Here is a 72,089-nt window from a genome sequence, read left to right on the forward strand (position 1 = left end):
GCTTTTCGGAGGACTCCTTTTACATTGTTTTATTATATCAATTTCTAGAATGATAAGGGGTCTTGTCCCGACATCCCTCTTTGATTTAGAGGCTTCATAGACAAGTAGTCAGAGTTCTTTAGTCTTGTATTTCATATGTTTTTCTATAAGACTTGAGTTGCCATCTATGGCTAGTTTGAATGTTTTATCCTTAAACGTTCTGAGTTTAATTTGAGACAATTGTTTTATAAATTCATTTGATACTTGTAATAATGCTTAAAATCTTCCGTTGAGAGTCTAGCCAGGTCAAGGGTTCGCTTGGGGCCAGAAACGGTTCTCGAGTGTCAATCCCTCCCAGGGTGTAGGCTCGGGGCATGACAGGACCGATAATTGTAATTTTTCTCATATAAGTTTGGTGGACAAGGGCGTCCTCAATTCTGGCAAATGTTTTTCAGACAAAGTTCTTCTAATGATTCGGCTCCTAAGTTCAACAAGGATAAGATGTCTAACCCCAAGTCCCAAGGAGGTGGTGGTAATGAATCCTCTATCCCCACTTGCACTAGGTGTGGTAAGAAACATAATGAAAAGTGTATGGCTGGTACGAATGGTTGCTTTGGTTGTGGAAAGAGTGGTCACAAAGTGAAAGATTGTCTGTTGCAAGCTAGCACGGGCAAGGATGGTAGGCAAGCTCAACCTAGTGGTTTTAGTTTGGGTGCTCCGAAGCAAAATAGATTATATGCTCTACAGACTCAATAAGATCGTGAGGGTTCTCCGGATATGGTGACCGGTATGTTGAAAGTCTTTCATCTTGATGTTTATGTTTTACTTGATTCATATGCTACCTTATGATTTGTTACTCCTTATGTGGCCATGCTATTTGATGTTGGTCCCAAAATCCTTTCTAATTTTTTTCATGTCTCTACTCTCGTGAGTGATGCTATTGTGGCTACAAGAGTCTATCAAAATTGTCTTATTTTCATTTCTCACAGATCCACTCATATTGATCTTGTAGAGCTTGATATGTTAAATTTTGATGTTATTCTTGGGATGGATTGACTTCATGAATGTTATGCTTCTAAAGATTGTATGACCTGATTGGTCACTTTCGAATGTTCCAAATGAACCTATCATATCATGGGATAAGGGAAACTATGTCCTTAAGGGTCAGTTTATATCTTGCCTAAAAGCTAAGAAATGATTTCTAAGGGTTACATTTATCATATTGTTTGGTAGGGATATAAATTCTGATACCCCAACTCTTAAGTCAATCTTGTTTGTAAATGAGTTTCCGGAAATGTGTCCCGATGATATTCCCGATGTTCCTCCTAAAAGAGAAATAGACTTTGGTATTGACCTTCTTCCAGATATTCAACCTATCTCTATTCCTCCTTATCAATTGGCCCAGATAGAACTAAAGAATTTAAAGGACCAATTGTCTAATTTTTTGGATAAGGATTTACTTATACTGAGTATCTCTCCATGGGTGCTTCGACGTTATCTATTGTAAAAAAAGATGGTTTTCTTTGAATGTGCATCGACTATCGACAATTGAATAAGGCTACCGTTAAGAATAAGTATCCTATTGAAATGATAGATAATTTGCTTGATCAACTCCAAGGAGCAAGTTACTTCTCTAAGATTGACCTCCGGTCGGGTTATCACTAATTGAGGATGAAGGAAAATAACATTTTGAAGACGACTTTTCAAACTTGGTGTGGTCATTATGAGTTTTTAGTGATGTTGTTTGATTTGACTAATGCCCCAAAGATATTTATGGATTTGATGAATAGGTGTTTTAGCAATATCTTGATATGTTTGTGATTATGTTTATCAATGATATCTTGATTTACTGATGGAGTGAGTATGATCATGTTAAGTATTTAAAGATTGAGGTGCAAATTCTCAAGGATCGTGAATAGTATGCTAAGTTTAGCAAGTGCGAGTTTCGGTTGAGATTCGTTGCTTTCCTGGGCCATATTGTCTTCGGTGAAGGTGTTCAAGTTGATCCTAAGAAAACTGAAGTGGTTAAGGATTGGCCTAGACCTTTGTTTGTTTCAAATTTACAGAATTTCTTGGGTTTGGTCGGTTACTATAGAAAGTTTGAGGAAGGATTTCCTCTATTGCTTCACTTTAAATGACATTGACTCAAAAAAGGTAATTTTTTTATGATCGGAATCTTGTGAGAAAAGTTTCCAAGATTTGAAGGATACACTCACATATTGGTATTGGTTGTGTTTTGATACAACATGCAAAAGTCATTGCTTATGCTTCAAGGCAATTGAAGGTGCATGCAAAGAATTATCTAACTCATGATTTGGAGTTAGAACTGATGGTGTTTGCTCTAAAGATTTGAAGACAATACTTGTATAATGTTCATGTAGATAACCGACCACATCAATTTGAAGTATGTGCTCAATCAAAAGAATTTGAATCGTCGCCAAAGAAGGTGGCTTGAGTTGTTAAAGAAATACGACATGAGTGTTCTATATCATCACAAAAAGGTGAATGTGGCGGCAGATGCTCTTAGTTGATTATCAATGAGTAATGTGCTCATATGGAGGATGATAAGAAAGAGTTAGCTTGAGTTGTTCATTTATTGGTTCGATTGGGTGTTTGTTTGGTTGATTCTAATGATGGTAGTGTTGTTGTTCATAGTGGTCCAGAATCATCTTTGGTATTGGATGTGAAGGCTAAGAAAGATCTTGATCAGGTATTAGTTGACTTGAAGAAGTTGGTTTTTTTAAAAAAGTCATTGAGGCTTTCTCCCAAGTGAGAGATAGTGTCTTTCTATACCAAGGTCGATTATGTGTTCCGAATGTTGATGAGTTAAGAAATCAGATTCTGAGGTAAACTTATAGTTATCAGTATTCTATTCACCTGGGAGCCACCAAGATGTATCGTGATTTATGAGAAGTCTATTGGTGGAATGGGATAAAGAAGGATAGTGTGGAATTTGTGGGTAAATGTTCGAATTGTCAAAAAGTGAAAGTTGTGCATTAGAAATCGGGCGATTTGGCTCAAAACATTAGTATCCCTACATAAAAGTGGGAAGATTTGAATATGGACTTCGTTACGGGTTTACCCCGCACTCGTTGACAGTTTGACTCAATTTGGGTCATAGTGGACCGAATGATGATATTGATTCACTTTCTTCCCGTAAAGACTTCATTCTCATCGGAAGACTATGCCAAGCTTAATATTCAGGAAATGTTAAGGTTGCATGGAGTGCCTTTTTCCATTATCTCTGATCGATGTACTCAGTTTATATCTTTGTTTTGGAAGTCATTTCAGAAAGGTCTTCATACTCAAGTGGAACTTAGTACAACCTTTCATCCTCAAACAGATGGGCAAGCCGAGAGTACAATTCAAATCTTAGAGTATATGCTTAGAGCTTGTGTAATTGACTTTAAAGGAAATTGGGATGATCTTCTGACTTTGATCAAGTTTTCTTACAACAATAGTTATCATTCTAGCATTTGGATGGCATTGTTTGAGGCTCTCTATGGTAGGATATGTAGGTCTCCTTTAGGTTGGTTTGAAGTTGATGAGGTTGCTTTGATAGGGCCCTAGTTGGTTCATGAGGCTATGATAAAAGTTTGACTTATTCGTGAGAGGTTGAAAATGACTCAAAATTGACAAAAGTCTTATTTCAATGTTAGGAGAAGAGAACTAGAATTTGATGTTAATGATTGGGTCTACTTGAAAATTTCACCTATGAAGGGTGTAATGAGATTTGTAATGAAAGGGAAACTTAGTCCCTAATATATGGGCCCATATCAAATTTTGAGGCGTATTGGCAAAGTTCTTATGAACTTGAGTTGCCTAATCATTTAACATCGGTACATTCGGTTTTCCAAGTCTCATTATTGAAGAAATGTGTTGGAGTTCCGACGTCCATTATAAGTTTGGAAGGTTTAGGAGTTAAAGAGAACCTTTCTTATGAAGAAGTTCCAGTGAGATTTTGGACTGGAAAGTTCGGAAGTTGAGAAATAAGGAAGTTTCTTCCGTGAAGGTTCGTTGGAGGAATCAATTAGTATTCACCTATAGAGTCCTTTCCTCCATAGGGTTCCTAAAATCTTCAAGTTTTACCAGTTAGATTCTCAATTCAAAGTTAGGTTTTTATTCAATCTTCCTAGGTTCTTTTCAATTATGATTCAATTACTTGTATCCTATCTTCTAATGCGTGAATGAAATTATTTACATGATTTTGAGTTGAATTCATATGAACCCATATATGATACATGATATTTAGACTATGAACACATGATGAAGCTTATGAACTATGAAATATGATTTTATGAAGATGTGCATGCTTTTATGAAGTTGATGTAAATGATTTGAGGATACTTTGAGAGTAAAGTGTGAATGTTGTTGTTGTGAAAGGTTTTCTCACATACTACTAAGAACACGGTGGTGAAAGGTTTTCTCACATATGGATTCATAAGGTTGAAATATTTTCTTACCTTGAAGTTTTAGGAGCTATTCTAAAAGAACTTTAGCTTGGATTAGTTACTTAATAGTACCTTTTCATGGATGATAATATGATTGACTAATGACTATTCCATGGGATATTACTTAGCACCGGAGCGGGATTTTGGGATGAAGATTTCCATTTAGCATTCGTGGACCTTTAGTAGCAATTCCTAAGTCCCAGAACTATGTGCCACCAAAGGATTTTCTCAGATAAACATTAGCTAATGGATCCACTTTAGCTCAGATTTATGGTTTTTACCTTGGAAAGTAAGGACATATCTTTTCGGTGTGGGATAGACACCGATTTCATGTTATAACTCACATGGTCTATGTCAGTTACATGGTAAACTTCCCACAATAGTGAACTAAGGTTACTTTTAAAGTATCTCACAAGTGTTTTATTGATTTTAAGCTTGCATTGACCATGATTATGATTTATGTTTTCTAACTTGTTATCTTATGATTTAGCCTGGTCATTGCATGTCATGTAAAGTTATTTCTAGCATTTTTTGATAACTCTTATGCATTGTTATCATACTTAGTACATTTCATGCACTAATGCATTCTTGTGCCTACATTATTTCTCTAATGTAAGGAATGATGCTCCTACCTCTCACACTCGTGGCTAGTTTATCCCTTTGGCGCTTGAATATTTGTGAGTCCTCATGATCCGAGGGTCGAGACACTCTTTATATTATGATTTCATACTGCATGGCAAAATCACCCTTTATTGTCATAAACTTTTTTTTTTAATTATAAAGGCAAGGAAAGATTCATGAATTTGTCTCCTTTTTATCAAATTACTTTTACAATGAAATAGGAATTGTATCTACTAGTCAAATCATAAGGGGACCAAATGATGTGTAGTTTGAAGGAAAGGTATATTTAATATCTTATAATGAACAACAAATAAATATATAAGAATTTAGAAAGGTGGGGTTTTTATGTATCCATTTTTACTAAATTAGTGTAAACAATTGTACGGAAAACATATGGTGAGAAAGACACGCTTCATGCAGCTAAAAGGATAGAAAGGAATAATCAATTGTCATTGGCTATGAATCAAACTCACAGAATTGCACTAAAAGATTTAATCTCTTTTGCAAATCACACACTTCCTCCTCCATTTCATTTTATTTTATGTAGCACCGTTTTATTTAAGAAATTTTTTTTTTTTTTTGAAATTTGTGATTTATAAGAATTCCTAGATATTTGTGTGGTTGTGAATCATTTCATTATGAATAGAAAGAGAATTATAAAGTTAAATTATTTCTAATTATTATAAAGTGATATTCTTTTTTGGACAGACTATAAGAAAAAAAGCATCACGTTAAATAAGATTGAAGAAGTATCTTCCATCACTTAGTGGATCCCACAACAAAATAAAGATAAATGAAGGTTGATTATTTTTCCGTAATCCAAAACAATATAATTAATCAAATTAGGGACCGAATAACTTTATATATAGATTGTTATTGCGGATTCTATCACTATATGCTATGAATCAATTAGCCTATATGTTAGATTAGGACTAGCCACCAATATTATTAATAGGTTTGGAGGAATGTTTGGATCCAAGGATCATTGCATCTAATGTTTGGAGGAAAATGGTAATGATCATCTTCTTAAACATAATATTTGGTGGCAGGTGATAATGTCAGATAACTCAAACTTCTGATGTGATAATTTGACCAAATAGATTGCATAAAAGTCATCAGGTAATGAAAGTAATTTATTTCAAGTACATATTTAAAATTAATGGGCTGCATCTGCAACTAACTCATTATAAAATATATTCCCTTTGTTCCGTGTTTTATGTGATTTACTTTTCTTTTTAGTTAGTCCAAAAAAGAATGACATATTTCTATATTAAGTAACAATTTAACTATAAAATGTCTATTTTATCCTTAATGAAATGATTTAGTGTCACACAAATTTCTATCATTCATTTTGAACCATAAGTTTTAAAAGTCTTCCTTTTTTTCTTAAACTTCATACCGAGTCAAACTACCTCACATAAAATGGGATGGATGGAATATGGTTAACTCATCCTTCACCTTCCAAGTTGCAACACATCTATAAAGTCATGCCTACAATAATCATGTAGTATCTATATATGAAAAAGGAATAAATTGAAAAAAAACATAATCTATTCAAGAATATCAAACCACAATCAAACAACTGCTCAAATTATACTTATTAGGATGAATTATCCTTAGATAAAGACAATCCCTAGAAAGTAGTTGTGATTGTGATCATAAATTGCTACAAGCATAAACTACAGTTTTGTATTATCAAATGGAGGCTACCAGGAGGGAATAAAATAAAGTGTAACACTGACAAAAGTTGTTATGGTTTCGATTTAAGAGATAAGGATGGAGATTTTCTATATGCTTAGGCTAATGGAATTAGAATTTTAATTTTAAAAACATTGATTGTTTGTAGATGCGCTAAGATATTGCAGGGCTGAAAGATCAATAGATACTTCTTTAGAAACTGATTCACTTAGTTTAAAGAACATTATATTCTGGAAAAAGGACAAATGTATCCTCGAACTATCGTAAATGGTATGCATATACCCTCTGTCATACTTTTGGGATATTGATGTTCCTGCCGTTCAAAAACTTGAACATTAATGCCCTTCACTCTAATCGAAGACTAAATAGGGACGCGTGGCACAATCTTATCGATCGATCTGATATTTAATAAATGTCGGGTCGGTGGATAAGATTATGACACGTGTATGTCCTTTAGTATAACGGATATATATATACTCTAATTTTTGGACGACAGAGACACCAATGTCCCAGAAGTATGACGAAAGGTATCTATATACCATTTACGATAGTTCAAAGATATATTTGTCCTTTTTCCCTATATTCTTTAGGAGGTATGGAAAATTCCTTGAAAGATAGATGAGAAAGTAAAGTATAATAAAGGCATCATGTGAAACTTAGAGGGGCAGAAAAATTATACTTTCAGGGAAGGCAATCCACTCACAAAATTCCTAGCTAACTCAGTTTAAACTAATAGGATTTGCAGGAATTTCATACTTTCAATACCTTACTCCAACCGTTCGAAAGAATATTTTAAACATAGACAAGGCTCAAATACTGTTACTACGAATAAAGCTATGAAAAGATCAAATGACAAAGAAGATGAAGAACAGGATACCTACAAAAACACATGTAAACAACAGCCACACCAACCATATTTATGGATTTTCAACTACAGGAAAGTAGGTACACAACAAACATATGGATACAGAGTATATCAAATAAACTTACGCATTACAATTTTGTAGGTAGTTTATTATACTTAATCTATCAATAAATCACTTAATCAAAAATCAAAGAATTGCAAGGTTACATGAGTCTTCAATATTGAATCCCGCACAAAATTTTAATGGAGTAGAGAGAGAATAGTGTGCACATCATTTGTAACACCCCGCAATTTCTGAACAAAAAATTGAACCATTGTCAATATGCATGAAGGTCGAACTGTATGATTTCTAATTTACATATGTGTGTTAAGGTCAATTTCTAAGTGAGGGAAGTGTATCGGATGTGATTTATGGTCATAAGAGACCTCTAGCACTAAATAAATGTAACGACCCTCAAAATGAAGTAGGATAAAGTAGAGCCTCACATGAGTTTTATGCGTTAATAACTTATCAAAATAATGAAGAATAGCCTTTTAAGTCAGTTTTAAAGTGTTTGGAAGTCAAACGTCAAGGGACGACCAAGACGTTCGGAAACTAGTCTTTTACGTATTGGTGTGTTCTAGTATGTTGTTCATGTTTTTATGTGTTGTTTGGAGTCTAAAATCAGTGGAGGTGACCCTAGTGTCTTAATAAATGTTTTTAGGGTCAAAACGTTCGGATACGACTCCCCGGGGGCCACCCTAAGGGTCCCCGAGGAGGACCCCAACCTTGGCCAAGCAAGCTGCCAAGGCTGGGTTTTCAACTGATTTCTTCTTCAATTTCATGGGTCTTCAATAATTAAGGTATGGTGACTCTTGATTCTTGAATAACCTCTCATTCAAGGAGTTCTATCAAAGATTTTCAAAAGTGATTCAAAGACCAAAATTCCCAATTTTCAATCTAAACATGGGTTCCTTGTCAAACGATTTTCTAAATCATTCTATTGATGAATTAATGTGGAATTAATTTTTTTAAGACAATTTTCAAAGGAATTCTTGAAGAACCCATGATCCCCAAATTCTCGAAAATTGGCCTATGATGTGGGTCTTTGTGAATATGATCTCTATTGGTGAAATTATGTTTAGATTAGATTGTATTGATGTTTCTTATGATTATCTATACTTATTCATGTTGAATTGTTGGTATATTGATGAGTTGAGAATTATGGCCTTATGGGCAAAGTTATGGGTTGATCCCTTTGTTTATAGAATTGTACTTAGATTGTGTTTATGTTATTGAATTACATTGTTGATTCCTATTACTATCTATGTCAATTGATTATGAATTGTTGAGGATTGATCCATGGTGATCATGGCTTGGAGAATTGGTAAGTTGACCTAACTTCTAGTCTATAGTATGAGAATTGATGTTGTGTGGTTTGATCCACTTATGGTGGAGGTGTTCACTTCTTGTCTATCTATGAATGTTGAGATCATGTCCTTGAAGGCAATAGATGTAAAGTGAATTGATGATTATGATGCATATGTTTATGAAGTTATGCTATGAAGGTTATGTATGAAATCCTCAATGCTAGCATGATGTTTAAAGTGTGTTGATGAAGAGGAGTATAATGTGAATGATAATGTTAGGGATAAGGTGTGGTCTACATGATTGATTATGTTAGATACTATTGTGGAATGACCCCTACCTATATAACCCCTATATGAATGTTTGATCATATACATGTTAGGAGTACCTATTCAATGTTGAATGTGTCCTTATATCCTATGATGAAGTGTGGGTGTGTGGTCTAGAATCTCTAAGGGTTTTATATGTGAATTGCTCATGAATTGGGGACATTGTGAATGTGTTGTGATCCATTTAAGGGAAGAACACTCAATATCAATGTTGTTGCTAATATGTCACTATGAGGACCAATATGCTCACACACACTCTACATGTATAACTATGAATATGATGTATTGAAAGGTGAACTTTTACATGCACCATTACATCTTATTATGCATGCAAAGTGTATGATTAGCAAGGTATGAATATGTGTTGTATAAATGTTTTTATGTGAAAGGCTTTCTCACATATGTACACACACATGAATGAATGAATAAGGTTTATGATAATCTAGTGAAAGTGAGTCTCTTGAAAGGTTTCCTCAATTGTACTTTAAACTAGACTATGTTATGAATATGGTATGATTATGTAAAAGGTCATTCTCACATAATGTAGGTTCTATGATGAAAGGTCATTCTCAACTTAGAAACTTTTGAGCTATATGATACGAGGGATTAAGTCCCTAAAGCCTACTTTATGAACTAATGTTAAATAAAGGCTTAAAGATGTTTAAAAAGGGAGTTGGAGCTTAACACCGAGTGAACATGAAAAATGAGAGTGGGGGTTTCACGTTTAGCAAGTTCGGCTTCCCACAAGAGAACCTTCACCTTTAGCAAGTCCGGGTTCCCAACATAGAGGTTGTCTCATGAGATGGAAACCTTCACGCCTAGTAAGTCAAGGTTTCTAGTAGCAATCTCCTTGTTCCATAACTACGTGCCCCCGTAGGTCTTAGCTTAGTGGATCTACTAGATAGCTATTATGTATGTAGGTCCTACTTTGGCAAGTAGTACCCTCTATTTTTGGTGTGGGAGTAGAACACCGGATTCCATGTAGCTCACATGGTCTATGTCGATTATGGCAATGTCTCCCGAAAGTTAAGAAATGAACTAAGATAAGAATGTGAACTCTAGTCATGATTTCTTGAAGAGTTACTTAGTGTAGGTAGGACTATGGACCCTACTTATGCATTGCACAAGTGAACTCTAAGGGAGGTTATGATTAGGCTCTTTATGTAATGAAGACTATGGTCTATGTATGTTAATATGAAATCATGTTAAGGTTTACTTTACTTATGTCAAGACATGAAGTATGTTTATGCATGTGAATTACACTTATGACTTCTTAATGAGTTTGCTTAGTATATGTGGGGGTATGTGACTCTATGTGTACATTGCACAAGTGAGTTTGTGAAGGGGTTGTGAGGGTGGTTTACCTATGATATGAACTAAATGGGTTATGACTAATAATGTAGTAAATGAATGAGTCTTTACATGGTGTTATGAAGTATGTTGGTCTTATGTCTAATGTTAAATGAAGATGTTATGACTTGTTGAATATGATGTGCCTAGTCTATGGTGGCTTCCTAGGAATACTTGGTAGGAGTAGTATTATGGGATGCTACTTGCACATTGCACTAGTGTGACTTGGGGGTTGCCTTAGGTGATGGTGCCTATGTGAAGACTATGTCTTATGGTGTGCTTATGACTCTATGAATATATGTGGTTGGATTGATGAAGGCTATATGTAAGTTCACCTTTGGTAACCTTAAGGCAATACATTGCACCAAGTATTCCCTGAGGGTTGCTTGAGGAAAGGAGTTAAGATAAAGAGAAAGGTAATGTATTGTATGCATTGAATGTGCCTAAAATGTTATAAGTAGCTCTATGTGCTATTATGAATGGTTTCCGTGTGTATGATGATGTATGTGGTTTATATTGTGCCTATGTACTAAATGTTCTTGAAGTTTCTCTAAAAAGGCATGATGCATAGTTTCCAACTAAATGTCCTTTTAAAAGCATGTTTTGCATGGTTATCATACTTAGTGCATTCTTGTACTAACACCATTCTTCTTCATCTTTTACACCAAGTGTAGGTGGTGGTGGCTAAAGGGTCTTTCCTAGAAGTGATGAGCTTGGCTTACTATTCTCAAGTTCGGGTGTGTCCTTAAAGATTCAAGGACCTTTATGTTAAAGAGTTTCCTTAAGTTCTATGTACTAGATAGTAGTTTCTTTTGTATTGTAAGGATTGTGTCCCTCTTGTGTTGTAGTCATGTTTTAAGATGGCTACCTTGAGACGTAGTACTCCAATTTTTGTATTAAAGGTTTAATGAGGTGACTTTTATGTCTTGTGTTATATTATGAAAAAGTTTTAAATTTTTCGCTATTTTTCTATGATAAATGCTATGACGAATGCTAAAGGCTTGTATAAGACCTCCGAGAGGTCGAATGGGCCGGTAACGACTAGGGGGTGCTCTCGGGTCGTTAGAATAAATGTAACACCTCGGAAATTGAAAAGTTGGATTGAAAAGGAAGAGTCCAGTTTTGGCACTGAGGCAACGATCTAAGAGTCCTATCTATGGACAACAAGAAGTTCTACGGACCGTAGAAGGGCAATTGTAGGACTTTAGTTAAGTTTTGCAATTTTCAATTCCCAGTAAGTTTACGTACGAGTGAACAGGATGGGTTGTAGATGGGTTCCGTAGAAGGGTTCAGACTTAGTAAAATTTGGGGTTTGAACTTGGGTTCTACAAGTTGGATCTATGAGCTATAGAAATGTTGACGGGCTGTAGGGAGGTCTCCTGGAAGTTGACTAGATTTTAGGCCCCGGTAAGTGACTCTACAGTTGACCAGTACGGGCCATAGAAAGTCTTACAAACTGTAGGTCACTCTGACAATTATTTTTAAAGGTATTTGGGTCTTTTCCTATGCATTTAATGCCTATACTATGTCGTTTTGATCCTAATTCTAAGACCTATAACTACCATTCAATTTCTAAAACTACCCAAAATCCTCTCATTCTCTCAAATCCCCAATTCTCATCCAAGTTGATCCTATCAAATCTCTAGGCTTCAAGTCTCCCCTTATCTCTTGTATTGTCAGGCTTTGATTATCAAGGTATGTGGAAATTCACCAATATATTTCATTCATCCATTGAGTCCCAAAAGAATCTCAAGTTTCCAATTCAATTTCACCTAATTTGATTATGGTTTCATGCAATCTTCATGGGTCTTATTTGATCATGTTTAAATTATCCAATTTCAATCTTCCTATACATGTTTTGATTAAATCACATGATTTTCAATGGATTTCATATAGACCCATGCTTTTTCTCGAGTATGATGATGAATTTATGAAGAAAGCTTATGAATTTGTGAAGTATGAAAGTCATGCATGTTTTATGAGAATGATGTTTATGAACTAAGGATGCTTATGGGAGGGGTATCTATGAATAGTGAAAGGAGTTTTCACATATTATGAAATTATGGTTGTGAAATGTTTTCTCACACATGTATGAATCATGATTTTAAGGAGCTACTCTATGGTGACTTATGATTGTTTGGTAGTTCATTATGCCTAATTTCCAAGTATGATAATATGAATATGATTATTGTCTATTCTATTGGGATTTTACTTAGCACCGAGATGACCTTAAGATGGAGGCTCTCCCGTTAGTAGAGGTCGGTCTCTAGAAATAATCCCTTTGTCTCAAACGACGTCCCCCCGTAGGATTGTCTTAAATGACTTAGCTAGTGGATCCACAAATAACATATAAATGAATGTTAACTACCTTGGCAAGTAGAACCCCCTTTTCGATGTGAGGTTACATCAAATTATATGTTATAGCGAGCATGGTTTTAGTGTCGGTTAACGATAAATATCACACAAAACGAATTATGTTGCCCTCAAAGGTTTTATGAAAGTTTTCATTATGTTTTAAGAATGCATTGACCTCATTTATGATTTACAATTTTTTAAAGATTTTTACACATGGTTTAGCTCAGTCATGCATATTATGTTTAAATTCTCATATGATCATGTTTGTCTTTTTATGCATTTCTCCATACTTAGTACATTCCATGTACTAATGCATACTTAGGCCTATATTGTTTAAAATATATAGTCCGGCGTTTCTCCTTCCGCTCATGGATAGCTCAGATTGTTACTCCATTGCTTTGGATAGGTGAGTCCTCATACTCCAAGAGCAAGGCCATGAAGACCATTTTATTTCTTTTATTTTTTTATTTGAGACTTTGTATGTGGTGTATGATTTACGTCTCAATCATTCTTATGTTGGTTTAGATTGGTTAGTCAAGACAAAATTTAGTATTCCGCACTTCTGTTGAGACCTCTTTTATGATATGACACTTTCTACTTAAATGTTCCCTTTTGTATATTCTATTGTGTAGAATGTATGTCAAGTGACTTGTGTAGGGCCTCGTGGGTTCCTATACACCATGTCATGTTTAGAGTGGGTCATGAGAAACTTGATATTCAGAGCACAAGGTTTAGAAAATGTTCTAGGATATCTAATAAGTCGCGTCTAGTAGAGTCTTGCTGATAAGTGTGAAGTGCGCCACATTTCGTAATAGGAGGCTACAAGACATTTAGAAAACCTCACTTCTTTCACTATTCTAAATTCATGCCATATAGCTCATCTCTATAAAGGTCATTCTCTTATATCTTATCCGATGCTTTTCAGGATATGGCTCCCCAAAGAGCTTATGTGAGAAGAAATGCGGGTAAGAAAGTGGAGCCCAAGGTTCGTCAAGTTACAATTGATCCTTTGTTGAACAAGTGACTCATGCCAAGTCCTGAGCCACCTTACATGTGTTGGATCAAGCTAATAGAGAAACCGTGCTCTCGTGAACCCAAATGTAGGTACAGTAGAAACACTGATAATGGACTTCACTAGGATGAATCCTCTGAAATTTCATGGGTAGAAAGTTGATGAGGATCCTCAAGAGTTCATCGATGAGGTTTATAAGATAGTGAAGATTACAGGAGTGTCCACAGTGGAAAAGGAGGAATTGACTGTTTATCAACTTAAGGAAGAAAGGGTTATTGATGCAAGTCCTCTTGATTGAGAGAAATATAAAGGAGTATTTCTTGATCGTTTCTTTCTCCTTGAGATGAGGAAAGCAAAGGTGCTTGAGTTTTTCAACCTTCGTCAAGGAAATATGAGTATGGAGGAGTATGCTTTGAAGTTCACTCAATTGGATAAGTATGATCCGACTATGATTGTCAACTCTAGGGCAAGAATGAGTAAGTTTTTGTCCGGTGTGTCCAAAATAGTGGTAAAAGATTTCTGCAAGCACTGCCATGTTGATTAAGGAGAAGGATATCTCCTATTTGATGACACACACCCAACAAATCAAAGAGGAAAAGTTAAATGAGAAGTCTAGGGATTCAAATAGGGCAAGGATTGATAATTGTAATGATGGTGACTTTTCTCATTCTAGGTCTGGTGGACATGTTGTCCTCAATTCAGGCAATTTTTTTCCGATCAAGGTTCTTCTGATATTCCAGATCATAAGTTTATTAAAGGGTAAATCACATAAATATGCTATATTAAAAAAATATTTACCATTTATGTCAATATAATTTTTCTAACTAAATATAACAATTTTTTTGCAATTAAGAAAAATGTACCGCCACTTGCCTCTTTCTCGGCCCTTTTTCCTCTTCCTCTTTATTTTTTAATTCTTCTTCATCTTTCTTTTCTCTATAATTATTACCTTCCGACTCTTCTTTTCTCTTTTTTATTTTAATTTCTTCTTCTTCTTTCAAATTTTCATTTAAATAACAAATCAATTTTTCATATTTCATTATTTTTATCCAAAAAATACAACGAAAAAAGAAATGGAAAGATGAAAATTTGTACAAAATCATGTTTTCAAGCAGAAATTTCAAATCTCTAAAACTACAACAACAAGAGTTCACCATTGATGGTCATTATAAAGATTCAAATTTTGAATTCATTATTTGAATTTTACGAATTTGTGATTAGTTTGGATAGGATGTTCCTACAAATTATTGAAAATGTCGTATGGAATTTATATCTCAATTTCAAGAGGGTTTGGTTAAGTTTATAATTGATTTTAGGAGAAATATTAGATTGAAACTCGAAAAAAGTGAAGTTTATGAAACTGTATCGCAATTGTATTAAAGTTGTATTAGATATGTTTCATAATTGTATTAAAATTGAATTAAAATCATGAACAATACATTTATAATACATATTACAAACTTCACTCTTTTTAGTGATATCAACCAAAATAATTTAAGCAACACACTTTTAATACATTTATAATATAGGAACAATACATTTGTAATACATATTGCAAACGTCATCTTTTTCTTAGTGGTACAAATCAAAATAATTTATAAGATATATATAATACATGTTTTATTCATGAATAGTACATTTATAATACATATTGCACGCTTCACTCCTTTGTTAGTGATACCAACAAGAATAATTTAGGTAATACACTAATAATATCTTTTTAAGACATCCACATTACATTTTAATACATATTGCAACCGTCACTCATTTTCTTAGTGATAAATTAAAATAATTTATAAGACACATCTAATATAAGTTTTATTCATGAGCAATCCATTTATAATACATATTGCAACCATCACTCATTTTCTTAGTGATACAAATCAAATAATTTATAAGACACATATAATATAAGGTTTATTCATGAACAATACATTTCTAATACATATTGCAAACTTTACTCTCTTCTTAGTGATACCAACCAAATGATTAATACATGCACACTACATTTTTAATACATATTGCAAACATCACTCATGTTCTTAGTGATACAAACCAAAATAATTTATAAGACACATATAATACATGTTTTACTTATGAATAATACAAGTTTAATTTAGTCTATAGATTATTATCTTGTCTTTCGTTAGTTATGTTTTTTTATTTATTCTTAATTTTCTGTTCTAATTCAACTTTAATATTGTGTAATACACTTTTAATGCAAATTTAATTCATTTTGTAGTTTATTATTTGTTGCTATTAGATTACTTGTTTAATTCATTATTGATATAAGTTTAATTCACTCTATAGGTCATTGTCTGGTGTTTTCATTAGTTACATTTTTTATCCATGCTTAATTCTCTCTTCTAATTCAACTTTAATATTTGTGTAATACACTTTTAATACAAGTTAATTCATTTTACAGTTTATTGGTTGATTTGTTATGATTAAATTACTTGTTTAATTCATTATTAATACAAGGTTTATTCAGTTTACAAATCACAGAATGTTCTTTCGTTTGCTACATTTTGCATGCGTATTTAATTCACTTCTAATTCAACTTTAATATGTGTGTAATACATTTTTAATTCAAGTTTAATTCATTTGGCAGTTTATTAGGTTTCTTCATTTGTTACGATTAGATTACCTGTTTGCTCTTTAGTTTGGATAGGTTGTTCCTACAAATAATTGAAAATATCATTTGGAGTTTAATATCTCAATTTAAAGAGGATTTGGTTAAGTTTAGAATTGATTTTAGGAGAAATATTAGATTGAATTTCGAAAAGGATGAAGTTTACGAACTATATCACGTTTGTATTAGATATGTTTCATAATTGTATTAAAATTGTATTAAAATCATGAATAATACATCATACATTTATAATACATATTGCAACCTTCACTCCATTTTTAATGATATGAACTAAAGTAATTTAGGTAACACACTTATAATACATCACACTCGTTCTTAGTGATACAAACCAAAAATAACTTATAAGGCACATATAATACATGTTTTATTCATGAATAATATAAGTTTAATTCAGTTTATAGATCGTTGTCTTGTCTTTCGTTAGTTACATTTTTCATTCATTCTTAATTATTTCTTCTAATTCAACTTTAATATTGTGTAATACAATTTTAAAGGAAGTTTAATTTATTTACTTGTTTAATATTAGTGTAATACAATTTTAATCAATTTTGCAATTCATTAGTTGATTTTTTACGTTTAATTACTTGTGAAATTCATTGTTATACAAATTCATTATGTTTACAGATCATAGAATGCTCTTTCATTTGCTACATTTTGCATTCATATTAATTCTCTTCTAATTCAACTTTAATATGTGTGGAACACATTTTTAATTCAAGTTTAATTCAATTTGCAATTTATTATGTCTCTTCATTTGTTACGATTAGATTACTTGTCTAATTAATTAATTATTAATAAAAAATTATTTTGTCTACGAATCATTGACTATATGAAAGAAAATAGAGAGAGAGAGAAAGGGGAAAAAAGCAAGAGGGAGAGGGAGAATGTGCAACAAAAAGAAAAAAGAAAGAAAAAACAATAGAAAGAAAGCAAGAGAGAAAAAGCAGCAGCAGAAAGAAAACAAGGGAAAAAGAACAATATGAAGAATAAAGGGGAGAAAGAGCGAGAAAAAGAAATAAAAAATTAAAAAGGTGAGAGAGAAAAAGGAGAAAGAGGCAAAAGAGAAAGACAAATCTAATAAAACATATAGTATTGTTATATATTGCTATAAATGGTAATAATTAAAGAGTATGTTTAAAATAAGTAATTATTTTTTAAAAAGGATCCACTCAAGTAATTTTTCCTTTATTAAAGGATAGGGTGTCTAAACCCAAGCCTCAAGGAAGTGGTGGTTATGGATCTTCTACTCTGACTTGCCAACACTATGGAAAGAGTCGCTCAGGGAAATGCTTAGCCGATATGGATGATTACTTTAGTTGTGGAAAGAGTGGTCACAAGATGAGAAATTGTCCGACGCTTGATACAAAGGGAAGGGATGGTAGGCAAACTCATCTTAGTGGTTCTGGTTCGAGTGCTGCTCGTCAAAATAGGTTCTATTCTCTTCAGACTCAACATGATCAAAAGGGTTATTCGGATGTTGTGATCGATATGTTGAAAGTCTTTTTTTATGATGTGTATGCTATCAAAAAATGAGTTGAAATCAATCTTGAATCTCCATTTTTCTTAAAGACTTGAGTTCTTGAAAAACCCACAAAATTTAAAATTTGAAATCAAGAATTTGATGTTTAAACTCATAAGGAACTAATGGGTAAAGAAGATTTAGAGTAAAAATACTTACTCAAATGTTGAATCACGAAAGAACAATTTGAAATTGCCACACAAGAGTTCTCAAAGCTAAAAAAGGTAAAATAGGGATGAAACCCTAACTTTGAAAAACAAATCTACCCCGATCAACATTTGTAATGATCCTGAAGGTCATTTTAATTTTTTTTTAAAAATTATCATTTTACCTCTCCGGATGGTTACTCCAAGTCATATTTGATCAGTTTATGAAGTCAATTTTGATATTTGATTGAACAGTCCTCTGTGAGACAAGCCTTTCTACATGACGAATCGGTAAAACATAATCCTTTGAAGGTTTGGCTTGTTGATTTGCACATGTGCTGAGCTTGCACCTCTACAATCATTCACAAATAGTTACAAATGTTAGAATAAGAGAGACGTAATTGAAAGAAATGTAATTGAGTAGCTGCACAAGAAGAAATAAAGTATTTATTTTTAGTCATCCTAAAACGAATGACATATTTCTATATTTAGTAACAATTTAATTTTAAAATGTCACTTTACCCTTAATGAAATAATGTCTAACCACAAAAATATTTATGACTTATTTTAGACTATAAGTTTCAAAAGTTTTTCTTTACTTCTTAAATTTTGTGTCAAGTCAAACTATCTCATATAAATATATAAATTGGAACAGAGAATGGTTAGTATTTTGATTAAAAAAAATAGAGTAAGTTTACACATTATTTTATTTTATGAGGTTTAAGAGAAATAAAAATGATGAAGACAAACCAAAGAGCATCATTGCCAAGACCAGAAATGCCATGAAGCAAATGGAACGAGCCATAGTCTCTTTTGATGAGTGAAAAAGATTGGAAATATTTTTTTTTAAGTAATCTGAAAGAATGCAATTTAGAGTTGTGAATAAACAAGTAACACAATGGAGGTAATTTATAGGCAGTGAAATTATAAGTAAAACCAAAAAAGTTAAAATTGAATCAGCCAATAATATGTGAAGCAATGGTTGTTGGTAGGTCATAAATACAATAAACATGTTCTTCATTCTTTTCAAAAAAAAATTCTTTTTTTAAAAAAAATAATAAAATGGGGTAGGTTAGTAGAGAATTGAATCATCACCGATAAAGAAAAAATGCAATTTATATTTTGGACCTCTCTCCATGAATACTAATTTAATCATGTTTTAATGTGATTGTCAAATACTCCGTTCGAAAATTTTAAAAAAAATAATGTTCCTCTTTTTTTTTTTTTTTTTTTTGTTTAGTTGGGAGTAGAGAAAGGAAAATGAGGTTTAAGGAGGGAATCGAATTCTCATCAATAAGGTCAAATTTCAGATAGTCAACTAAATGAGTTACTTCCTCCGTCCAACAATAGTTGTTCATTATACTAAAATTAGTTGTTCAACAATACTTCTCCAAATTAGAATTCAAGATATAATTTCTCTTTTGTGTTTATTTTATCTTGTTATTAAATATTATTTATCATCTAACACATTTCTCAAAGCACTAAATTTAATAAAGTCGAGATAAAATAGTAATATTACCCCTATTATTTATTGTTTCTTTAAGGGGTGTGTCAAGTCAATAGTAGACAACTATTATTGAACAGAAAGAAAGAGTACTTGTAAGATTCCAAAAAAAAACATGTTCCTCATGGTCATGGTCATCAACTATATGAGTAATATCTACCTTCTCTCTCTCTTCCCATACTATCCTTTTGGCCATTTAATTATTTTTTAAATAAAACAAAAAGCTTTGAGTAATAAATTAATTTTGAGATGTCCGTTATTTTGGTTAATGACATCGATTATTTACCTTTACAATATAATTAATGTTTCTAATAAATGTGTAAAATATCTTAAGGAGGAGTTAACACTCACTCCCACCGGCCTCGAAAAATTTTATGGTGGGAGAGGCACAACTATGAACTGATATCTAAGGTAAATTTTTTAAATAAAAAAAATTAAAGGTTTAAATTGTCTACTTGCTACATCTAAATGAATAAAAAGGGGTTGAAATGAAAAAAGTTATGCGTTGAATATGATGATGTGAATTGTCTTAATGTAACCCTTATTGATTGATTGGTTGATGAAATGTTTAAAAGCATGAATGTGGACTTGAATTGTGCAAATTATTGTCTCTTTTATGTGGTGTGATATTACTTGTGTGATTTAATCATTGAACACCGTGATGAGACATGTGATGAGTTATTATGCCGAGGTCTTTGCCGTCGAGTGTTATTATGTCGAGGTCTTTGCCGTCGAGTGTTATTATGCCAAGGTCTTTGTCGGCAAGTGTTGTTATGCTGAGGTCTTTTTTGGCGAGTGTTATTTGCCGGCAAGTGTTATCATGCCGAGGTCTTTGCTGGCAAGTGTTATAGAGCCAATGGAAAAAGGTTTCGGCTAGTGATGATCATTGTGACTTGATACATTTGATGCTTATGCGTGACTTACTTGTAAATTGTAATTGATGTGTTTGTTATGTGTGACTGAGCTACTTATTATTGAGATTGACTTATTTGACTTGTTCGATTGTTGATTTGTGAAGCTTGAACTGTGAATATTGGGCCTGTGAGTCGTGGATTGTACTAAGTTGGGCTGAATTCTAGGCAGGTTTTAGTTTGAGGAGGTTTGATTGGAATGTAAGGGGTATTCGACTTCTAGTTAGTTGTTTTGTTTAGTAGGTTGTTTGCTGGGTATCGTGTTGTTGTTACTCACCCTTGCTTCTATGCTTGTGTAGGTTCCGAGTCTGAACCCGTGTGATCTCTTTCTCTTTCTATTGCTCTCGAGGCTTGTCAAGCACTTCAAGAGGTAGTTGTTTGTCATTTTGCAGGCCCTCTTTTTCCTTTCCTTACACTTTGTTCTATTTGAGAAACAAAGCTTTAGACTTGTAATTATTTCTTAATTCCGCACTTATGTATTTAGAGGATTGTACACGTGAAGACCAAATTTTGGAGGTTTTAGTAGAAGAATAAGTTTTTCCGCTTTATCTCATTCTTGTCTTTACTGTTTTTCGTTTTTCTTTAGTTTTTATTGAGTTGAGGTCGACTTGTCTTGGTGGGAAAAGACAGGTTTCATCACGTGTATTTTGGATCATGACCCTCCTCTTCATGTTCATTAAAGCTCTTATGATGGCCATATCTGTTTAAAGAGGTAATCTAGACTCACCTTTTAATCTTCTACATTCCTTAGAGATGGAAACACATGTAACCCTAAGAGCTTTAGAAAATCTTCCCTTGTTACTGATGACGGTATCACTAGTATCCTTTCCTTGAGGGGCAAGTAAAATCAATAGTTTCCTAAATGGGGTCATCTCAAAGTCCAAGAATTTGAAGGTCATTATGGCCGGATCCCAAAATTCAATTAACAAAGTGAGGAGTGTCTAATTAGCTTGGATCCTCATAAGTGATGGCAAAAATTTCAAATGTGTTCTAACCTTAGCCCCATGTGCTGTTCGAATGTTTCGCCACCAATTCTATGGGTTGTGTGGGGCTGAAACAACCATTTGAATATTTGATAGGTTTTGATTGATGTTCATCTGAATATGATAAGTTTATTTACTCCTTACCGGTATGCGATTTAATTTGGATCATTCACACCAATTTTCACATAAAAATGTGTCGACAGGTGTGTAATCTTTGACAAAAGGGTTGTTTCCTAATTGTGAAAATGATGCTTTTGACTGTCTCGCCTAAGTTGTATGCGACATGACCTATTTTCAGAGTAGAAATGTTTCCTAGATGTTAAGAGTAAGACTGAATATTTGCGAGAAGGCACACTAATCTAATTGCGTCAACTCTTAAACTAAGGAATCCAAAAGAAGGTTTGTATTAAGTGTACGACCAAAGACTCGATTGAAAGTGCAAATTGACATTATAGGAAAAGCGGCAACAAGTAGTGTTTTCAAACCAATAAGGAATGCAAGTTTGGATTTGGGTTGCGTCCTTTCAAACAAAGGAGAGTATATTTCCAATAAACATAACTAAAGCAACAAATGAACTGAAATAAACAAATAATCTCAAATATCATTTAAACTAAATCTTCTAAGGTTAAACTTAGATTAAAAGAATAGTACTTGATTTTTTTTAAAAAGAAAAAACTAAAATGTCCATGCTTCTTTTATCTTGTATTTAGTAAACAGCATCTAATTTTATCTATTGCTGCAGGGATCACTCTTGAAGACCCTCGCACTGAAGATCTTAGCTAACAAGTCATGGGATTTGTATTCTCTAGGATTCTGGTTTGTATGATCAATTTTTCATATCTCAAACAGATAAATGAAGTTAAATAATGTTTCTATTGAAATTATTACCTACTTAGAGAACATACAAGAATATGATTAAAGCTACTCAGTAAATGTACTTGTCGATGGCTTTGCGGACATACCGTTCAGAAAAGAAATAACAAGGTGAAGGTAAGTTTGGCCAAGTGCTGGCTGTTTGACACAGTTCCTCAAAAGTTTCTCTCTTTGTGGTCTTATTGTATTTTTATTCCCCGCCCCCCCCCCCCCACCCCCTCCTAGACTTGACTTGGTGAAGCTATGCGAGAATGAGAAGTCAGAGTACGCAGTAACTCTCCGTCATTCTCTCTTCTCCCCCTTCCCCCCTTACCATTCTATATCTTACAGCAGTAAAAGGACAGATCTCTATCCTCCATCGTTATCCAAATAAGGCGTCACAACCAGGTCATCTCTTTCAGAGCCAAAACAAGGAGGAAACCTTTTGATGTATAGATACATTGTATAGGCAGGGGATAAATATAGATCGATTGCTTCGTCTTCCTGTGAAGGTCAGACCCGTAGTCCCTCTCCTCCATGTATTTTCCTACTGGTTACTAATATACAGGCAGGGTCAAAGCCTCAACCTCTCATCACAATGGTGGAATTGATATTTTTTGAAAAGAACTTACAGCTCACACGGATCACTTGGGTACAAACAATAACAGGAAGTAATTGAGATGCCATGTATGATATCACTTATTTATGGAGAATGCATCAATTCCAAAATGGAGTTTCAATGAGGCTTCCTACTGCTTTGTACAAATGACTATCAGTTCTATCGAAAATAATATATCAATACATATCTATCTCCACGGGATAGTGGTAAAGTTTGCTTCCACTTGTGGGATTTCACTAGGTATGTTGTTGTTTGTTGTATACTATGATCGTGTGTGAAAAGGTCGGAATAAAACTTGCTGCCCAAGAAATGCACTACCTACGATACATTTGGGGTGAATATTTCTCATCACACAGACAACATTCTTATCTTGACAGCAATCTAAAGAAATGAATCAAGAGTAGTTGGTAAAGTTGTTATGAAAACTGTAATTACCAAAATGACACTCACCTTTCAATTACCATGTAAACCTTTGGATTTGGTTGACCTTCCAGCTTCTAAAATCCAAATATTTAAACCAATCATAGCAGGGAAAAACCAACGAGATAAAGAAATAAGAAACTCTCTGCTGCAGTACGCAGCTCAGACCCCTGCACTAGTAAGAAATTATTCTAGTTGATAACTGGATCCTACTTGGACCAACCATATGCTAACACCAGACCACCAGACTAGCTTCTTCCAAATACATGTTTTATTCTAATCCTATTTACTCTCTAATTCATTCAAGTAAAACAATCTTAGAGCTTCACCTTGAGGAAATAAAAGAAGCAGTAACAGAAAATCACTTTCATTAATATAACATGAAAGTATGAATAGAAGTAGGATGTATAGGTTGAATCAAAAGTCATTATAAAATGAGTAGCGGCTCACATAGTTGAAATGTCATGCTACTAGCTACTGAATCAGTAACATATAGCTTAATGACACTTTTAACAGCGAATCCTGCCAGTAAATGCACCAACAAGGAAATAGAATCAACCACAAATACCAGGCCAATGAAAGGAGAACAAGAAGGCACCTGGACAAAAGCTAAATTTGATATTGGCACATGTCTTCCTTCAAACACCCACCCCAAATACCTTAAGATCTCGACCTCAAAGATTTACGGCTAAAGAATGAAGAGATACCTGGCTCTACAGAAGTTGTAACATTTATAGTACTAGGATTAGAGCCAGGTGCTCACATGTTGGCTAAACAAAGATATGCCATGTCCTCTTAACACTGACAGATAAGCCAGAGTAATATGTGGACACCATATTGATCTTAAGTACCGACAAGATGAAGATAATATATGCACACGGGATTCATTGATCCCATCAGAACATAGTAAACCCATCAAGACTGACCAAGGAACAGAGGCAATCATTTACACTCCTTGAAAGTTTCATGTAACCATTGCAGATTATAGGCGTTTTTAGCATTGTATGAATGTCAATTAAGAAATACCTTACAAGCTAAAACAAGAATATAATCTACAAATAATCTTCAACTATACACAATGCAAAGACTAATTATTGTTGTGATACAAACTAAAAAGAAACAATCCCAATTTTCTGTAAAATGACAGTGCTCGCACCTCTTCTAGAACGCACTGTGTTATAGATGGAGAAAATGTAATCTCAATCCCGAATCCCAAGCTCAACCTCAAGATCGTCATCTTCTTCAAAGAGCTTTAGGAGACGAGCTTGCTGCTCTTCCCTTTTCTTCTTCTGCCATATCTTGAAAAGGACATAACAAAATCCAACAGAAGCTAAAATTCCAAGGCACACTATCACTAGTCTCACTCCGGTGGAAATTCTGGATGAATGATTTTTCCCTTTACTTTCATTTGATGTTGATGAGGTATCTGCCAAACCTTTATAAACACCATGAAGGATGACTCAGCATGTTAACCATAAATAGAGATCAGATTATAATTTCTCATTAGGGATGGCAACGGGGTGAAGGCAGGGCGGGTACAGTCAAACCCACAAAATTCTCAACCCCCCCACCCCACCCCCACCCTGCATAGCGTTTTTTTATTTTTAACCGACTCCGTCCCGCCCGCATAAACCCACCCTGCCCCACTTGAAGTTATTACCACCTCATATATGTCCTTAGTTCCAGGACTAATTTATTATTTGCAGTGGATTAATCCCAATTTCCCACTTAGATTAGAAAGATGAATAAACTAATATCAAAGAATAGCAAATTGTCAAAATAGATTACTGCAACAATAGTTTCACCTAGAATTCTTACATGAAATTATCAAAGAATGACATTACTAGTGGCCTAGTCGGAGCAGATTGGGAAAATAAAACCAAATTGGAATTACAATTCGAGAAAAAAAGATTCGTAATTAAACTCTACATTAAAACAATTCTTCCAAGGTGGTGTATAAAATTAAGTTCATGATAAGAATTTGCACTAGAACACAAGAAAGGAGCATAATTTTAAAAAACTAAGGCTTTGACCCACCCCGCACACGCTTAGAGACTGACCCGCCTCGCTCCACATAGCCTTAAATCCGCCCCACGGCCATCCTATTTCTCATAGACATTTCAGATTTTAAGAATTGAGTTAAACCTCTATGAGCACAGACAACAAACAAGAATAACCCTAGTATGATTTATCAAATCAGAACAGAAAACACAGTCTTTCCTTCCTTGCAGGTCAAGATTGGTACTTTATAGAGTCCTCTTATACGCACAAAACAATCATAGCAACAAATCAAAGTTTAATATTGAAAATAATAGCACTCCAATTGAATCTAAACTATAACGATTTAAAAAGCTCATGAGCCATACAACTCAGTTCTAACACAAAATTGAAACTTTCCTCTGTATAGATTTCACTTTTACAAAATTAAGCAACAAATCCAAGTGGGGTACAAGCGTTCGTGCAGATCTTTCTTTCTTTTTCTCCGAAAGAATGAAAATCAAGATTGGTAAGCAGAAAAGGGTACAAACCTGTAATCAAAAGTAAGAAAAGAGTCAACAAGAAGGATGATTGAAGAGGCCCCCAATTAGGGGTTTTGGGCATCTGCATCTCTAATTCTTGGGTTTCTTCTTCTTCTTTTTCTTCTGCTGTGTTCGGACAAGGGGAAAATTTGTGCTTGAAGAGTTTGTTGTGCTGTCAACTTTCAACGGCTGCTACCTTAAAGTCTACTCCACCAAATCATAAATTCATCCCCAATTAGCTTTCTAAGACAAGTTTCCCTTTTAACTAGAGAATAAATTCTGTTTTAACTGGAGTAAGTTTCAAAAGTACCTAAGATTTGAAATTTAATTAGGTTTTCTAGTTATAGTTTTGTTTAATTATGATTTGTAGTTACATGTTACAAGGAGAAAAGAGGCAATTGAGAATGAGAAGAGAGAGGAAGAGAAATACAATTGATTTATATATGTAAAAATTACAGAAATCTCACATTTTAGTTCACTTATTACCATTATCCCCTATTAGTTTTACAAATCTCCAAAATCCCTCATTTTTCTCTTAAGTCAAAAATCGCAGATACAAAATTTTCTACGCTAAAAAACAGAGTTTGTCCCTTCCTTCTTTCTCTCCTTAATCTTCTCCCCCATTATCTTGACAGTTGATTTCTCCAGTAATTTTCAAAATCAAGTCTCTCTCTGTCCATACTCTAGTTAATTTCGGTACTTCTCTTGAAATCCTCTTTTATTTGTTCTTCTAACTGTTGATGGATGATGCTAACACTAATCAGATATTTGACTACGAAGATATTGATTGGACAAAAAATAATATTTGATAATAATATATTTGAACAAATAAAAGGAAGAGAATTATACTTAAGCGTAGAAAAAATATTCGAAATACCAACAATAAGAAATTGGTTTAAACGACAAAAAGAAGAATATTATGTAGTAAGTCAAAGAGAACATATCATAGATTGCAAATACACCAAAGGAAAGGCTAAAATACCAATAATAAACAAATGAATAATAAATAAAGAAATACAAGATATTAAGGCTAAAAATCCAATTAAATATGTACATTTAGGACTTTTTTTTTGGGCGGAATTCGTCATGCTTTTAGGTATAGAAGGCATTATCATAATATTCTTTTTTCAAGGGTATTAATCTTATTATTTCTTTTATATTTTCTAGAATATATTCTATATATTGTATATCTTGGGTTCTTTGATATATTTATATTTTTTCTTTTATTAGGTCTCCTAATAAGGTTATATTTTCAATAGTTGTTTGTCAATATTGGAGGTATTCGTAGTTTATCATTAGTCTTAGTATTCTAATTCTAGATCGCTAATATCAATTCGTTCTAGGTCTATATCTATTTCATACAAGCTTTGGGTCGCTAGTTCTATTCTTCAAAGTTAAATATTTTATCTCATATTATTCTTCTTAATTCAATTATTTCTATATCTTTTAGAATATATAAAATCAATGTTTCATAAGTTAATATCATTTTATCATGTAGGTAAGTAGCCATATTGATGTTCCGTTGTTTAATAAATAATTCCCTCATATCATATGCACAGTAAATATTATTCATATTAGATTACTATAAACTAGATTATTTTCAACCATGCTTTCTCGTCACTACTAACACCGTACTTTCAAAGGTACTTTCTTCCTAAACAGCGCCTCAACTTTGTTTACTCCCCTCACGACTTTCCTTGCCTACGGTTTCAACCTTAGGATGACATAGTTCTGGAAGTCTTTCCCCTTTTTTTTTCCCATGTTAGCAAACTAGAAACATGCTTCAAATAATTCTAGTATATAATAACTAATATAAACTTATTTTATCATGCTATGATATTCAGGAATCAATAGATTTAGCTACACATAATCATAAATAGATATACCTGTTTTTCTATGAGTGTAATTTCTGTTGTGTTTTGATCCATATCTTAGATTGGAAACTTGATATTTTATTGAAATATTTTTGTTTACAAAGAGGCTTGCTTTCCGTCGAGAAAGCCTTGCCTTAGATGTGCCTAATGACTCTCTATTTATACAAGTAGAGATGTTTCTATACTTTACATCTGTCCTATACTATTTTTATTTTTTATTTGTCCGCACATTACTTTACTTTAATAATGCACACCTACCACTTTACACTTGTCTACTAATAATGCATACTAATAAAGTACACCTACCACTATACTAATAATGCAAACCTACCACTTTATACTTGTCTTCACTTAATTTACATATTCCTACTCTACTAACTTATTTTTACAATAAGACAAACAACTTTAATTTATCTTGTCATCTTTTGTTAGTCTTGCTTCTTATCTTGTCTGGTGACTATTTATTCTAGCTGGACAACTGGAATTACGCTATCTTCTCCATAACACTTTGAACATTGGTGATTTGGGTATCTGTGCCCAATTGCCTTGTAATATTTTGTCATTATCTCTTGTGAAATAAAATTCGTCTGTATCGCTCTCGTAGTTGGCTGTTGTTCTGATTTTAATAAGCTTAGTATCCATTGTCGTATTTCTTCCATATCTGCTTCTCTAATTTCTCTGGAATTTGAATATATCATAGTTTGCTCCCTTGAATAATAACTCCATACTGAATTTCCATTTAAATAATTGGTTGTTAATTCATTTAAAATAGTAGCTATTCCAATAATTCTTTTTCTTGCATAGAATTTTGGTATCTCGATCTTTTGTATCTCGTCTTGTCGTTTTATTTTCTCTCGTATTATCATTTTTCTAGTTAATCCGATTTTTATAACTTGTATGATAGGTTTAATTTCGTCATACAATATTTCTGTTGGTGCTGAATAGAATTTTATATAAAAGAGTGTTCCTTTAGTTATCCTTTTATAATGCATAAATGTTTTATGTAACTCTGGTATCGTTGATATCTCATCTCCTGTTTGGGTATATACGGTACTTAGTAATCCATAGTTGTAGCAAGTTCCTACTAGATTTGTACTTGTTCCTGGTTGTGCAATCAATTTGTTATATCCTTGTAGATTTGTGTGATATAATCTTCATGGGTTTTTTGTATTTTTGGATCTTGGATTTTGGTTTAGAAAAGTCTGTATTTTGTGGATGTTTTCTATGTAAGCTTTGGTTATATGGTTATAAGTCTTTTTGTTTTGTCCTAGGCTTTCTTTATATGTGTTTAGCTGAGGTGGTATGAATAATGGGTCTTTTTGGTTTTTTGGCATAAACGGTTTTCGAATATTTTATTCATATTAGTATTAACATATCTGGTTTTTTCTTCTCTTGTTGCAGATGTGCTTCTTGTAGCTACATGTAACAAATCATTATGGGTTTTTAGGTGTTTTCCAACGTCACTTTGTAGCTCTGGATTTTTAAGTCTTCTGATCGACTTAGCTCCGCATTTTTATAGTCATGTTGCTGACTTTTTATTTGTTGTAGCTCTTTGTCAATATTTTCTACTTTTGTGCAAAGTAGGTTCATAGCTTTGAGTATTTCTTCTATAGTATTTTCTTTTTCAGTCTGTGTAGCTTTGTCTTGAGATGTAATCTGCAATAACATTCTTGTTAGTACATATTATTTCTATTGTAAATGTAAAATTTAATATATTTAACACTAGTCTTCGTATCTCTTTGGTCGTTACTGAATCTTGTACCTTTCTTATTATCCACCATTTTACATGTGTATTATCTGTTCTTACAATAAATTTATTATATACAATGTATGGTTCAAATGCTAATAAACATTTATATATTGAATATAATTCTTTTTTATTTATTTCCCATTTTATTTCGGGATTTGTAAATGTTCCTGAATAATATTTGCAATGGTGTTCTACTTTTTCTTTATTATATCTATATTTTAATACTCCTCCGTAGTTCATTTCATTTGCATCTGATTCTACTATACAGGTCAATTTTTTATTTTCATCTGGAAATCATAGTTTAGGTAATTTTTTACACAATGATTTTATTTTTCGTATTTGTTCTTGATCTTTATTATCAAAATGATATTCTACATCTTTCTTTAATTTTTTATGTAATGGTTTTTAATTTTCTGCTAAATTAGGTATATATTCTCTTACTTGATTTACTAATCCTAGAAACTATTGTAATTTCTTTTTTGTATCTATTTGTTCTTCAGAATTTATTATCTTTTGTACTATATGTGTTTGCATTTTTATACCGTTTTTGTCTATTTGTATTGCTAAGAATTCTATTTGCTTTTTCATTATATCTTCTTTCTTTTTACTTAGGCTTATACCTGAGTATTCTATGATATGTACAAATTTTTCTAATAATATTATATGTTCATCTTGTGTTTTAGAATATAATAATATATCATCAATATATACTACACAATTTTCTAGTTGTTTAAAGTAGTTATTCATAAAGTGTTGATATCTACCTGGTGCATTTTTATATCCAAATGTTAATACATTTCATTCATAGAATCCTTGTGGTACTGTAAATGCCGTAAGTTTTTTTTTCTTCTAACTTTAAGTGGTAAAATCCTGATTGGCAGTCAAATTTGCTAAAATAATTATATCTTTGTATTTGTCTTATCTTTAATATTTTATTTGGTATTGGGTAATTATATGTTTTAGTATTTAAATTTCTATAGTCAATAACCATTATTTATAATAAATGCTGGGCTTGTATGCTTACTATTGCTTTCTTGTATATATCATTTTTCTAGTAATTCATTTATATGTATCTTGAATTCGGTTAAATCATTAAAATTATACTTTAATGGTTTTTGGGTTATTATACTATTATTATCAATTAGCTCAATTTTTACTTTTGTTTTATGTTTCTCCCATCCTTGTAAAGGATCCTCACTATATAATAATTATAACTTATCTTGGATTATTTTTACTTTATCTATAGAGAATATAATTAATTCTATTTTAGGGTCTTCTTCTTTTAAATTTTCTAATTTTTGTGTAATTTTTTCACTACCTTTTATCTATTTTGTTGTTTTCCGTTTTATGTTATTCACTCTTTTTGCTCATATTTTTTGTTTACATGGTGTTGTGAACCACCAGTGTGTTTTTGTTATTATATGTGGGTATAATTTTTCTAAAAATGGCATTCCTAATAGCATATCTTTTGTGGTCAATTCAAAGTTAATATCTTATCCCATAATTAATATCTTATCCCATATTTGTATTTTTATATTTTTTGCCTTATATGTGATCATACTTCCTTCATTATTAAATCTTGTTACTACTATCGATGTTTTTAATTTTTTCCATTTATCTTCTGGTAAGCAATTGTATTTACATATGTTAGATTATGCTCCTGTGTCTATCATTGGTGTATAATATCTATTGTAATATCCTTCTATTATTATTTTTGCAAATATATATATATATATTTACATGTTTTTATCATAAGAAAGCTCTTTTTATTATTATCTTCTTATTATTATAATTTATTGTTAACTGTTTGTCTTCTAAATTATATGATTTTACTTGTTCTAACCATTTTATTCCTAAAGTGATATTTTATCTCCTTGATATATTTTAAACTTTATTACTATTGGTACTCCTCCAATGATTATTTCCTTTTCTGTAGTTTCTTCGGTATATATTAATGCCTTTGGTAGTTCATGCATAATTGTTCAGTAGTAATTATTTCATCTTCTATTACTAATTCTCTTGTAATATAGTTTTTTTCTTGTCCTGTATTTATTAATATTAGATATTTTCGTTGCTCCATTACTCCCGTTATATAATAATGATATGGTTTTATTTCTTCTTCTATTGATTTTTGTGGAGTTTTATCTATTCTTCTTGAGTTACTCATTTTTTATGATATTTGGGGTATTTCATAGTTTATTCTTTTTGATGTGCTTAATCTTTCTTTTACTATTTCTAAATCTTCTTCTATGTCAATCTCATTATAACTATAGTCATTATTATCTATGACTATAACTATTCTCTCAAAAGGATTTTCTATTTTTATTTTATGTATTTTATTTTTTGTTGTTATCTTATGTTTTGTTGTTACAACATACAAGTTTTTACATCTAGTTGTAAATATTTTACTTCCTGGGCTAGTTCTATCCCTAACATTTTCCAATATAATACTAGTGATTTATTTATGTTTCTGTCATTTATTGCTACTGAGTAGTTAACACTTATTATAAATTTAAATTTTTGGTATATGAGGTTACCTTTTACTGCACTTATTATACTTTTTTCTATAGATTGTATAATTCTATCATCCGTTAAGTATATTTCTATGGGTGTATCTATTCCTTCTCTAAAATATGTTTTTATTAATATTTCTGTCCTAAATGAACATATTTAATTGGATTTTTAGCCTTAATATCTTATATTTCTTTATTTATTATTTGTTTGTTTATTATTGGTATTTTAGCCTCTCCTTTGTTGTATTTGCAATCTATGATATGTTCTCTTTGACTTACTCTTCTTTTTGTCGTTTAAACCAATTTCTTATTGTTGGTATTTCAAATATTTTTTCTACGCTTAAGTCTAATTCTTTTCCTTTTATTTGTTCTAATATATTATTATCAATTATTATTTTTTGTTCTGCCAATTCTTCATCTTGATATTTTTCTTTAGTTATTATTTGTATATCTGTTTCAGTCATTGATATAGTATTCATTATCTGATTCTATTACTGAATTGTTTTCCATTTCGCCTGCTTCGTTTTCTGATAATTCATATATACTATCTTCACTTTCTAATTCATAATTTATGTACTCTATTTGTGTATATTTTTCATTATCTACCAGTATTTCTGATATTTGTTTTTTCTTTGGATTTTTAGGTAATGTACAATTTTTTTGCTATATGTCCTAATTTTTCACAATTGTAACAAGTACATTTTGTTAATTTTTTCTTTGGTCTATATGGTCTTTTAGTTTTATAGTTTTTACATAGTATCTTCTTCTTAGTTTTTTATATTTATATTTTGATCTGTATTTTTTATTATATTATCTGTCTGTACAACCGAATTGGGGTGCTGTTTTATTTTTGCAACATGCTAAGTTTTTTACCAATATTTTTTCCATTTTGATTTCTTCTTTATGTTTTTCACATAGTTTTATAAACCATCGTTGTAAGAATTTCATTCTAGTTCCTAAGGTATCTGTTAATTCTACTTCATTCCAACTTTTTATTACTTTTGAATTAAAAGGTTCTGGTAATTTTGTAAAATATAATTTTCTTATTTCTTTACTTTCTTCTGTGCTATATGTTCCTTTCTAATAGTATTCACTAAATGCACATGTATATTCATCTATATACACATGTTACATATTGCTAATTTTGTCATTAGATTTCGGTTTATGAGTTTTTCTTTATTTTGTTCTTCTACTTTTGTTGTCATACTATTAAATTCATTTCTTATAGCTATTTCGTATTTATATAATATTTTCATAGTTGTAGTAGCTAATTCAGCATTAGATTTTTTATTACTTCTTAAAGTTATCAAACTTTTCTCTGATAAATTTTGCAGCCATAATTTTTGTCACGACCCAAAAATGGACGTGATGGCACTCTTCTTAACCCACCAAGACAAGTCAGCCTAAAACTCAACTATTACAATAAAATGCGGATTTTTTTAATAATAAACGCAAATATACCTCCAAAATCTGGTTGTCACGTGTACAAGCCTCTAAAATATTACAATTGAATCAAAAGAAAAATACAAGTCTCATATGACATTATTTCTAGAGTAGAACAAGATCATAAACAAGAGTAAGAAGGATCGCTGAGAAGACAAACAACTACCTCACAAATCTCCCAGAAGCCTTGGAAACGAAGAGAATGACAAGTACCACAAAAATCCAGGCTCATAACCTACAAAAATTTGTAGAAGCAAGGGGTGAGTAGCAAATCACACGGTACTCAGCAAGTAAACCTCTAAATACGAGCTAAGGGGATAGAATACAAGTACTCCTTTGTCACACCCCAAATCCGGATGTGATGGCACGTGTCCATTTCCCACCGGACACGTCAGCCTAACCCAACCACAACGATAGAGAAGTAGAAATACGAGAATAAAAGATAATAAATAAGCGGAAGACTTTAATTAAGACTCAACACTACCTAGAATTTGGTTGTCACATGTACAAACCTCTAAATACAGAATTCGAATAAAAAATATACAAGTCTCAGAGTATAGTTCTCGAATAGAACAAAACTAAAAGTAAAGATAACTCAAGGGCACGTCTGGAATGAACCGCTACCTCTCGAGTATGTCCCGAAGCTCAATCTGCTAAAGAAACTACTAAGCCGAATCTGAGAGAGAGCTGTCAACCTACACAATTGTGTAGAAGCAAGGGTGAGTACCGAAAACCACAGGTACTCGCAAGTAACTCTAAACTAAGCAAAACTAGCAGCTACAAACAACTCCTTTCAATCCCAACCGAACCACCGAAATTTCAATCTAGCAGCAAACCAACCAACCTATACTAAACAGATCATATTCAACAACCAGAACCAACAGTATATCCTCATCAACCTCAGATCAACAAATAAGAGCAAGTAGATCAAATTCCACATAAGAAGGGTAAACCGATACAATCCACACATCACAGACAAAGATAAGGCAAATGCGATGCAAAATGCAATAATGATGTCATGTAGTCGTGATGCATGTCTGTCCTACGATACACATCTGTTGACGTAATCAGTCCGCGTTGAATACTCAAATCAGAAACCATGGGGGCCACACATGGACCATGTATCACCGCCGGAACCAGATCCTATCGGCATCCAAATCGCTAGGCGGAGCTAGTCCATCTCATGTATCTCTAGCCGGAGCAAGTCTCAACTGTGTCTCATATCCATCCATCCTCATATCAGTATCTCAGAACTCATGCAACAGATAGTTCACACATGGGATGAATTATGAATATACACATGTCATCAATCACAATCATATCACGATCACATCATAGTATTACACATCATCTGTCTCAATCACAACCATATCACGACCACATCATAGTATTACACATCACTTGTCTCAATCACAACCATATCACGACTACATCATAGTATTACACATCACCTGTCTCAATCACAACCATATCACGACCACATCATAGTATTACACATCATCTGTCTCAACATCAATGTTTGTATCAATCATAGCCTACTCATGCTCTTCTATCCCCTCAATATCAGTTATCACATGACTTATTCAACAAATTCAAGTCACATATAACACATTTAACTTGTTTTATTCCCCATCTTTCATTTACAACAATTTCAATCAACAAATAAAACCCATCCTCAATCCCCATTACTCCCCAACACAATTAGGAACGTAGTCATGTGTAGTCTAAGAGTTTTACAAAGTTTGGAAGCCACTTGCCTTAAAACGAACTCCAAAAGTTACTTGACTTGAGCCTTTCCTTTCCGAGTATAATCCGGATCACGATAATCTATTCAAACAATTATTCACAATCACAATTCGAGTCCAATGACGCCAAAATCAACAAATTTAGGGAAAAAGGGCAAAACGGTCCAAAAGTCTCATACCGGAAAACGATACCCAAATCTAGAAATTTTTGATGTAAAATGATCCTTAAAGTATTTGGAAGCGAATGGTGAAAACCAATTTGAAAATGGAGTTGAAATCAATTCACAAACTCAATTTGAAGGAAAATTCACGTTCTTAAAGAAGCCTAAAATATTCGGATCTGAAACCCCGACTCGAAAATGAAATATCTCTTGAAAAACATCTTACCCATTCTTAGATAAGTTCAAATATGAAATTTCATCTAAAACGGAGTTAAGATCGACCTTGAAATTCTCAATTTATCAAACTTTAACTTTACCGGGAAAGTCCAAATTGTACGCGGTTAATATGATGAAAATAATCGATGAATCAATAATTTTATGTTAAAATCAGTTTACCCATAACATAAGGATCGAAAATATACCTTTTTCATCAAAAAGGGAGTCCAAATCGATAAAACCCCAATTTTTCCCAATAGGTTTACGGATAGGAAAAAAAACCAGATAAAGAAATTATGAGAAAATGTCGAATTGAAGATTGAATACTAACCCTCATATTAATTCAAGAAGAAACCCGTAAGAATCACTCCATTCTGATCTCTAGAACTCCCAATATGCTCAAAATACCAAATGAACACAGTCTGAGATTTTTATAACAGTACATAGCTGTTATGCACCAGAAAAACAGCAGTTAATCTTTCACTAAAAATGCCGTAATTTCCTCATACGATAATGAAATGACCCGATTCTTTTTTGTAAATGTCTTAAATAATGATACGGACCTGCTCGTTCAATCGGAGCTCAATTTCATGCTCGGTTGCCCAGTCAAATATCATTTCTACTCGGTAAATAATTATTTCTCATTTGCGATAAAAGTTCAATCTCGGGTTAGGGAAAATGCACCAAAATTTGCAGATAAGTCCTATAATTCATGCTCAAAATTTCAGAACCTTCGGAAAAAAAATTCGACTTTTAAAACTAATAATGAACCCTTTAGTTGCCACAATTTGCTGAAATAGTGTCAAAGCATCCAAGAAGCTTAAAAGCTCACCCAAAACTCATTTGGCACTTCCCGAACACAAACCAAATATGCTACTAGCTTGAAAATGACATTTCGGACTCAATGAAATCGTTGGAATTTGAATTCGAGGTCTCCTTGACCCGGTATCCGATAAGGCGTCAAGAAACTAACTTTAGGCTCAAAAACTCGAAACGCATTCGGGGACTCTTAAAATTCAACCAAGACTCATTCTAGACTTAGAATCACCCCCTGAATCCAACAGTGCCCTTGGAATTCCATTTCGAGCACTGGAACCTCGTTTGTTGACCAAAGTCAACTATTGATCAAAATTTCACAATTTTCGCAACTTAGGACCTCAAATCTTCGTTTTAACTCCAAATTCAACTCCGTAAATTCTCATAGACCCGTTTCGACATTCTAAAACTGTTGGAATCGACGGAAATCCGATTCGAGTCTCGAAACTCCAAATGACTCGAAATAGCACTTTTAACCAAACTTTAACTCTTAAAAACTCAACTTTCCAAAAACTCAACTTTTCATCAATTTTCCTCCAAACCAAATTCAAAAATACAACAATTAGGACTCAGGGCAACTATCGGGAGGGGTAAAACGGTCATTTTATGAAAATTTCTAGAAATGACCTTCAGGGTCATTACATCCTTACACCCCCAACCGAACTTTCACAACTACAATCTGTATAAAACCAGCCCAACCCAACTAACAGTTCACAATTTATAAGCACATATCTCAACAACAACATTCTAACAATCATATATTCTCAACAACAAGCTCAATATTTATCAATTACCACCTCCACAACTACAACCTGCTTAGTACCAGCCCAACATAACAGTTCACATTTACAAAACACATAGCTCAACACAACACTCTAACAATTTCATATCCTCAACAACAACAATAGTTTCATATCCTCAACAACAACACTCTAACAATTGCATATCTTCAACAATAAGCCCAATATCCATCACTCACAAGTTTCATAGAAACGCACTCACAAGATCAGCAACACACAAGATCAAGTTCACCAATATAAAGAAGTGCAATGCAATGAAATGCAATGAAATGAAATGTCAGGTATAGTGATGCATGTCTGACCTAATGATACACACCCGCTGTCTCTCAGTCCGGGACCTATGGGGGACATATCTGTCCATGCATCCATCGCGACACGCGATACGACCCTCGATAATAGTAACCATCGCGGCGCGTGATACGTCCCTTGAAATATAGTATCCGTCGCGGCGCGCGACACGTCCCTCAAAATATAGTATCCATCGCGACGCGCGATACATCCCTCAAAATGGTACATCCTCTTTATTTTCTTATTCTTTCTCAATGCACATAACACTTATCACAACCATGTCTCAGAACAATGCAAATGACATGTTCACACAAATAATAAAGAGATGACCATTTTCATAACATTGCACAATTCACAACAACACTATCAGGATACAACATCAACAATAATTCAACAAGCCTTTCAAATAATTCTCAACACCTCACACAAACAATTGATCACATTGCCTTTTATTATCCCTTTCTCATCATTAGAATTAATCAATGCGGATAAGTCAACCCATCACCAAGCCTCATTACCCTAAACACATATTACAAGGAAATACATGAATTCCATACACTTAACAAGGGTTTAGAAATCCACTTGCCTCAAATAATCGAACAATCACTCTGGAACTTGAGCCTTCCCTTTTCGTTGTACTTCCAACTGAAAACAATTTATTCACATTAATAATCACGATAAGATTTCGAAAGTAACAATACCCATATTACTATAGGTCTAGCCTAGACCCAAAAACTCATCCGAATTTATTATCAAGTTCCTAAATCTTGATGTCAACTGTCAATTAACATGTCAACTCTCATATTTTCCAAGTTTCAAGCTTAGGGTTGAGTTTCAATTTCTCCAATATCATAAGTCTAATGATATTCATATAATACCATACATTTAATATTTAATTACCTATCTCAATATATTAAAACTTGAATTATAACCTGATAATCTATAAGAAAATCGTGAAACCCAACTAAACCCATAACTTATATTCTCACTTACGGGCCACTGACCATAACCTCAATTAATTTACTTAACAATTATTTTGGCCATACCATTTGAAAACAGTAAACAATATGCTTGCTTTCTTTGTCGGTTAATTAATATACCTGCACCTTATACTTCCATATCTTGATTTGAGTAATTAATGGAATCTATTTTCTTTGAATATAATATGTAAATGTAAGGTATAAAAACATAGATATATGTATATATTATATACAACAGTGATCTATTCAACACATCTATTATGGAAATTAACATCATTTTGTACTAGAGTAGGAAGAGACAAGGAGCATGGAGCCATTGTTAATTATTACCTGAACGTAAGGTAGTCATTTTTACTCCGGCCGCCGCTTGCGCAGGTAAGTCCCGACTCTTTTTCTTTTCTTAAATTATGATCCAAAAATTTTTCAACCCTAATAAATTATTTTCCTGTATGATTAACTGGTACATGGTATTAAACAAATTATAAAGTTAACCCATTTAACCATTAACTAAAATTTGTTATTTAATAATTAACCGTCAATTAATTAACTCTAGTTAAGTGAATTCAAAATTTTCAGCCATAATTTTACTGTTCCTATAAGTGTTCTTTCTATATATCCTGGTGTTTATTTCATTCCTATTTTGTTATCTATTAATTGTTTTGATATATATCTCTTCCATAATTGGATTGTTTTATTTATATCTGCTACACAGTCTAAGTCTAAAATATTATGTTGTTCAGTTATTGATTTAGGTGTCCATTTTTTATTCAATCTTTTATCCCATATAGTTTTTTCTTTATCATATTGTTCATAGTTTGCATTATAATATTTTCAGTTTTTTGGGTTTTTTATTTATTCCTGATGTATTAGGTTTTTCATCCATGTCTACGTCTCATGTATTTATTTCTAAATTCTTTGTATTGTCCATGTTTGCTAAAAGTTTCGTATATGTTTCGCTTGTTTCTGAATGTTGTTCATCTAGATCATCATTATTTATTTCATCAATTCCTATTTCAGGTAGGTTGTCTTGGTTTTCTTCACTTTCTTCTAGTTCTTCTAATTGTAATTTTTTCTTTAAATTTATTTATCTCATTTGCTAATTTTGTTTTTTGTTCTTTTTTTCTTTTTGTTTAATTTCATATATTTCTTTTAAAATTGCCAACTCTTTTTCTAGTTCTATTATTTTAGTATTTTTACTTCTTCTAATTGTTGTACTTCCTTTTTTGCTTGTTCCTTTATTTTTTCAATTTTCGTTTTTCTATCTATTTCTTCGTTTTCTTTTGTTATTCTTATCATAGCAGTTAAACTATCTTCTAATTTTACTGTTTCTTTTTCTAACATTAAACTTAGATTGTCACCTATTTTCTTATATCTTCTTCCTAGATTAGAAAATATTATCTTTATTTTTAGTCCGTCATAGTTTTCATATGTTTTTTCGTCTATTGCGTATTCTTCTTTATTCATTTATAAATTGTGTTGTAGTTTATATTCTAAGTTTTCTATTTGTATTTGTAGATATAAAATAGTTTTTGTTTGTGCTACTATAGATTTTTTACAAATTCCTGCAAATATATTACTGTTAAGTCTATTTTGCTAATGTCTTAATTCTTGTCTTTTTACTATAATTATTTCAGTAAGTTTTTGTCTATATTCGTTATTCTCGTTATTCATTCTATCTTTAAATATTGAATATATTTGTTTCTAATTTAGATATATTATCTATTAATTGATCTAATTTATCGTTATATTTCTCTTTATCCATAGCTCTGATACCATTTTTTTTAGATTGGTCACTCATTTGTATATAATAAATGTTTTGTTTATTCAAGGCTTACATATTATGTTACATGTACATTCCTTTATATAGAAATGAAATCCTATTCTATAGCTACTGTACTTATATTTATCTACACACTACTTTAGTAATGCACACCTACCACACCTACTATTTTACACTTGTCCATTCATAATGCACACCACTCCTACCTACCACTTTAATATGCACCTACTTTAATAATGCATATTACCCTACACTTGTTGACTAATTTACATAATTTATTCCTACTCTACTAACTTTGTTACAATAAGACAAAAAATAATGTACCTAATAATTTACAATAATGCTCCTTTACATAGTACTATTCACTTTATACTATTTGCTTTTGGCTATTTTGGCCAAATATGTCTTCTTTGCCTTATCTCTTTAGTTGTCTTTATCTTATTTATTCCTATCTTCTTTGTCTTCATATCTCTTTGACTTTATTCTAGCTGGACATCGGGAATCACATTGTCTTCTCCATTACATTTTGAACATATATGGTCAGGATATTTGTGCCCAATTAACTTACAATATATGGTTAATAGTTCTGAAGAAATGAATGATGCCTTTAATGCTCTTGTTGTAGGTCTTTCTTCTGGTTTTAATAATGATAAAATCTATTTCTGAACTTCATCCATATCTGATTTTCTTAGTTCTCTTGAGTTGGCATAAGTCATTAATTGATCTCTGGATTAGTAACTACATATAGCATTTCCATTCAAATAGTTGTTGGCTAGTTCTTGTATTATAGTTGATATACCAGTTATTCTTTTATTGGCATAGAAATTGGGTATCTCAATTTTGGTATTTCTGGTTGTTCTCCAAACCGGTTTTATCATCTCTTTGGTCAAGCCTATCTTTACAACTTGAATAGGAGGTTTTATCTCTTCACGTAATATCTCTGTTGTTGCCGTATATAATTTTACATAAAATAAATTTCCTTTGGTCACTCTTTTGTATATAATAAATGCTTTGTATAATTCTAGTTTGCCACTTAGTTCTTCTACGTCATAAGTATATGCAGTACTTATTAATCCATAATTATAACATGTTTTAACTAGGTTAGCATTGACTTTTGGCTGTGCAATTAGTTTATTGTATCCTTGTAATTTCTAGGTTATATAGTCTTGGTTTGGATCTTTTGTAGTGGTAGATCTGGGATTGAGGTTTAGGTAACTCTGTGATGTGGTTATACACCTTTTTCTCACGTTGTAGGCTATCTGCATACGTTGAAGTTTGTGGTTCCATGGTTAATGAGTTTTTTGTTTTTTGTATAAATGGCTTTTCAAATAACTGATTTAGATTTGTATTTCGTTGTTTTTCAATAACTGGTCTTCTTGTACCTGCAGCTATATTTAGACAATCATTATGGGTTTTAAGGTGTTTCCCAACGTCACCTCTTAGCTCTGGATTTTTAAAGTCTTTCGATCGACTTAGCTCCGTATTTTTATAATCATGTTGTTGACTTGTACTAGCTTTAGACTTCAGATTACCTTCATTAGTCTTTGGCTTTTGTATCTCATTGTCCATATTGTCCACTTTGATACAAAGTGTAGTAATGGCTTTGCGTATCTCTTCAATTGTATTTTCTTTCTCAGTTTGAATAGTTTTGTCTTGATAAGTAATCTGCAATAACATTCTTATAAGTTTTTATTACTTCAATAGTAAATGTAAAATTTAATATATTTAATACCAATCTTCTCATTTATTTTGTAGTTACTGAATCTTGTATATTTCTTGTTAGCCACCATTTTACTTGTGTGTTATTGTCCTTATAATAAATTTGTTATATGCACTATATGGTTCAAATGATAGTAAACATTTATACACTGAATATAATTTTTTTCTATTTATTTTCCAACTTATTTCTGCATTAGTAAATGTTCCTGAATAATATCTACAATGATGATCTATTTTTTCTTTATCTTACCTGTATTTTGAGACTCATCCATAACTTTTTTCACTGGCGTCTGATTCTACTATATAAGTAAATTTTTTGTTTTCATCCGGAAAATATAGTTTAGGTAGGTTCTTACATAATAATTTTACTTTTTGTATTTGTGTTTGATCTTTTTTATCAAACTGGTATTCTATGTCTTTCTTTAATTTTTGTTGTAATGGTTTTAAATTCTCTGCTAATTTTGGTATGTATTTTCTTCCTTGATTTACTAGTCCTAAGAATGATTGTAATTTCTTTTTTGTGTCTAGTTGTTCATTTGAGTTAATTATTTTTTGTACTATATGTGTTTGCATTTTTATTCCATTTTTATCTATCTGCATTCCTAGGAATTCTATTAGGCTTTTCATTATGTCTGCTTTCTTTTTACTTAAGCTAATGCCTGAATATTCTATAATGTATAAATTTTTCTAATAATCTTATGTGTTCATCTTGGATTTTAGAATATAGTAACATATCATCAATATATACTACACAATTTTCTAGTTGTTTAAAGTAGTTATCCATAAAGTGTTGATATCTACCTGGAGCATTTTTATATCCAAATGGTAATACGTTTCATTCATAAAATCATTGTGGTACTGTAAATACTGTAAGTTTTCTAGATTCTTCTTCTAACTTTAAGTGGTAAAATCCTGATTTGCAGTCAAATTTACTAAAGTAATTATATCCTTGTATTTGTCTTATCTTTAATATTTTATTTGGTATTGGGTAATTATATGTTTTAGTTTTTGCGTTTAAATATCTATAGTCAATAACCATTCTACTTTTTCCTCTTTTTTGTTCACTATGTTTATTTACAATAAATGCTGGGCTTGTATGCTTACTATTGCTTTCTTGTATATATCCTTTTTTTAGTAATTCATTTATATGTATCTTGAATTCGGTTAAATCATTAAAATTATACTTTAATGGTTTTTGGGTTATTATACTATTATTATCAATTAACTCAATTTTCTAATTTTTGTGTAATTTTTTCACTACCTTTTATCCATTATGTTGTTTTCCGTTTTTTGTTATTCACTCTTTTTGCTCACATATTTTGTTTACATGGTGTTGTGAACCACCAGTGTGTTTTTGTTATTATATGTGGGTATAATTTTTCTAAAAATGGCATTCCTAATAGCATATCTTTTGTGGTCAATTCAAAGTTATATATTTCTTCTATAGTTAATATCTTATCCCATATTTGTATTTTTATATTTTTTGTATTATATGTGATCATGCTTCCTTCATTATTAAATCCTGTTACTACTATCGATGTTTTTAATTTTTTCCATTTATCTTCTGGTAAGCAATTGTATTTACATATGTTAGATTCTGCTCCTGTGTCTATCATTGGTGTATAATATCTATTGTAATATCCTTCTATTATTATTTTTGCAAATATATATATATATATATATATATTTACATGTTTTTATCATAAGAAAGCTCTTTTTATTATTATCTTCTTATTATTATAATTTATTGTTAACTGTTTGTCTTCTAAATTATATGATTTTACTTGTTCTAACCATTTTATTCCTAAAGTGATATTTTATCTCCTTGATATATTTTAAACTTTATTACTATTGGTACTCCTCCAATGATTATTTCCTTTTCTGTAGTTTCTTCGGTATATATTAATGCCTTTGGTAGTTCATGCATAATTGTTTAGTAGTAATTATTTCATCTTCTATTACTAATTCTCTTGTAATATAGTTTTTTTCTTGTCCTGTATTTATTAATATTAGATATTTTCGTTGCTCCATTACTCCCGTTATGTAATAATGATATGGTTTTATTTCTTCTTCTATTGATTTTTGTGGAGTTTTAGCTAATCTTCTTGAGTTACTCATTTTTTATGATATTTGGGGTATTTCATAATTTATTCTTTTTGATGTGCTTAATCTTTCTTTTAATATTTCTAAAACTTCTTCTATGTCAATCTCATTATAACTATAGTCATTATTATCTATGACTATAACTATTACATCAAAAGGATTTTCTATTTTTATTTTATTTATTTTATTTTTTGTTGTTATCTTATATTTTGTTGTTAAAACATATAAGTTTTTACATCTAGCTGTAAATATTTTACTTCTTGGGGCTAATTCTACCCTGACATTTTCCAATATAATACTAGTGATTTATCTATGTTTCTGTCATTTATTGCTACTGAGTAGTTAACATTTATTATAAATTTAAATTTTTGGTATATGAGGTTACCTTTTACTGCACTTATTATACTTTTTTCTATAGGTTGTATAATTCTATCATCCGCGAAGTATATTTCTATGGGTGTATCTATTCCTTCTCTAAAACATGCTTTTATTAATACTTCTGTTCATCCTAAATGAACATATTTAATTAGATTTTTAGTCTTAATATCTTGTATTTCTTTATTTATTATTTGTTTGTTTATTATTGGTATTTTAGCCTTGCCTTTGTTGTATTTGCAATCTATAATATGTTCTCTTTGACTTACTCTTCTTTTTGTCGTTTAAACAAATTTCTTATTGTTGGTATTTCGAATATTTTTTCTACGTTTAAATCTAATTGTTTTCCTTTTATTTGTTCATATATATTATTATCAAATATTATTTTTTGTTCTGCTGATTCTTTGTCTTGATATTTTTCTTTAGTTATTATTTATATATGTGTTTCAGTCATTGATATAGTATTCATTATCTGATTCTATTACTGAATTGTTTCCAGTTCGTCTGTTTTATTTTCTAATAACTCATATATACTATCTTCACTTTCTAATTCATAATCTACGTACTCTATTTGTGTATATTTTTCATTATCTACCAGTATTTCTGATATTTGTTTTTTCTTTCGATTTTTAGGTAATGTACAATTTTTGCTATATGTCCTAATTTTCTACAATTGTAACAAGTGCATTCTGTTAATTTTTTCTTTGGTCTATATGGTCTTTTAGTTTTATAGTTTTTACATAGTATCTTCTTCTTAGTTTTTTATAGTTATATTTTGATATGTATTTTTTTATTATATTATCTGTCACACCCCAAATCCGTATGTGATGGCACGTGTCCATTTCCCACCGGACACGTCAGCCTAACCTAACCACAATGATAGAGAAGTAGAAATACGAGAATAAAAAATAATAAATAAGCGGAAGACTTTAATTAAGACTCAACACTAACCAGAATTTGGTTGTTACATGTACAAACCTCTAAATACAGAATTCGAATAAAAATATACAAGTCTCAGAGTATAGTTCTCGAATAGAACAAAACTGGAAGTAAAGATAACTCAAGGGCACGTCTGGAATGAACCGCTACCTCTCGAGTATGTCCTGAAGCTCAATTTGCTAAAGAAAATACTAAGTCGAATCTGAGAGAGAGCTGTCAACCTACACAATTGTGTAGAAGCAAGGGTGAGTACCGAAAACCACAGGTACTCGCAAGTAACTCTAAACTAAGCAAAACTAGCAGCTACAAACAACTCCTTTCAATCCCAACCGAACCACTGAAACTTCAATCTAGCAGCAAACCAACCAACCTATACTAAACAGATCATATTCAACAGCCAGAACCAACAGTATATCCTCATCAACCTCAGATCAACAAATAAGAGCAAGTAGATCAAACTCCACATAAGAAGGGTAAACCGATACAATCCACACATCACAGACAAAGATAAGGCAAATGCGATGCAAAATGCAATAATGATGTCATGTAGTCGTGATGCATGTCTGTCCTACGATACACATCTGTTGACGTAATCAGTCCGCGCTGAATGCTCAAATCAGAACCCATGGGGGCCACACATGACCATGTATCACCGCCGGAACCTGTAACACCCCGTATTCGAAACAGACGAAAATGCAGATTTTGAGAAGTTGCAGTTGCAACTTACGGTCACCATCCACGGACCGTAGGTCAAACCACGGCCCGTGCTGGTGGACCGTGGTTCACCACTGCAACCCCTCCCCAGCCAGCTCAGAAAAATTGGCTAAGTCTCGACCCACGGACAGACCCACGGTCCGTAGATCAGACCACGGTCCGTGGTCTGTGTCCGTGGATCAAGACCTCCTTACCCAGCCTCTGACATGAGCTACGGTTGACCAGCACGGACCGTCGTTCGATCCACGGTCTGTAGGTCTGACCGTAGATCGAAGGATAGCAGCCAGTTAGCTGAAAATTCTGATGGGTCAACTTCAGATGGTCATAACTTTTAGCACAAAATGAATTATGTGTCCCATGACCTATGGTTAGATAGATAATTGAATTATCTTACCAACGCCACCGAGTTTGCTAAATTCGACCTCCGAGTAAAAAGTTACGCCCGTTTTAGTGAAGCCCTGTCGGGCAGACTCCATCTACGGACCCAATCGACGGACCGTCGATTGATTGACAGACCGTCAGTCAGGTCCGTAAGTCACTCCGACAGCAGCTAATTCAGGGGTCCTTTGGTCTTTTCCTATTTCGTTTAACCCCAAAGATACGTCGTTTCATGAGGTTTTAATTAGTTTAATCCTAGAAACATAACTAGAACTTACCTAAGTCAAATCATTAATCAAACTTAGAAGAATTAGAACGCTAAAAGGAGAAAAAAAGTCAAGAACCCTAGTTCAAGAACGCAGCAAGGTTCCTTCAGTTCCAGCCCCGAAATCGAAAGATTTCACCGTGGAATTCGTCACCAGGTATATGGGATTTCACTAGTGGGTTCCTTTCGCCCATTAGGTCCCTAGAATTCAGTCAGATTCTTGATTCCATGATTATGAACAGACCTAGGGTTTCTAGAATTATAGCAGATCATCATAAATTAGTTATTTAAATGTTCCAAATCAGATTATCATGTATTGCTCAGTTTATCGCATGAATTTTAGAACCCTAGCTATGTATTTCTTTAGTTCTTGAATTACACATGCTAGGTCAGATATTTCAGTATTCAGTTTTACACGCCTCAGTTTATGAATGCATCATTATCAGATTAATTGTTGCATTCTCAGTTTGCATGTTCAGTTCGAGCTATCCAGTATTTACAGAAATTCAGTCATAACCAGTTAACTACTTAATTCATTGGGAGTAGCATAATACCGAGTTGGACTAGGGTTTCAGCGTACCCATATAGTCCCAGAACTACGAGCCACGTAGGTGTAAGTCCCCTCTGTGGGCAACATCAGTTTAGTGATCACGCCAGCATGCCTTTATACCTCTGGCAGGGTATATTGGGTCCTCTCGATGGGGCGTATACATCGGACTCCACATTTAGCTCATGTGGTTTTATGTCGGTTATTAGTAGCTCCCACAGTTCAGTCAGACTCTATTGCATTGACCATATTTCAGTACAGTCAGTATTCAGTCTCAGCATGTTATAAATTTGGTCATTGCATTCAGTTAGCTCAGTATTTCAGTATCTATATCATGTTCAGATTATATCATTGCTCAGTATGCTTGGTTCAGTTATATGTTATTTCAGCTTTACTCCATCCTGCATGCTCAATACCTTTCAAGTACTGACGCATACGTGCGCTACATCTTCTCGTGATGTAGGTTCAGGTTCTCAGCATCCAAATCACGCTTAGATCGATTCCCGATCTTCAGTTCAGCAGAATCAGTTGGTGAGTCCTCATTCTTCGGGGACAATAGTCATGAGTTTCTTTTCAGTGTTTTAGTCTTTAGTTTCAGTTTTGCTAGATCTAGTTGGGGCATGTCCCAACATTTCTAGTCAGTTTAGAGGCTTATTTCAGACATAGTTAGATTCAGCTTAGTATTTGAATTTTACATTTCTTTTGTATTAAACTCTCAGATTTGATATATTCAGTTATAGTATATGGGTATTCCCCATCTTTTCAGATTTATTTATGAATTAGCTTCCGCATCAGTTTATTATCTTTAGTATGCTCATGATCATGCCAGCAGGGTTAGCTTGGGATCACTTGTGGTCCTAGGTCCCGTGTCCGCGTCTTGGGGGTAGCTCGGGGCGTGACAGAACCAGATCCCATTGGCATTCAAATCACTAGCCGGAGCTAGTTCATCTCATATATCTCTAGTCGGAGCTAGTCTCAACTGTGTCTCATATCCATCCATCCTCATATCAGTGTATCAGAACTCATGCAACAGATAGTTCACACATGGGATGAATAATAAATATGCACATGTCATCAATCACAATTATATCACGATCACATCATACTATTACACATCATCTGTATCAATCACAACCATATCATGACCACATCATAGTATTACACATCACATGTCTCAATCACAACCATATCACGACCACATCATAGTATTACACATCACCTGTCTCAATCACAACCATATCACTGCCACATCATAGTATTACACATCATCTGTCTCAACATCAATGTCTGTATCAATCATAGCCTACTCATGCTCTTCTATCCCTTCAATATCAGTTATCACATGAGTTATTCAACAAATTCAAGTCACATATAACACATTTAGCTCGTTTTATTCCCCATATTTTATTTACAACAATTTCAATCAACAAATAAAACCCATCCTCAATCCCCATTACCCCCCAACACAATTAGGAAAGTAGTCATGCGTAGTCTAAGAGTTTTACAAAGTTTGGAAGCCATTTGCCTTAAAACGAACTCCAAAAGTTACTTGACTTGAGCCTTTCCTTTCCGAGTATAATCCGGATCACGATAATCTATTCAAAAAATTATTCACAATCACAATTCGAGTCCAATAACCCCAAAATCAAGAAATTTAGGGAAAAAGGGTAAACCGGTACAAAAGTCTCATACCGGAAAACGATACCTAAATCTAGAAATTTTTGATGTAAAATGATCCTTAAAGTATTTGGAAGCTAATGGTGAAAACCAATTTGAAAACGGAGTTGAAATCAATTCACAAACTCAATTTGAAGGAAAATTCACGTTCTTGAAGAATCCTAAAATATTCGGATCCGAAACTCCGACTCAAAAATGAAATATCTCTTGAAAAACATCTTACCCATGCTTAGATAAGTTCAAATATGAAATTTCATCAAAAACGGAGTTAAGATCGACCTTGAAATTCTCAATTTATCAAACTTTAACTTTACCGGGAAAGTCCAAATTGTACGCGGTTAATATGATGAAAATAATCGATGAATCAATAATTTTACGTTAAAATTAGTTTACCCATAACATAAGGATCGTAAATATACCTTTTTCATAAAAAAGGGAGTCAAAATCGATAAAACCCCAATTTTTCCCAAGAGATTTACGGATAGGGAAAAAAGAACCAGATAAAGAAATTATGAGAAAATGTCGAATTGAAGATTGAATACTAACCCTCATATTAATTCAAGAAGAAACCCACAAGAATCACTCCATTCTGATCTCTAGAACTCCCGATATGCTCAAAATACCAAATGAACACAATCTGAGATTTTTATAACAGTACATGACTGTTATGCACCAGAAAAACAGCAGTTAATCTTTCACAAAAAAGGCCGTAATTTCCTCATACGATAGTGAAATGACCCGATTCTTTTTTTGTAAATGTCTTAAATAATGATACGGACCTGTTCGTTCAATCGAAACTCAATTTTATGCTCGTTTGCCCAGTCAAATATCATTTCTACTCGGTAAACAATTATTTCTTATTTGCGATAAAAGTCCAATCTCGGGTTAGCGAAAATGCACCAAAATTTGCAGATAAGTCCTATAATTCATGCTCAAAATTTCAGAACCTTCGGAATAATTTTTCGACCTTTAAAACTAATAATGAACCCTTTAGTTACCACAATTTGCTGAAATAGTGTGAAAGCATCTAAGAAGCTTAAAAGCTCACCCAAAACTCATTTGGCACTTCCCAAACACAAACCAAATATGCTACTAGCTTGAAAATGACATTTCGGACTCAATAAAATCGTCGGAATTTGAATTCAAGGTCTCCTTGACCCGGTATCCCATAAGGCGTCAAGAAACTAACTTTAGGCTCAAAAACTCGAAACGCACTCAGGGCCTCTAAAAATTCAACCAAGACTCATTCTAGACTAAGAATCACCCCCTGAATCCAACGGTGCCCTCGAAATTCCATTTCGAGCACCGAAACCTCGTTTGTTGACCAAAGTCAACTCTTGATAAAAAATTCACAATTTTTGCAACTTAGGACCTCAAATCTTCGTTTTAACTCCAAATTCAACTCCGTAAATTCTCATAGACCGGTTTCGACATTCTAAAACTGCTGGAATCGACGGAAATCCGATTCGAGTCTCGAAACTCCAAATGACTCGAAATAGCACTTTTAACCAAATTTTAACTCTTAAAAACTCAACTTTCCAAAAACTCAACTTTTCATCAATTTTCCTCCAAACCAACTTCGAAAATACAACAATTAGGACTCGGGGCAACTATCGGGAGGGGTAAAACGGTCATTTTATGAAAATTTCCAAAAATGACCTTTAGGGTCATTACATTATTCACCACTAAAAATCATGTTCGTCCTCGAACATAAAGTAGAAGAACGCAAAAATACTCGACGCTATCAACCCCGAGGTGAAATTTCCGAACTCAATAATTACTACTCCAAACGAACCCATTCTTAAACCTTATCCCAAAAATCCATAAAAAGGATTCCCAAATCAATCTTGACAACTTAACCCTCAAAGGGTTATTTCAAACCACCGACTAACTCAAAGACTGAATCTGAATCTAAGATCTCAAAACCACAACATATTTACCATGACAAACCCCTAATCATGTAACCACGAGAGAAATTTCGAAATCAATAACCACAAAAAAATCAAGGATGAACCTAAATCAGTCACCAAGCTCTCACAACACACGAACCATCACCGACTCTAGAAAATATTCCATTCTCATTACCACATTTCCACAAGTCTGAGTCATACTAATCTGATGCATATCCATCGAGCACCCATCTTGGAATAATCATGCTTATCTAACCCACAGATAGAAATGATCAAGTATCCAACTGATGATCGACCCATCCAAGCATATAAAACCTCTAAGGATGCCACCAAAACACTGAAGTAGGATCCGTAATTGTAGACAACTCCAGCAACGGAAGAACTAGGCCCACGGGCCACCTAAGCATCGAACCACACCTAGCTGAACCATGCATACAGGGGCAAGATAAATACCAAAATAGCCAAAAACTGTAGCCACATACGGTAGGCTCTCTATACCCTTCCAAAAGCAAGATGACACTTGTAGAACTTCCGAAAACCTTCCACCACCCCAATACCACATGGAACCCACTATCTCTGAATCGGCCCACCCACACAAGTATTCTATTCTGCCAAGAGAGCATGAATCGGTCCATCCGATTCACCACTAGGCATCCACCCACAAAAGTAAAAACACGTCTGAACATAGACAAAGAATCATAATCCAAAACCATGTCTGAAATGAGGTAGGTGGTCACATAAGAATATACAAAATCGAAATTGAACAACCCAAGATATCCCTTCCACGATGTCCATAACACACCTTCCCATTCGTCTGACTTCACAATCAGCCAGTCCGGCCTTATAACAATCATAGACATACTCAATTTATCCATTTTCTCATACTCTTTACAATAATCCATTAAAGCCAACAATATCAATACTACCAGAACATCATAGTCACACCGACCAATTACTTTACCCTCAGACGACCACTAATATCCATTCATTCTTAAAAACACATCTTTGCTTCCAAAATTTTGATTTATGGTCCTTCTTCCTTCCATTAAAGCATTCCACGATCGATATGGGTCTCACCCAATCGCTAATAATCCAAGTTCTAAATGTCATAGTATCTTTTCATTGAGATAGAACTATTGAATCACGACTAATATCGATTACACGCGATCCTTTACTTACCCAACTTCAACTATTATTCAAACCATTATATAGCTCATGCCGAACCTTGAAGTAGTTCTTGGTCACTCCAATAATTCTGTATACTATGAGCACACAACCTCTATTTACCATCAATGATCTATGTGACGCGTTACAACAGTTTGGATAATTCCATAAATAAAGTTATCAACCCAGTTCAAAATCCTCAATAACTATGTAGAGCTATAAGTCCTTTCGGTTGGTCACTCGTAAGCCACCTACCATAAGCTGAACAATTCAAACCAATTCAAAAACTGCAGAATTCCTCATACATCAACGTTTACCACCAACACCAATACCAAATGTTCAGAAAGTAGCTGATAACATATCATACATTTGTGTTGAACCAGTCCACCTTGCATTGTCATATCTAACATAAAAGCAGAAATTTACACAATCCTCAACTTCAAACTAAGGATCTACACGTGATGTCTTATTCCTTCACATCTCTTAACTTATATCCATCGCGCAAGACTCTTGTTCTTCCCGTAAATCATTTATCATTATAGTTTCTTGGCCAAACATCCACCGCATATTACCTTTTACCTTAAGTCAAACTTCTCAAATGAAACTTCATCGAACTCTTCTACAATCACAAGTATTTAACTGCTACAACTCAAACCATGCAAAAGTCCTTCCAATGGCTAAAAAGTTGATATAACCAATCATCTCTTACCTTGCCAACCCACATCTTGACAAAACCAACCCGATTCCTTTTTAATCGTACCTTCTCGCTAAAATCCTTAATTGCCTTTACACGAGTATACTTGTTAAAACTTTCTTCATCCATGGCTTATTGTTGCCCATTTCTTTTGACTCATCATGAAGTCATTAGTTCCCAATATAATCGTGACCACCCAAGGGTCGTACCTCATCCTATAAACAAGACATGATCGATTCACTCGATTCACCACTATAACTTTCCTTATAATTAATGCTTAACTCAAGCGTTCATAGTAGCAACTACTTGATTTCGCAATCGAGAATGCAACATCAACCTTCTGACCCGATTAGGTAAAACAGCTGACAACTCAGATTTCTCCGCTTCCATATATCACTAGTACCACATCATGAACAACCGCTAAATCCACCACTAGAAGACATTAGATCCATTGAGAAGGTCGTACTCAAACAACCTGTTCATTTACACTCATTAAATAGTTGCAAAACATTACCAAAGCACTTCAGTCTCCGGCCGAAAATGATATGCACAATTTCGTAAGCCCGATCGATGGCAGAAATAACATAGCCCATAACCCTAACCAAGATAACACGAGTACCGTCGTAGTCGCCGTACAATGACCCTGTAATGATATACACCCACACTATAAAACCACCGTAGAACTTCTAATTTTTGGTTGGTGCAACTTCATCATCATAATATACTACATAATCCATTCCCTTATGACGAACTTCACAAACTGTAGTTTCCAAAGTCCCAGCACTCTCAATATAGTCATTCTCTTACTTACACCATTCTTCATTGTCTAGCCACTTCCGTCGTATAAGTCACACAATCACTATTCTCGTTGTTGAATAAATGACCGGAGAAATAAGACGTTTCTGAAGTCTCTTAATAAATGTTCATCTTCCAATACCATAAACTCAAAACACATCCCTTAGCCACAACCTTACTCACTCGTCTCGAAGAAAATTTCATGTCTGATCACACTTCCTTTCCACAAGCCTATCACTTCCGCATCAAAACCAGATCTAACACTAAAATCACGCGATGACACCTAAACTTGCACCCACGCAGGACCAACCACGAGTCATTACAATGAGAGAGAGAACAGAGTGAAGTGATAAGAATTAGATCGTACCAAGGACGCACGATAGAGAATCAAGTAATAAAGATCTTTCCTAAAAGTCACCATACCTCTCGAAGATAAGTACAGATGTCTCCGTACCGATCCTTGAGACGCTACTTAGACTTTGCTTGTACACGTGAGACCTATGAACTTGGGCTCTGATACCATTTTGTCACACCCCAAATCCATATGTGATGGCACGTGTCCATTTTCGACCGGACACGTCAGCCTAACCCAACCACAATGATAGAGAAGTAGAAATACGAGAATAAAAGATAATAAATAAGCGGAAGACTTTAATTAAGACTCAACACTACCCAGAATTTGGTTGTCACATGTACAAACCTCTAAATAAAGAATTCGAATAAAAATATACAAGTCTCAGAGTATAGTTCTCGAATATAACAAAACTGAAAGTAAAGATAACTCAAGGGCACGTCTGGATTGAACCGCTATCTCTCGAGTATGTCCCGAAGCTCAATTTGCTATAGAAAATACTAAGTCGAATCTGAGAGAGAGCTGTCAACCTACACAATTGTGTAGAAGCAAGGGTGAGTACCGAAAACCACAGGTACTCGCAAGTAACTCTAAACTAAGCAAAACTAGCAGCTACAAACAACTCCTTTCAATCCCAACCGAACCACTGAAACTTCAATCTAGCAGCAAACCAACCAACCTATACTAAATAGATCATATTCAATAGCCAGAACCAACAGTATATCCTCATCAACCTCAGATCAACAAATATGAGCAAGTAGATCAAACTCCACATAAGAAGGGTAAACCGATACAATCCACACATCACAGACAAAGATAAGGCAAATGCGATGCAAAATGCAATAATGATGTTATGTAGTCGTGATGCATGTCTGTCCTACGATACACATCTGTTGACGTAATCAGTCCGCGCTGAATGCTCAAATCAGAACCCATTGGGGCTACACATGGACCATGTATCACCGCCGGAACCAGATCTCATCGGCATCCAAATCATTAGCCGGAACTAGTTCATCTAATATATCTCTAGTCGGAGCTAGTCTCAACTGTGTCTCATATCCATCCATCCTCATATCAGTGTATCAGAACTCATGCAACAGATAGTTCACACATGGGATGAATAATAAATATGCACATGTCATCAATCACAATCATATCACGATCACATCATACTATTACACATCATCTGTCTCAATCACAACCATATCATGACCACATCATAGTATTACACATCACATGTCTCAATCACAACCATATCACGACCACATCATAGTATTACACATCACCTATCTCAATCACAACCATATCACTGCCACATCATAGTATTACACATCATCTGTCTCAACATCAATGTCTGTATCAATCATAGCCTACTCATGCTCTTCTATCCCTTCAATATCAGTTATCACATGAGTTATTCAACAAATTCAAGTCACATATAACACATTTAGCTCGTTTTATTCCCCATATTTTATTTACAACAATTTCAATCAACAAATAAAACCCATCCTCAATCCCCATTACCCCCAACACAATTAGGAAAGTAGTCATGCGTAGTCTAAGAGTTTTACAAAGTTTGGAAGCCATTTGCCTTAAAACGAACTCCAAAAGTTACTTGACTTGAGCCTTTCCTTTCCGAGTATAATCCGGATCACGATAATCTATTCAAAAAATTATTCACAATCACAATTCGAGTCCAATAACCCCAAAATCAAGAAATTTAGGGAAAAAGGGTAAACCGGTACAAAAGTCTCATACCGGAAAACGATACCCAAATCTAGAAATTTTTGATGTAAAATGATCCTTAAAGTATTTGGAAGCTAATGGTGAAAACCAATTTGAAAACGGAGTTGAAATCAATTCACAAACTCAATTTGAAGGAAAATTCACGTTCTTGAAGAATCCTAAAATATTCGGATCCGAAACTCCGACTCGAAAATGAAATATCTCTTGAAAAACATCTTACCCATGCTTAGATAAGTTCAAATATGAAATTTCATCAAAAACGGAGTTAAGATCGACCTTGAAATTCTCAATTTATCAAACTTTAGCTTTACCGGGAAAGTCCAAATTGTACGCGGTTAATATGATGAAAATAATCGATGAATCAATAATTTTATGTTAAAATCAGTTTACCCATAACATAAGGATCGTAAATATACCTTTTTCATCAAAAAGGGAGTCAAAATCGATAAAACCCCAATTTTTCCCAAGAGATTTACGGATAGGGAAAAAAGAACCAGATAAAGAAATTATGAGAAAATGTCGAATTGAAGATTGAATACTAACCCTCATATTAATTCAAGAAGAAACCCACAAGAATCACTCCATTCCGATCTCTAGAACTCCCGATATGCTCAAAATACCAAATGAACACAATCTGAGATTTTTATAACAGTACATGACTGTTATGCACCAGAAAAACAGCAGTTAATCTTTCACAAAAAAGGCCGTAATTTCCTCATACGATAGTGAAATGATCCGATTCTTTTTTGTAAATGTCTTAAATAATGATACGGACCTGTTCGTTCAATCGAAACTCAATTTTATGCTCGTTTGCCCAGTCAAATATCATTTCTACTCGGTAAATAATTATTTCTTATTTGCGATAAAAGTCCAATCTCGGGTTAGCGAAAATGCACCAAAATTTGCAGATAAGTCCTATAATTCATGCTCAAAATTTCAGAACCTTCGAAATAATTTTTCGACCTTTAAAACTAATAATGAACCCTTTAGTTGCCACAATTTGCTGAAATAGTGTGAAAGCATCTAAGAAGCTTAAAAGCTCACCCAAAACTCATTTGGCACTTCCCAAACACAAACCAAATATGCTACTAGCTTGAAAATGACATTTCAGACTCAATAAAATCGTCGGAATTTGAATTCAAGGTCTCCTTGACCCGGTATCCCATAAGGCGTCAAGAAACTAACTTTAGGCTCAAAACTCGAAACGGACTCAGGGCCTCTAAAAATTCAACCAAGACTCATTCTAGACTAAGAATCACCCCCTGAATCCAACGGTGCCCTCGAAATTCCATTTCGAGCACCGGAACCTCGTTTGTTGACCAAAGTCAACTCTTGATAAAAAATTCACAATTTTTGCAACTTAGGACCTCAAATCTTCGTTTTAACTCCAAATTCAACTCCGTAAATTCTCATAGACTCGTTTCGACATTCTAAAACTGCTGGAATCGACGGAAATCCGATTCGAGTCTCGAAACTCCAAATGACTCGAAATAGCACTTTTAACCAAATTTTAACTCTTAAAAACTCAACTTTCCAAAAACTCAACTTTTCATCAATTTTCCTCCAAACCAACTTCGAAAATACAACAATTAGGACCCGGGGCAACTATCGGGAGGGGTAAAACGGTCATTTTATGAAAATTTCCAAAAATGACTTTTAGGGTCATTACATATCTTCTCCTTGATTTTTTATATTTATATTTTGATCTGTATTTCTTTATATAATATCTGTCTGTACAACCGAATTGAGGTGCTGTTTTATTTTTGCAACATGTTAAGTTTTTTACCAATATTTTTTCAATTTCTATTTCTTCTTTATGTTTGTTACATAGATCTATAAACCATCGTTGTAAGAATTTCATTCTAGTTCCTAAGATATCTGTTAATCATGCTTCATTTCAACTTTTTATTACTTTTGAATTAAAAGGTTTTGGTAATTTTGTAAAATATAATTTTCTTATTTCTTTACTTTCTTCTGTGCTATATGTTCCTTTATAATAGTATTATCTAAATGCATATGTATATTCATCTATATAACACAAGTTACATATTGATAATTTTGTCATTAGATTCCGGTTTGTGAGTTTTTCTTTATTTTGTTCTTCTACTTCTGTTGTCATACTATTAAATTCATTTCTTATAGCTATTTCGTGTTTATATAATATTTTCATAGTTGTAGTAGCTAATTCACCATTAGATTTTTTATTACTTCTTAAAAATCAATTAACCACTTAATTCATTGGGAGTAGCATAATACCGAGTTGGACTAGGGTTCAACGTACCCATATAGTCCCAGAACTACGAGCCACGTAGGTGTAAGTCCCCTCTGTGGGCAACATCAGTTTAGTGATCACGCCAGCATGCCTCTATACCTCTAGCAGGGTATATTGGGTCCTCTCGATGGGGCGTATACATCGGATTTCACATTTAGCTCATGTGGTTTTATGTCGGTTATTAGTAGCTCCCACAGTTCAGTCAGACTCTATTGCATTGACCATATTTCAGTACAATGAGTATTCAGTCTCAGCATGTTATAAATTTGGTCATTGGATCAGTTAGATCAGTATTCAGTATTTTCAGTATCTATATCATGTCCAGATTATTTCATTGCTTTATTGCTTTGTTCAGTTATATGTTATTTTAGTTTTACTCTATCATGCATGCTCAGTACCTTTCAAGTACTGACGCATACGTGCGCTACATCTTCTCGTGATGTAGGTTCAGGTTCTCAGCATCCAGATCACGCTTAAATCGATTCCCGATCTTCAGTTCAGCAGCATCAGTGGTGAGTCCTCATTCTTCGAGGACTAGTGACATGTTTATCTTTACTGCTTTTAGTCTTTAGTTTCAGTTTTGCTAGATCTAGTTGGGGCATGTCCCAACACTTCTAGTCATTTTAGAGGTTTATTTCAGACATAGATAGATTCAGCTTAGTATTTTGAGTTTGATATTTCTTTTGTATTAAACTCATCAGTTTTCATTTATCTCAGTTATAGTATATGGGTATTCCCCATCTCTTCAGTTTATTTATGATTTAGCTTCCGCACAGTTTCTATTAATTAGTTTATTATCTTTAGTATGCTCATGATCATGCCAGCAGGGTTAGCTTGGGATCACTTGTGGTCCTAGGTCTCGTGTCCGCGTCTCGGGGGTAGCTCGGGGCGTGACACACCTACTTTAATAATGCATATTACCCTACACTTGTTGACTAATTTACATAATTTATGCCTACTCTACTAACTTTGTTACAGTAACACGAAAAATAATATACCTAATAATTTACAATAATGCTCCTTTACATAGTACTATTCACTTTATACTATTTGCTTTTGGCATTTTTGGCCAAATATGTCTTCTTTGCCTTATCTCTTTAGTTGTCTTTATCTTAGTTGTCCCTATCTACTTTGTCTTTATATCTCTTTGTCTTTATTCTAGATGGACATCGGGATTCACATTGTCTTCTCCATTACATTTTGAACATATATGGTCAGGATATTTGTGCCCAATTAGCTTACAATATCTGGTTAATAGTTCTGAAGAAATAAATCATGCCTTTAATGCTCTTGTTGTAGGTCTTTCTTCTGGTTTTAATAAAGATAGAATCCATTTCTGAACTTCATCCATATTTTATTTTCTTAGTTCCCTTTAGTGGGCATAAATCATTAATTGATCTCTGGAATAGTAACTCCATATAGCATTTCCATTCAAATAATTGTTGGCTAGTTCTTGTATTATAGTTGATATACCAATTATTCTTTTCTTGGCATAAAAATTGGGTATCTCAATTTTTGGTATTTCTGGTTGTTCTCCAATATCTTCCGGTATTATCATCTCTTTGGTCAGACCTATCTTTACAACTTGAATAGGACGTTTTATCTCCTCATGTAATATCTCTGCTGTTGCCGTATAAAATTTTACATAAAAGAAATTTCCTTTGGTCACTTTTTTGTATATAATAAATGCTTTGTATAATTCTGGTATGCCATTTAGTTCTTCTCCGTCATAAGTATATGCATTACTTATTAATCCATAATTATAACATGTTTTAACTAGGTTAGCATTGGTTTTTGGCTGTGCAATTAGTTTATTGTATCCTTGTAATTTCTGGGTTATATAATCTTGGTTTGGATCTTTTGTAGTGGTAGATCTGGGATTGAGGTTTAAGTAACTCTGTATTGTGTATATATTTTCGAGGTATGTCCTTGTGATGTGGTTATACACCTTTTTCTCATGTTGTAGGCTATCTGCATACGTTGAAGTTTGTGGTTCCATGGTTAATGGGTTTTTTATTTTTTGTGTAAATGGCTTTTCAAATAACTGATTTAGATTTGTATTTCGTTATTTTTCAATAACTGGTCTTCTTGTACCTGCATCTATATTTAGACAATCATTATGGGTTTTAAGGTGTTTTCCAACGTCACCTCTTAGCTTTGGATTTTTAAAGTCTTTCGATCGACTTAGCTCTGCATTTCTATAGTCATGATGCTGACTTGTACTAGCTTTAGACTTCAAATTATCTTCATTAGTCTTTAGCTTTTGTATCTCATTGTCCATACTGTCCACTTTGATATAAAGTGTAGTAATGGCTTTGAGTATCTCTTCAATTGTATTTTCTTTCTCAGTTTGAATAGCTTTGTCTTGATAAGGAATCTGCAATAACATTCTTGTCAGTTTTTATTACTTCAATAGTAAATGTAGAAATTTAATATATTTAATATCAATCTTCTCATTTATTTTGTAGTAACTATTATCTTATAGTTTTTTTGTTAGCCATTATTTTACTTGTGTGTTATCTGTCCTTATAATAAATTTGTTATATACAATATATGGTTTAAATGATAGTAACCATTTATATACTGAATATAATTCTTTTCTATTTATTTCCCATCTTATTTCTGCATTAGTAAATGTTCTTGAATAATATATACAATGATGATCTATTTTTTCATTATCATACCTGTATTTTGAGACTCCTCCATAACTTTTTTCACTGGCGTCTGATTCTACTATATAAGTAATTTTTTTGTTTTCATCCGAAAAATATAGTTTAAGTAGGTTCTTACATAATAATTTTACTTTTTGTATTTATGTTTGGTCTTTTTTATCAAACTGGTATTCTATATCTTTCTTTAATTTTTGTTGTAATGGTTTTAAATTCTCTGCTAATTTTGGTATGTATATTCTCTTACTTGATTTACTAGTCCTAAGAATGATTGTAATTTCTTTTTTGTGTCTAGTTGTTCATTTGAGTTAATTATTTTTTGTATTATATGTGTTTGCATTTTTATTCTATTTTTATCTATTTGTATTCCTAGGAATTTTATTTGGCTTTTCATTATGTCTACTTTCTTTTTGTTTAGACTTATGTCTGAATATTCTATAATATGTATGAATTTTTCTAATAATCTTATGTGTTCATCTTGGGTTTAGAATATAGCAACATATCATCAATATATATTACACAATTTTCTAGTTGTTTAAAGTAGTTATCCATAAATTGTTGATATCTACCTGGAGCATGTTTATATCCAAATGGTAATACGTTCCATTCATAAAATTCTTGTGGTACTGTAAATACTGTAAGTTTTCTAGATTGTTCTTCTAACTTTAATTGATAAAATCCTGATTTGCAGTCAAATTTACTAAAGTAATTATATCCTTGTATTTGTCTTATCTTTAATATTTTATTTGGTATTAGGTAATTATATGTTTTAGTTTTTGCGTTTAAATATCTATAGTCAATAACCATTCTACTTTTTTCTCTTTTTTGTTCACTATGTTTATTTACAATAAATGCTGGGCTTGTATGCTTACTATTGCTTTCTTGTATATATCCTTTTTCGAGTAATTTATTTATATGTATCTTGAATTCGGTTAAATCATTAAAATTATACTTTAATGGTTTTTGGGTTATTAAACTATTATTATCAATTAGCTCAATTTTTACTTTTGTTTTATGTTTCTCCTATCCTTGTGAAGGATCTTCACTATATAATAATTCTAACTTATCTTGGATTATTTTTACTTTATCTAAGAGAATTTAATTAATTCAATTTTTGGGTCTTCTTCTTTTAAATCTTCTAATTTTTGTGTAATTTTTTCACTACCTTTTATCCATTCTGCTGTTTTTCGTTTTTTGTTATTCACTCTTTTTGCTCCTATATTTTGTTTACATGGTGTTGTGAACCACCAGTGTGTTTTTATTATTATATGTGGGTTTAGAAAAATTCCTAATAGCATATCTTTTGTGGTCAATTCAAAATTATATATTTCTTCTATAATTAATATCTTATCCATATTTGTATTTTTATATTTTTTGCCTTATATGTGATCATGCTTCCTTCATTATTAAATCTTGTTACTACTATCGGTGTTTTTTATTTTTCCCATTTATTTTCTGGCAATTGTATTTACATATGTTAGAGTCTGCTCCTGTGTCTATCATTGGTGTATAATATCTGTTGGAATATCCTTCTATTATTATTTTTGCAAGTATATATATTTTCATTTTCTTATCATAAGAAAGTTCTTATTATTATCTTCTTATTATTATAATTTATTGTTAACTGTTTGTCTTCTAAATTATATGATTTTACTTGTTCTAACCATTTTATTCCTAAAGTGATATTTTTATCTCCTTGATATATTTTAAACTTTATTACTATTGGTACTCCTCCAATGATTTTTTTTTTCTGTAGTTTCTTCGGTATATATTAATGCCTTTGGTAGTTCAGGACACAATTGTTCAGTAGTAATTATTTCATCTCTGTTACTAATTCTCTTGTAATATAGTTTTCTTCTTGTCTTGTATTTATTAATATTAGATATTTTTGTTGTTCCATTACTCCCGTTATGTAGTAATGATATGGTTTTATTTTTTCTTCTATTGATTTTTGTGGAGTTTTATTTATTCTTCTTGAGTTACTCATTTTTGATGATATTTGGGGTATTTCATAGTTTATTCTTTTTGATGTGCTTAATCTTTCTTTTACTATTTTTAAATCTTCTTCTATGTCAGTCTCATTATAACTATAGTCATTATTATCTATGACTGTAACTATTCTCTCAAAAGGATTTTCTATTTTTATTTTATTTATTTTATTTTTTGCTGTTATCTTATGTTTTGTTGTTAAAACATATAAGTTTTTACATCTAGCTGTAAATATTTTACTTCCTGAGGCTAGTTCTATCCCTGACATTTTCCAATATAATACTAGTGATTTATCTATGTTTCTGTCATTTATTGCTACTGAGTAGTTAACATACTTTTATTAATATTTCTGTTCCTCCTAAATGAACATATTTAATTAGATTTTTAGCCTTAATATCTTGTATTTCTTTATTTATTATTCGTTTGTTTATTATTGGTATTTTAGCCTTGCCTTTGGTGTATTTGCAATCTATGATATGTTCTCTTTGACATAGTTCTATAAACCATCGTTGTAAGAATTTCATTCTAGTTCCTAAGGTATCTGTTAATCCTGCTTCATTCCAACTTTTAATTACTTTTGAATTAAAAGGTTCTGGAAATTTTGTAAAATATAATTTTCTTATTTCTTTACTTTCTTCTGTGCTATATGTTCCTTTATAATAGTATTCACTAAATGCACATGTATATTCATCAATAAAACACATGTTACATATTGCTAATTTTGTCATTAGATTCCGGTTTATGAATTTTTTCTTTATTTTGTTCTTCCACTTCTGTTGTCATACTATTAAATTTATTTTTATAGCTATTTCGTATTTATATGATATTTCCATAGTTGTAGTAGCTAATTCACCATTAGATATTTTATTACTTCTTAAAGTTTTCAAACTTTCCTCTCATAAATTTTGCAGCCATAATTTTACTGTTCCTATAAGTGTTCTTTCTATATATCCTAGTGTTTCTGTCATTCCTATTTTGTTATCTATTAATTGTTTTAATAAATATCTCATCTATAATTGTATTGTTTTATTTATATTTGCAACACAGTCTAAATCTAAAAAATTATGTTGTTCAGTTATTGATTTAGGTGTCCATTTTTTGTTCAATCTTTTATCCCATATAGTTTTTTCTCTATCATATTGTTCATAGTTTGTATTATAATATTTTGAATTTTTTTGGGTTTTTTATTCCTAATGTATTAGGTTTTTAATCCATGTCTATGTCTCCCGTATTTACTTCTAAATTCTTTGTATTATCTATGTTTGCTAAGAGTTCAGTTATATGTTTCGCTTGTTTCTGAATGTTGTTCATCTAGATAATCGTCGTTTATTTCATCAATTCTTATTTCAGGTAGATTATCTTAGTTATTTTCTTCTTTTTCTTCTAGTTCTTCTTCTAATTGCAATTTTTCTTTAAATTTATTTATTTCATTTGCTAGTTTTGTTTTTTGTTCTTTTTCTTTTTGTTTAGTTTCATACATTTCTTTTAATATTGCCAGCTCTTTTTCTAGTTCTATTATTTTAGTATTTTTTACTTCTTCTAATTGTTGTACTTCTTTTTTTGCTTGTTCCTTTATTTTTTCAATTTATGTTTTTCTATCTATTTCTTCCTTTTCTTTTGTTATTATTATCATAGCAGTTAAACTATCTTCTAATTTTACTGTTTCTTTTTTCTAACATTAAACTTAGATTGTCACCTATTTTCTTATATCTTCTTCCTAGATTAGAAAATAATATTTTTATTTTTAGTCCGTCATAGTTTTCATATGTTTTTTCGTCTATTGCGTATTCTTCTTTATTCATTTATAAATTGTGTTGTAGTTTATATTGTAAGTTTTCTATTTGTATTTTTTGATATAAAATAGTTTTTCTCTGTGCTATTATAGGTTTTTTTACAAATTTCTGCAAATATAATATTGTTAAGTCTATTTTGCCTATGTCTTAATTTTTGTCTTTTTGCTATAATTATTTCAGTAAGTTTTTGGCTATATTCATTATTCTCGTTATTCATTGTATTTTTAAATATTGAATATATTTATATTCTAATTTAGATATATTATCTATTAATTGATCTAATTTATCGTTATATTTCTCTTCATCCATAGCTCTGATACCATTTTTTTTGTTAGAAAAAATGTAATGATCCTTTTTGTCGTTTTGGGTACTAGAGCTTTTTATTTCATAAAATACTTTCCGATAGATTGTAAATGGGTATTTTGGACTATTCATAATTATAATTATAGGATTAGTGGGGTAGTTTTAATAATTTATTTATTTAGTGGTGAAAGAAAATAGCATTAGAATTAGTAGTGGGTCACTTTCACCACTCTTATAATTAGTCATATTATAATCGGGTAAAAATAATTTATAGAGGAAAAGAAAAGAACGGAAGAGGGGAATAACATAATGCAGCGTGAACCAAAGAAGAACGTGAGTGCCCTAGACTTCAGGTAAATCAACCGCCTAAATCTTGTGTTGGGTATATTGGTATGAATCATGTTATTATCGTTATTATTATAATTGAAATTGCCGATATCTGATAAAAAATGGAAGGTGTTCAGGTTGATGTGGTAGGCGTGATTATCACTGGTCAAATTGTTGATTGACAATAGGGTATTACAAGGGTTTGAAGGATACTATGGGTATTTTGGACTATTCGTAATTATAATTATAGGATTAATGGGGTTGTTTTATTAATTTATTTAGTTAGTGGTTAAAGAAAATAACATTAGAAATAGTAGTGGGTCACTTTCACCACTCTTATAATTAGTCATATTATAATAGGGTAAAAATAATTTATAGAGGAAAAGAAAAGAACGGAAGAGGGGAATAACATAAAGCAGCGTGAACCAAAGAAGAACGCGAGTGCCCTAGACTTCAGGTAAATCATCCGCCTAAATCTTGTGTTGGGTATATTGGTATTAATCATGTTATTATCGTTATTATTATAATTGAAATTGCCGACATCTAATAAAAATTGGAAGGTGTTCAGGTTGATGTGGTAGGCGTGATAATCACTGGTCAAATTGTGGATTGACAAAGTAAATTAATAACGTAAGGAGAATAGGGTATTAAAAGGGTTTGAAGGATACTATATATGTATATATTATTATTTATATATGTAAGTGGCTTTCTTCAATAGTAGGATTTTTATGTTGGGTTCAGAAGTATCGCCACTGGTTTCGTAACCAGTGGACTCAACTTTGACTATTTATTATTATTATTATTATTATATTCTAAAGTGGGAGTGTTAATTGGTATATGTATAGTTATTGCTGTCAGATGAAGGTTGAGAGAAATGTTAGGCCAAACAAAGTAATGATAGGTAGTACACGTTAATATTATATGTTAAAATTTAGATTGGGTCATGGGGCTGTTAAATTGTTTTCTCGGTTGTTTTCTGTTTCGTAGTTGGGGTTGTTGTTAGTAGCACTTAAGTAAATGTTCCAATGTTTCTATAGTTATCTTGCTATGACTCAAGAATATATTAAATTGATTATAGAATTAAGTGAGTTTTTGGGTTTAGGAGAGACACAAAATAATATGAGTATTAATAAATTCGTTAACTTACAAATTATGCATATCTACTTGATAGATTGGAAAGGTTCGGAGTCATTGAAGAAAGCAAAAAGTATTGGAGAAGTAGCTTGCTTGACTTCGGTTCTTCGGTGGAGGTAGGTTATGGTTTATTCTCTTTGATAGATAAACTCTTAATAGCGATTGATATGCATTAAATGATACTATGAAGTTCTCTATGTACTTGATTGTGTGATTGTGTGATTGTGTGGCTTGGAAATACAATTGCTTACCAGAAGATAAATGAGAAAAATTAAAAACACCGATAGTAGTAACATGATTTAAAAATGAAGGAAGCATGATCACATATAAGGCAAAAAATATAAAAATACAAATATGGGATAATATATTAACTATAGAAGAAATATATAACTTTGAATTGAGCACAAAAGATATGCTATTGGGAATACCATTTTTAGAAAAATTATACCCACATATAATAACAAAAACACACTAATGGTTCACAACACCATGTAAACAGAAAAATAGGAGCAAAAAGAGTGAATAACAAAAAACGGGAAACAACATAATGGATAAAAGATAGTGAAAAAATTACACAAAAATTAGAAAATTTAAAAGAAGAAGACCCTAAAATAGAATTAATTATATTTTCTATAGATAAAGTAAAAATAATCCAAGATAAGTTAGAATTATTATATAGTGAGGATCCTTTACAAGGATGAGAGAAACATAAAACAAAAGTAAAAATTGAGCTAATTGATAATAATAGTATAATAACCCAAAAACCATTAAAGTATAATTTTAATGATTTAATCGAATTCAAGTTACATATAAATGAATTACTAGAAAAATGATATATACAAGAAAGCAATAGTAAGCATACAAGCCCAGCATTTATTGTAAATAATGGTTATTGATTATAGAAATTTAAATACTAAAACATATAATTACCCAATACCCAATAAAATATTAAAGTTAAGACAAATACAAGGATATAATTATTTTAGCAAATTTGACTGCAAATCAGGATTTTACCACTTAAAGTTAGAAGAAAATTCTAAAAAACTTACGGCATTTATAGTATCACAAAGATTCTATGAATGGAATGTATTACCATTTGGATATAAAAATGCACCAGGTAGATATCAACACTTTATGGATAACTACTTTAAACAACTAGAAAATTGTATAGTATACATTGATGATATATTATTATATTCTAAAACACAAGATGAACATATAAGATTATTAGAAAAATTTGTACATATTATAGAATACTCAGGTATAAGCCTAAGTAAAAAGAAAGCAGATAAAATGAAAAAGCAAATAGAATTGTTAGGAATACAAATAGACAAAAATGGTATAAAAATGCAAACACATATAGTACAAAAGATAATAAATTCTGAAGAACAAATAGATACAAAAAAGAAATTACAATCGTTTCTAGGATTAGTAAATCAAGTAAGAGAATATATATCTAATTTAGCAGAAAATTTAAGACCATTACATAAAAAATTAAAGAAAGATGTAGAATATCATTTTGATAATAAAGATCAAGAACAAATACGAAAAATAAAATCATTATGTAAAATATTACCTAAACTGTGCTTTCCAGATGAAAATAAAAAATTCACCTATATAGTAGAATCAGATGCAAGTGAAATGAAATACAGAGGAATATTAAAATATAGACATAATAAGGAAAAAGTAGAACACCATTGCAGATATTATTCGAGAACATTTACAATCCCAAAATAAAATGGGAAATAAATAGAAAAGAATTATATTCAATATATAAATGTTTATTAGCATTTTAACCATACATTGTATATAACAAATTTATTGTAAGAACAGATAATACGCAGGTAAAATGGTGGATAACAAGAAAGGTACAAGATTCAGTAACGACCAAAGAGATACGAAGATTAGTGTTAAATATATTAAATTGTACATTTACAATATAAATAATATGTACTAACAAGAATGTTATTGCAGATTACATCTTAAGACAAAACTACACAGACTGAAAAAGAAAATACTATAGAAGAAATACTCAAAGCTATGAACCTACTTTGCACAAAAGTAGAAAATATTGACAAAGAGCTACAACAAATAAAAAGTCAGCAGCATGACTATAAAAATGCGGAGTTAAGTCGATCAGAAGACTTAAAAATTCCAGAGCTACAAGGTGACGTTGGGATTTGTTATATGCAGCTATAGGAAGCACATCTGCAACAAGAGAAGAAAAAACCAAATATGTTAATACTAATATGAATAAAATATTCGAAAAACCGTTTATGCCAAAAAACCAAAACGATCCATTATTCATACCACTTCAGCTAAACACATATAAAGAAAGCCTAGGACAAAACAAAAATACTTATAACCATATAACCAGAGCTTACATAGAAAACATCCACAAAATACAGACTTTTCTAAACCAAAATCCAAGATCCAAAAATACAAAAAATCCCATGAAGATTATAGCACACAAAATCTACAATGATATAACAAGTTGATTGCACAACCAGGAACAAGTACAAATCTAGTAGGAACTTGCTACAACTATGGATTACTAAGTACCGTATATACCCAAATAGGAGATGAAATATCAATGATACCAGAGTTACATAAAGCATTTATGCATTATAAAAGGATAACTAAAGGAACACTCTTTTATATAAAATTTTATTCAGCACCAGCGGAAATATTGTATGACAAAATTAAACCTATCATACAAGTTATAAAAATCAGATTGACTAGAGAAATGATAATACCAGAGAAAATAGAACGACAAGACGAGATACAAAAGATCGAGATAACAGAATTCTATGCAAGAAAAAGAATTATTGGAATAGCTACTATTTTAAATGAATTAACAACCAATTATTTAAATGGAAATTCAGTATGGAGTTATTATTCAAGGGAGCAAACTATGATATATTCAAATTCCAGAGAAATTAGAGAAGCAGATATGGAAGAAATACGACAATGGATACTAAGCTTATTAAAATCAGAACAACAGCCAACTACGAGAGCGATACAGACGAATTTTATTTCACAAGAGATAATGACAAAATATTACAAGGCAATTGGGCACAGATACCCAAATCACCAATGTTCAAAGTGTTATGGAGAAGATAGCGTAATTCCAGTTGTCCAGCTAGAATAAATAGTCACCAGACAAGATAAGAAGCAAGACTAACAAAAGATGACAAGATAAATTAAAGTTGTTTGTCTTATTGTAAAAATAAGTTAGTAGAGTAGGAATATGTAAATTAAGTGAAGACAAGTGTAAAGTGCTAGGTTTGTATTATTAGTAAAGTGGTAGGTGTACTTTATTAGTATGCCTTATTAGTAGACAAGTGTAAAGTGGTAGGTGTGCATTATTAAAGTAAAGTAGTGTGCGGATAAATAAAAAGTAAAAATAGTATAGGACAGATGTAAAGTATAGAAACATTTCTACTTGTATAAATAGAGAGCCATTAAGCACATCTAAGGCAAGACTTTCTCAACGGAAAGCAAGCCTCTTTGTAAACAAAAATATTTCAATAAAATATCAAGTTTCCAATCTAAGATATGGATCAAAACTCAACAGAAATTACACTTATAGAAAAATAGGTATATCTATTTATGATTATGCGTAGCTAAATCTATTGATTCCTGAATATCATAGCATGATAAAATAAGTTTATATTAGTTATTATATACTAGAATTATTTGAAGCATGTTTCTAGTTTGCTAACATGGAAAAAAAAGGGAAAGACTTCCAGAACTATGCCATCCTAAGGTTGAAACCGTAGGCAAGGAAAGCCGTGAGGGGAGTAAACAAAGTTGAGGCGCTATTTAGGAAGAAAGTACCTTTGAAAGTACGGTGTTAGTAGTGATGAGAAAGCATGGTTGAAAATAATCTAGTTTATAGTAATCTAATATGAATAATATTTGTTGTGCATATGATATGAGGGAATTATTGATTAAACAACGGAACATCAATATGGCTACTTACCTACATGATAAAATGATATTAACTTATGAAACATTGATTTTATATATTCTAAAAGATATAGAAATAATTGAATTAAGAAGAATAATATGGGATAAAATATTTAACTTTGAAGAATTAGAACTAGCGACCCAAACCTGGTATGAAATAGATGAAATAGATATAGACCTAGAACGAATTGATATTAGCGATCTAGAATTAGAATACTCAGACTAATGATAAACTACGAATACCTCCAATATTGGCAAGCAACTATTGAAAATATAACCTTATTAGGAGACCTAATAAAAGAAAATATAGAAATATATCAAAGAACCCAAGATATACAATATATAGCATATATTCTAGAAAATATAAAAGAAATAATTAGATTAATACCCTTGAAAAAAGAATATTATGATAAAACCTTCTATACCTAAAAGCATGACGAATTCCGCCCCCAAAAAAATGGTAAAAAAAAAAATAACAAATCCAAAACGCTCCACGATCCATTGTTAATGGCGAATGTAAAAGATGGGAAGAAGAAAAAGGATCGTGCTTCATCTTTGAAAAACCCAGGTTCCTAAAACCCAAAAAAAAAGGATCAAAAATTTGTTCCTGCAATTTCTCAACCTTCATTACCTGAGGTTAGGTTTTAGTTCTTTTTCTTTCAAATGTTGTAATGTTTTTTTGTTAGTTAATCAATTGATGATACAAAAATGAACAAATTCAGATCACGTATTTAATGTATCATTATTCTCTGTAATCAATTGATACACTAACCCTAAGTAAGTCAAGTTATAATGTATTTTGTTTCAAGTATTATAACATGCATCTTTCAGTAGATCTCAGTCATTAATGTATCATCCAAGTTTTGTTTATGGGTTCGTATGTGTATCTGGTATTTGAAGTTTCATAGTAAATGTTGTATCAGTTACATATAAGATACATTATTTACAAATAGTTAATAAGTTCATGATTAACATTTTTAACAAAATACTTCAGATTAGTGTATCATGTATAAAATGTTGGTCATTAATGTATCTTACTTAACAAGGTGTTATATTTTGTATCATCTACTAACATGTGTGATTTAAGGGATTTGATTTTCCATTTTAATTTTCCATTAAAAGCGCAAAAAAAATAATGTAACCTTTAATTAATAATGTATCCAACCCTCTTTTTAATGTATCAACGCTTATATTATTGTATCAGTTTTTTTAAATTTTGAGGGATTTCTATAATTATAAACTTTTAAGGGATAGATTGTAATTTTGCCTTAAAAGTATGTGATTTCTGTAATTTGCCATATATTATATATTTGATCGATAATTGTATTGCAAATATAATTGATTTATACAAAAAAAAAATTAGATACTAGAAGGAGAAGAGAGACGACTGATATTGAGAAAGGAATGAGAGAAGTAAGTGAGATCTGGGAGAGATAGAAGCGAGAGGCGAGAGAGATACAATTGATTTGTATATTTGATCGGTAATTGTATCACGAATACGATTGATACAATTGATTTGTATCAATAAATATAATTGTATTTTATGAATATAATTGTATCGAAGACTATTGTATTCAATTTGTTGATGCAAATCAATTGTATTAACAAACACAATTTTTATCGACAAATATAATTGTATCGTCGTTGTAATTCGTAACTAATTGTATTTATATTCATCAGTTGCCTTGTGTATTGTATTTATATTCATCTGTTGCCTTGTGTATTGTATTTATGTGTCACCATGTATGTTTG

General features: G+C 32.1%; 1 protein-coding gene across 1 annotated transcript; it reads right to left on the reverse strand.

Moving 5' to 3' along the window:
* Window positions 1–24,560: 24,560 nt before the first annotated feature.
* On the reverse strand, window positions 24,561–26,347 carry LOC125809261 (uncharacterized). The gene is made up of 2 exons (XM_049488925.1): window positions 26,144–26,347; window positions 24,561–25,050 (listed from the first exon to the last, which is right to left on the reverse strand). Exons 1-2 carry the CDS (start codon window positions 26,220–26,222, stop codon window positions 24,815–24,817), a joined length of 315 nt encoding a protein of 104 aa, XP_049344882.1. The 5' UTR covers window positions 26,223–26,347; the 3' UTR covers window positions 24,561–24,814.
* Between the last annotated feature and the right edge of the window lie 45,742 nt (window positions 26,348–72,089).

This window comes from Solanum verrucosum, unplaced genomic scaffold, assembly GCF_900185275.1.
Source record: "Solanum verrucosum unplaced genomic scaffold, falcon-dt-bn FXZP01000062.1, whole genome shotgun sequence".
NCBI classification, from domain to species: domain Eukaryota; kingdom Viridiplantae; phylum Streptophyta; class Magnoliopsida; order Solanales; family Solanaceae; genus Solanum; species Solanum verrucosum.

What these genes read in the sequence shown, in the direction of transcription:
- LOC125809261 (XM_049488925.1), bottom strand. Translation starts at nt 26,222, where the DNA reads ATGCAGATGCCCAAAACCCCTAATTGGGGGCCTCTTCAATCATCCTTC. An exon ending in TTTCTTACTTTTGATTACAG is followed by an intron (nt 25,051 to 26,143) that starts GTTTGTACCCTT and finishes GTGTTTATAAAG; the next exon opens with GTTTGGCAGATACCTCATCA.